At 42.4% G+C, this 72,089-nt stretch overlaps 1 protein-coding gene across 1 annotated transcript; it reads right to left on the bottom strand.

Moving 5' to 3' along the window:
* Positions 1–37,846: 37,846 nt before the first annotated feature.
* On the bottom strand, positions 37,847–53,359 carry DDX47 (DEAD-box helicase 47). The gene is given in 13 exon segments (XM_043564996.1): positions 37,847–38,393; positions 39,936–40,065; positions 41,145–41,215; positions 43,151–43,288; positions 43,836–43,982; positions 44,515–44,631; positions 44,728–44,799; positions 45,860–45,978; positions 46,210–46,281; positions 46,530–46,680; positions 46,682–46,719; positions 52,274–52,367; positions 53,233–53,359. Coding segments are annotated over 13 exon segments (1,368 nt in total). The 5' UTR covers positions 53,320–53,359; the 3' UTR covers positions 37,847–38,261.
* Between the last annotated feature and the right edge of the window lie 18,730 nt (positions 53,360–72,089).

The raw sequence follows: 72,089 nt of genomic DNA, 5'->3' as shown, positions 1-72,089 counted from the left end.
TCTGTGTCTCTCTCTCTCTCTGCCCCAACCCCGTTCATGCTCTGTCTCTCTCTGTCCCAAAAATAAATAAATGTTAAAAAAAAAAAATTAAAAAAAAAAAGTAAGAAAATAAAAACAGAAGTTATATATAAACACACACCTAAATGAAGCCCCCTCTCTCTGTTACCATCTGTCATGGAGGCATGCCATGGCCATGTGGAACAGAAGGACCCTGTAGCCACCTTCACTCCCTCCTCTGATGGTCACATAGCATCAGTCTGGACTCTAACAAAAGGAGTGGCTAAGTTATTCTACCTGAGGCACTTGGCTGAGCTAGAAGGCCAGGAGCTGACCCCACTCTGACCCATCTCTTATTTAGCCTTGTCCATTTGGTGTTCATTTATTGTTACTCTTTATAAATCAACTATTTATTTTTCTTGTCTAGGTTTCCCTTCAATGAAAGGAGTTCTCAAGATAAACAATTTTAAGTACACACACACACACACACACACACAGACATTCATATTGTAACTGAAGGACAACAGACCTCTGGTTTAGCCATCTGGTTCATTCATTCACGTATTCAATCAGTATTTACTATCCCACCTGGAACCAGGCTCTGGAGTTAAGGACATAAGTAAAGTAAGTCCTGTGTTTAAGGCCCTCACAGTCTAACAGGAGAAACAGACGTAGAAATACAGGATTGCAATAAAACGTGAAGAAGTAAATAAACTGGGAATTTAATAGAAAGAGAGCAATTTCTCCTGGAGGGTTAAGGAAAGCAGGAAAGATTTCACTGTAGAAGTGAGCTGAAGAATAAGTAAGATCAGACATAACAAAGAAGACACTCAATATGTGTGTCTCTCTACAGGGTTGTTCTTCAGCCCTGCCTGCGTTCAGTCAGCAAATACCAATCCAGGGGGCCTGGGTGGCTCAGTCGGTTGAGCGACTCTTGATTTCAGCTCAGGTCATGATCTCACGGTTTGTGAGTTCGAGCCCCGCATCGGGATCTGCACTGACCGCACAGAACCTGCTTGGGATTTTCTCTCTCCCTCTCTCTCTGCCCCTCCCCCACTTACTCTCTATCTCTCTCTCTCAAAATAAATAAAAATAAACTTAAAAAAAAAAAAACAAATACTAGTCTAACACCTATGGGAGCTATGCACTAACTTCCCAGCCTTCAACTCTGTGATGGTAATAATGCATAGTCAAAGCACCCACAGGGTGTGCCCTTGCCCCTTTCACCAGACTGTAAAAGATAATTTGCATTGCAAACATCCTGGTTAGGGTGGAGGGCAACTTATGAGCAGGGGTTTGTGAGAAGTTTATAAAACAAGGTAAAATCTACTTTCACGCCTGGCTAAGTGAAAGCCAGCCTTTGACATGAGCTACGCCAGGAAGGCCCATCTAACCCCCAAATCTCTTGCCTGAACCCTGTCGATCTGCCCGAGGGGGGGGGGGGGGCCATGAGCATTAATAAGAGTCTTACTTTGAAATGCTAACGTGCCAAGAAATGGCCAGCACATGAATCTGGCTTTTACTGCTCATACCTTGTGTGTAAGTATAATGCAATTCTCCCGTCTGCATAGTTGCTAGCCATCTCCCTGCTTTGGAGCCCGCTTTGCCTGCATCTGTGAAAAGCCAGCCATATGCAGTACTGATGCCTGTCCATGGCGCTGAACCAAAGTCTGGTGACCACTGACGGGTGCGGGTACGGGCGCCGGGTGTGAAAGCTCCAACTTCTTGGCTCCAGTTGGGTCAGGTCTCCTTACCCCACTCCCCGCTTTCAGGCAGCGCAGGCAGAGACCACCCACCTTCCTAGGCTCCCTCCTCTGCCCCGTCCAGCGGTCCCACTGATCTCCCCCTGGGAGCACTTCCACAGGGAGCCTGAACTACAGCTGCAAACAGAGGAGGCACTGCACCAGGAAGCCAGAGAGGGAAAATGGAAAGGCCTGGAAAATAAATCCCCAATGCTTGACCGTGTTGCCTTGGGAAGGCCCTTTGAGGAGGAACACAGAGGCCTGAGGCAGCGTATGTGCAGGGTGACTGGCAAAGCACCAGTGCCCGGGGTTGTTATTATTGCCACTCTTCCACGTTCCTCTCTAAGCCTGTAAGTGGCCGACAACCACGGCTGCCATCCACGGCACCCTGGGACCAGGGCCACGTGCGCGCTTTCTCGTTTAATCCTCACAACGACCCAGTGAGGCAGGAATTACTTGTATTCCCACTTTACAGGGAGGAAACTGAGGCTTAATAAGGTTAATAACCGGCCCAAGGCCACAGACCTGGCCGAGGGGGAGAGCTAGGACCAATCCCAAGTCTCTCTGGGCAGAGACCGGGCTTAACATCACCAGGTCAGTGGAGGCTGATGGTCGCTCTCTCCAGGGGTCTCTGTGGATTGAAACTACGTCTCTGCCACAGAGGACAGCCAGAAGGGAGCCCCGGCCCCACAGGTCTAAGGCTGCACTCCCCAGTGGTGCTCGCCACGGCACCAACCTCCTCCCACAGGGCTTCCGAAGGAGGCCAAGAAGTCACATTTCTCCTCACACAACGTTTCTGATGATATCACTCCGAGGGGAGCAGAGGCCCCTCCGAGATCTGCTCTGAAAGGGGGCACAGCAACCTAGTCTTCTCAGGGAGACAGCCCTGACTTGAACTGCAAGTAAGCTTTATCACCGACTCTTTGTTCACCGAACATTTCAGTAACGGCGATCTCTGGAACCTCAGCTAGGCATCAGCTTCTGTGCCAGGCCCGGGGTTACCAAGATTAAAGCAGAAGCCACGGCCTCGCCCTTACCCTCAGAAAAGGTAGCGGCCTACTTTGCAGAGGACATAGGTAGGTAAACTGGGGCTACGATGTAGGAAACACTGAAAATGCGAGGCAGCTCTGGGTGGGTTTGGCACATAAGCGCTATGCAGTTCTTTAAAAACCGTAAGCTTTAGTTTCCTCCGCGGTAAAATGTGGATAATAGGACTTACCTCTTCGGGTTGCTGGAAAAATTAAACAACAAATGTATGTGGAATGTGGAATGGAGGACTGTTCCTGGTTAGCTCCTGAATACATGCCAACCTTCACAACATGGGGTGGGTGACTTAACACTTTCCTCCTCAGCTGCCCAATCCGTAAATCAGGGCTAACGCATCTTCCAAACTTCTGGCTCTGTCAATCCACAGAGATCGCCTGAAAACTCTGAGAGCGTTTTCTGGAGACAAGGGACGGAAAACCGTCAACCCTCACAGGGCTTCCTGTAAAGCTGGGAGAACAATATACACCGCATGTGTGAGTCAGTGCAGAATTATATGGCGCCTACGTTTCCAGCTGGAACAGGGGTGGATCTGGGAGTGACCCACAAGGACTGGAATAGTAACAAGAGGCTTCCACAGAGGTGGGACCTGAGCTGTGCCCTGAAGAACTTGTAGGACTCTGTCAATCAAGGCCCCATATGGACCCAGGATCAACATGGGGTGTTGGTGGACAAGAGAAGAGATTAGAGTAAATCCTCTCAGGAGTCATTTAGAATATAATCTAGACCTTCTGGGTCCCCTAATTCAGCGGGCAAAAACACCAGGCTCATTCTCTGCCGTCAGTCCCAGCAGCCACCCTTGCCTCAGATGTGTCTTCTCAGGATCCCATTCCTCCAAGTAGTAGCCACCGGGGTCGCTTGTTCCCAGCTATGCTCAGATCTTCTAAGAACTATGGACTCCATAGCCAACCTGTGTCCACAGAGGATGTTTGAGAAACACAGCTTGAAAGGGCAAAGATGCCCCAACAGAGTAGCCAATCAGATCTTACTAGTGTTCCACTTGCCAAATAAACTAGGAAAAGCAAACACTCCCAGTCTGACCCAAAGGAGAACAAATGAGGCAGCTATGAGAAAATGGAGTGTGATCCTTCGAATTGAGTTGGAAAAAAAAGCTCTCCTTCAAGGAAAATCACTCTCCTCGTGATTTTTCCCTTGGATGCCGTGATTTCTGGGGGAGCACATCTATTATTAGCAGTTTCAGGCATAAGCAATGGAACTGGAAACCATACCTCCCAGCTGAACCACCCCTGCCGAGTTACTTGTGACTACTTATCTGGTTCCATCAAATGGCACATACTAAACCTCTGCCTATATAAACAAGTAAAAAAGGCTAATTTCGTGGCAGGACATTCCTGTGTAATTAGTCAGCAACTGCAGTCCCTTCTCCGTCACTAACTAGCACCGTGACCTTTATCAGGTTCTTCTCTCTCCATCCCCATTACCATAAGCCAGGCCACTATGTCCCTCTCATGGACCACAGGAGCTTCCAACTCATCTCTGTCTCCCCCAAGTATTCCCCACCCTGGAGACCTTTAATATAGAGATCTTCCTAAAATCCCAAATCTGGCCAGCTCTTCCCTCCCTGAAATCTGCAACATCTCTTCTATTTACTTTCATATATAATTCAAACACCTCTGTACAACTTACAAAGTCAAGCTCTGGCCCCTGCTTCACATTCTAGACTCAAACCTCATCCTCCCCCATTTAGAGTCCTTTGTTCCAGCCATATTTAGTGGTCCATGTTTCTCTGTGTAACACTAACAATAACCAACACTTGCTGTTTTTCTATGTACCAGATATTATTCTAAAGAACTCTTCATGCATTGCTGATTAAATCATTACAGCACTAGTAGATAACAATTATGCCGATCTCCATTTCACAAATGGGGAAACCGAAATCTGCAAAAGTTAAATAATTATCCAAAGTCACCTGGCAAGTAAATAGTAGAATTTGACCATCCCATGCTTATCATCCCCCCTTCTTATCTCCATGTCTGTATAAGGGGTTCCCTCTGCCTGGTAGGCCATTCCCTCTCTCTTCCTTTCTCTTCCCCACCCTTTCTTCACTTGGCTAACTCCAACTCTTCATCTGAGCATCCCCATGTATATATCTTCTCTGAGTTTTCCCTCCACAGACAGCCCTCTCGCCTCAGTAGTAGTAGTTAGTCTCCAAAGATGGCACCCAATGAATGATCCATCCCGATACTCCTGCCCTCGTGTAGTTCCTTCACATACTGAATCTTAGCTGACCCTGTGACTCACGACAGAGTATGGTAGATGCGACGCTGAGTAACTCCTGGTCCTCGGTAACAAAATGCCTGACAGCTTCCACCCAAATCTCTTGGAACATTCACTATGGGGCAAATCAGACACTATGTAAGAACTGTCTCATGCTGTGAGGAAGCCAAGGTAGCCACGTGGAAAACTATGTGGAGCTGGAAAGATGCCCCACCAATCCTCAGCTGTTTTAGCCACTAAAGGCCATGTACCAGATATATATAAAGAAACCATCTTGGATGTCTAGCTCGGTTGAACTCTCAGATAACACTAGCCTCAGCCATCACCTGACTGCAACTATAGAGAGACTCCAAGAGGGAACTATGTAGCTAAGTCCCATCGACCCACTGAACTGTGATTTGTTATTTTGAGCCACCAATCTTTAGTGTGGTTTTGTTAAGCAGTAATAGATAACCAAAGCAATGGGGATACAGTGGTGAACAGCTGATTGTGTCTGCCCCCAAGGTAGTCTTAGTCTAATGGCAAAGATGGTCAAACAAACAGGCAAGTACAACATGGTGCGATGAGTTTGGGTGATGGAGAAAGAGTAAAGGAATGACAGTTCAGTCAGTTCAGTCCTTAGCACAACCAAGATGAAAATAGATGAAAGAAAGCAATACGGTATGGTTGATAAAAGCATGGGCTTTTGAGTCACATGAAGTCGTCCAAATCCTGGCCTTATATTTGCTTTCTGAGCGACTTAAGGAAAATTTCTCAAACTTTCTGAGCATCACCTTCATCATTTATAAAATGGAGATAATAATACTTAGTTTAGAAGATAGCAGTAAGGGTTAAATTAAGTATTAATTGTAATGTTTATCACGTAGCTTATTATATGGTAACATGCTATATATAACATATATATCACATGTAACTAAATATAGTTAATTACCAAAAAAGAATATGTTGCAACAATAACCTCGACTTATCAAAGCTCATGTCAAACTAAGGAGAAAATTCCCTCTACACATGGAACTTACCTCCATATTGTATATTTTATGACTAAATCGTTAATTATATTCCGTTTACTTGAAAGCCCATATTTGGGGGAAAGAATGAAGAGGAAGATTATGGCTTATACTCTGATGTATACTAAACAAGAGACTAGACGGGCTACTCTTGGAGGGCAGGAAGCAAATCTTATTCATCCTCATACCCCATGCTGATCATAGCACCTGCTATATGGTAGCTGCTTGCTAATATAATTTGAATGAATGATTGAATGAATGAAAAAGAGAACTCCCAATTACTGAGCACGTACAAAGTGACACAACTAGGCTGAGTATTTTACCTAGAATATCTCTTTGACTTCTCAAAACCACCCTATGACATAGGCAATATAGTCACTTCTGACTGAAACCACTCTCCAGCATTGAACACGTAGTTTAATACCACTTGTACCATAAACTTGAGGCTGATCTTTTTCAGAAAGCAAAAGTGTGGCTTGACCCAACTGGCTAGAGAGAAGACTCACTGCCACACAGAGCTTATCTTCCAATTATTACATAACTATGTGAATACCCTTCGAAAGCTAAAATAAGCTGGTGAAGGCAACGTAGCCGATATAAATGCCCAGTAACTAGAGCAGAATGAGGGCCGGGCATGTAGACCCCTTCAAGACCATAAGTGAATTTGCAATTTATGTACTCCAGGAATCCCGGTCTGGGAGATCAAGCTAGATGTCAGGAGACAAAGAAGCTCTCTACAAAAAGAGAAGGCTCTGCATTTTAGCTCCCTGCCAAAGAGGGGAATGTACCTATGTCAGTCTGGGTCCAGTCAGGAGGCAGAAACCACACAGTAATTCCAACAGGGAAAGGTTAGTTTTAAATTTAAAGACTTATGAGACTGTGATAGGAGCATAGTTATCAGATGTAAAGAGAACTATAAAGGGTACTTGAGGGCTGAGGGAAAATATCCAAGGAAAGACAAACTTGAAGGGGAGACCTCGTCCCAAAACCTGGGCTTCAGATTTCATTGGAGAAGATCTGGTTGAGGCCTACTGGATGGTAGAGAAGTTCACTGGGTTGCCCAGGCCAGCACGGGTCCACAGTTGCTGCACAGACAGGAAACAACTCCTCAGGGCACACGCAAGCTAAGGCTGCTGGACAGGTGTGCAGAGGGAGTTGGCGCACCACTGCAGGCCTGAAGCACGCCAAGCCACATCAGGAAGGCCACAGGAAGGTGGTCACTGGGCCTGCATCGTCTCCAAGAGACTGCACATTCTGAGCACACAACTAGGACAGAACACCGCTGTCTTCACAGATCCACACCACTGACCACCCATCTAAGCAAGAGCAAGACAGGAAAACCACAAGGCACCATAACTAGGAAGAAAAGCCTACAGTTTCCTCTTCAAATTCCCTCCCTTTCCCTCTACTGAGACAATTTAACAACATTCTCAGCATGTACAAGAAATACTTACAGTCTAGTCCATCATCACAGAGCAGGTACTGAAGGGTGTGCATTCAGAGCTAAGAGGCCGTAAAGTGATGGCTGACATAGTACCTATGTAGGAAAGGAAAGCAAATTAATACTTCACATGGAAAAGAGAATAAGCAGGTGCTCTTTCCATCCTATTACAAAAACACAATGAGGCATATTCTTAGTAAGACCGCTGTACCAGGGCTCTCTGACAGTAGTACACAAAAGTGAGCATGAATTTAGGTGCCCAAGTTTACCCTGCCTGACAGCAATGTTAGAGTTCTGTTTTGTTTTGTTTTTACATTTATTTTCAAGTTAGTTAACATACAGTATAGTCTTGGCTTCAGGAGTAGAACCCAGTGATTCATCTCTTACACATGACGCCCAGTGCCCATCCTGAAAAGTGCCCTCCTTAATGCCCGCCACCCATTTAACTCACCCACTTTCCTCCCTTCCGGCAACCCTCAGTTTGTTTTCTGTATTTAAGAGTCTCTTATGGTTTGCCTCCCTCTCTGTTTTTCAACGTTTTTTATTTATTTTTGGGACAGAGAGAGACAGAGCATGAATGGGGGAGGGGCAGAGAGAGAGGGAGACACAGAATCGGAAACAGGCTCCAGGCTCTGAGCCATCAGCCCAGAGCCCGACGCGGGGCTCGAACTCCCGGACCGCGAGATCGTGACCTGGCTGAAGTCGGATGCTTAACCGACTGTGCCACCCAGGCGCCCCCTCCCTCTCTGTTTTTATCTTATTTTTCCTTCCCTTCCCCTATGTTCATCTGTTGAATTTCTCAAATTCTACATATGAGTGAAATCATATGACATCTGTCCTTCTCTGATTTATTTCACTTAGCATAATACCCTTCAGTTCCATCCACACTGTTGCATATGTCAAAGATTTCATCCTTTTTCATTGCCAAGTAGAATTCCATTGTGTGTGTTTGTGCATGTGTGTGTATACATACCACATCTTCTTTACCTATTCATCAGTTGATGGACATTTGGGCTCTTTCCATAATTTGGCTATTGTTGATAGTGCTGCTATAAGCATTGAGGTGCATGTGCCCCTTCAAATCAGCATTTTTGTATCCTTTGGATAAATTCCTACTAGTACAATTGCTGGATCATAGGGTAGTTTTATTTTTAATTTTTTGAGGAACTTCCATACTGTTCTCCAGAGTGGTTGCACCAGTTTGCATTCCCACCAGCAGTACAATAGGAGTCCCCTGTCGCCATGTCATTGCCAACATCTGTTGTTCCTGAGTTGTTAATCTTAGCCATTCTGACAGGTGTGAGGTGGTATTTCATTGTGGTTTTGATTTGCATTTCCCTGATGATGAGCAATGTTGAGCATCTTTTCATGTGTCTGCCATTGGGATGTCTTCTTTGGAAAAGTGCCTATTCATATCTTTTGCCCATTTCTTCACTGGATTATTTGTTTTTGGGTGTTGAGTTTGATAAGTTCTTTAGAGATTTGGGGTGCTAACCCTTTAATCAGATATGTCATTTGCAAATATCTTCTCCCATTCTGTTGGTTACCTTTTAGTTCTGTTGACTGTTTCCTTTGCTATGCAGAAGCTTTTTATCTTGATGAGGTCCCAGCAGTTCACTTTGGCTTTTAGTCCCCTTGCCTCCAGAGTCATGTCAAATAAGAAGTTGCTGTGGCCAAGATCAAAGAGGTTGCTGACTGTTTTGTCCTATAGTATTTTTATGGCTTCCTGTCTTACATTTAGGTCTTGCATCCATTTTGAATTTATTTTTGTGTGTGGTGTAAGAAATGTAACCTTAGAATTTGAAGACAGATCCCAGAATGTTCTCATTCTCCTCAGTGATTTCATATGGCTTTGTCATCACTGTTCTACCTACATGCTTTATCAAGCTAGATATAATTTCAGCCTAAACTGCCCTGCCTCCTATCTCCTTGAATGTTTCTTATGTAATCGAAATGTATGGATGTCTATATATGGTGATGCTCCTGACAACAAATGTAGACTCCAATGTCAAGATTATCTGCCATTTCTAGAGTTCTACTTTGCAACTGCACTAAACTTCTGATCACTCTGGTCTACTGAAACGTGGTAGAGTCAGAGCTTCTTTACTTGTATCCTAATTGTTTTCTGAGCTTTGAGGACTGCTTTGTGTCCAGAGAGGATTGGCTTAGTTTCCTAGGACTGCCATAACAAAGCACCACAAACGTGGATGGCTCAAAACAACAGAAATCTATTCTTTCACAGTTTTGGAGGCTAGAAGTTCTAAATCAAGCTGCCATCAGGGCTGTGCTCTCTCTGAAGGCCCTAAGAGATGTTTCTTCCTGCCTCTTGTTACCTTCTGGGGGTTGCCAGCAATCCCTGCTGTTCATGTTCTCCTACTTGCATACTCCAATCTCTGCCTCCATCATCATGTGGCCTTTCTCTTGTGTGTCTTCTGTCTCTGTGCCAAAACTCCTCTCTTCTTATAGAGACACCAGTCATTGGATTAAGGCCCATCCTTATCAGGTATGATCTCATCAACTTGATTACAGCTACAATGACCCTATTTTCAAATAAGATCACATTCACACGTACCAGGGACTAGAATCTAAACACATTTTGGGGGGAGACACGATTCTACCCAGTAGACAACACTGCTTATCCTTCTGTTTCCTCTATACATAAATATGACAAGTGCAGACACTACTCTACCATGAATCCAGAAATTACCAGGACTGGCTGAGAAGTGGGAAAAATGAAGAACTAGAATATCCTGGGTTCTAAAACCAACCTCCATATGTGGTTGAGGTCCATACATTGCAGAAGTGGCAGGGAGAGAAAAATGTGTGCAATCTTGAGCAAAGGCATAACTTAGTGAATAGTTTTTTTATATGTGGATATACGTTTAGCAGTAAATGTAACTCCAAAAGTACGGGAGAGACTAACCAACACAATAAGCACTGACACCATTTTTATGGGTCTATGGATTGCCATTTTCAGATTTTGTTTATTTGTTTTCAGCTCATTTATGTTGCAAGGTCACTTACTAGGTGTCTCACTAGTTCCTCTACCTTAAATGCTTCCTCTCACTTCCCCAGCTCGTGTCTATTTTAGGACCCTCTATGTCCTCCATCCTCTGTGGAATCTTCCTGAATTTAGTCTTCAATTCATTCTACAAATATTCAGCGAGTGCCTATTATGTGCTAGGCACATTGCTTGGTGTTTAATGATGAGTAAAAATGCATTCAGTCCCACCTCTCATTGTGCTAATAATCAAGTGAGAGAAATAGATATCAATCAAATAACCAAATATAATACAGTGACAAGTGTTCTAGCGATGCAGCAGCATGAAATCACAGTCTCCAATAAGAGGACTTGATCTGGTCAGTGATATGCAAGGCTTCCCTGAAGAAGGGAATGCTTGAGCTGAGATCTGAAGGATGGGTGGAAGCTGCATAGGTGAAGAGGGTAGCAGAGGAGAGCAGGTAGAGAAAATGGCATGTGCAAGGGTCCTGTGGCAGGCAAGAGCTTAGAAACAAAAAAGGCCACGGGGGAGAGAGGACAAGTAAAAGAGTTGCTGGAGAAGTCAGTGGAGCCATGCAGAGCCTTGCTAAGTGGCTTTGTCTTTATTCTTTCTCCAAAGAGCAACCGAAAGACACTGAAGGTTAGGTGAGTTAGTTGTTGGTTTGTCTTTCTGACAGTTAACAAGGGTTGCTTCACCTAGATGGGAACTCTGGGAAAAGACCGGAATTAGTGACAAACATCTATTTGGGCTGACATGATCTGCCTCCTCTAAACTCATTTATTTTGTATTATTTGTATCCTCCTTACTTGGTTTACCAACTGTGCCACCTTAAGCAAGCTATACTTGTTTGAGCTTTAGCTTCCTCTTCTGAAAAGGAAGATATTGATAATAGCTACCTTAAAGAACTTCTGAGCTTCTTAAATTAAATTCAATAATGCACATAAAGCACTTAGGAAAACATCTGATACATAGCACGGGCTCAGAAATATTAGCTGTTGTTATTTTATTATTACATCTTAAGCATTATCTATTGATTTATTCTTTAATTACTTATGCCATATAATCAGCACTCCACCTTAATTTTCTTCAATCATCCTTTAATTGTGCCCTTCTGAATCTTAACCTTCCCATTAAGACTGAAAGCCCCTTAAAGGCAAAAACGGGTAGCTCTCTCATCATCTACTCTGCTGCTGATCTAAATACGTGTTCATTCGTTAGATCTTCAGAGTTTGCTCTGCTTCTACTCCCATTTATTTCGAATCACAGAGGCAGCATAGGAAGGTGGAAGAATGATGTGGGCCGGTGGAAGAGGTAGAAGGGAGTGTGGTTCTAATCATGGACGTTCATCTCTAGGGTCGGGTGGTCCAAAGAGCAGATGCCAAGGTGCGCTTAGAAACGCCTCAGGACCCAGAGACAGAAGTCGTCAGAGTTGACATTTACTGAATCTCCACGATCAGTACTGAATTCGCTCTTAATCCTCCCAACAACTCTGAGGGTGGTGTTATTACTATGACCCCCCATTTCACAGTAAGAGAAAGTAAAACAGTGCCGAGAGCCCTGTGCAGATAAGCACCCAGTGTGCCACAGCCCTCACATGCATAGCAAAAGCATGTCATTGAAGTCAAGACAGAGGACTTGCGGTCTCTGCCCCAGGATACCCCCTCGCCTCCCCGTTTTTCCGCAGTCTCCCCTGCACTGGGCCTGCACCCCAGACAGCAGCGTGCCCCCCAGGTCAGGCAAAGCTGTGTTCTGCCCCACCTGGCTAGTGGCTTAAGGCAAATCACCTGAATCCTCTGTTTCCTCTTTCCCCATCTGACACACGGCGGGGAGGGGGATGAAGAGGGGACTTTGCTCGGAAATTTACTTTCATGGTGTAGAAGCAGGCTGTAGCTGCTCTCCATATTAACCTCCTCTCAACCGTTGCGGTGAGGTCAAACAAGCTTCTGTGCCGTACATTTGCTGGGTTTTCCTGGCCTCCATATTCCCACTACACCTCTGGTAGCTAGTGACTTGATTTAATGCTGTGCTTTGTATAGTACTGTGCGCAGTTTGGCGTCTGATAAAAGTTAAATTAGAAAACCTTAATGTGGCATCACTGCATTTATTTTGGCTTCTAACTTGCAGAAGAGATCCTCATTTTAGGCCTTACTATTTTTCTAAAATGGGGGATGAAAAGGAAAACGAGCCAAGCCACTCTAAGGTAAACAGACAGAGAGCTGGAGGAGGACATAAATGAGTATTGTTAGCACTGACTACTTAGGGACCTCTTCTAAAGGACAGTGGGATGGTCACGTACCATTTAACGTGGTGGTACTCCCAGGTTCAGGTTCAACACCAACCAAACCTGTCTCAGATTTACTAGGTGTGGCAAAAAAAGAAGGAAAAAAAAATACTGCCTACAGGACAAACTGAATTGAAAATAACGGTATGAGTTAATTTTTTCGTCTTTAAAAGAAGAAGAAAGGGCAAAACAATAGGGACAGAAAACGACTGGGCATGAGGAAACTATTGGGGGGTGATGGAAGTGTTCTAAAACTGGATTACAGTGATGGCTACATAAACTTGTTAAAACTCATCAAACTGTGCAATAAAAATGGGTGATTTTTTTACTAGATAAATGATACCACAATAAAACATTAAACATTTTTTAATTAAAAAAATTCTGGGGGTGCGTGGGCGGCTCAGTCAGTTAAGCATCCGACTTCAGCTCAGGTCATGATCTTGCAGTTTGTGAGTTCGAGCCCCGCGTCGGGCTCTGTGCTGACAGCTCAGAGCCTGGAGCCTGCTTCAGATTCTGTGTCTCCCTCTCTCTCTGCCCCTCCCCTGCTTGCACTCTGTCTCTCTCTCAAAAATAAATAAACATATTAAAAAAAATTTTTTTTTTAATTCTGAATGATTCCCAGACCAGAAAGAGTAAAGGTGAGATAGAATGGGAGGTGGAGAGTGGGATGGGAGGGGTGTCTGGAACAGGGCCAAAGTCAGCCTAGCATCCTGAATCTTCTAATCAACAAAAATTAAATGTCCCAAATCATTAGGAAATAGGTCATATAACTAAATAATAAATCATTTGTGAGACATTGGCTTCCACAGATTCTCATCTCTCTTTGATATGCAATTACCATTGCATCAATTACATCATAGTAATCTGCATACTTTTCACTCCAACTAGGTTGTAATCCCCTTAAGAGTAGACACTGATTTTGTATACTCCACAGTGCCTAGTGAGCTGAGGATAGTCACTCAATGGGTTATAGTTACATGTTATTTATTTTTTTTAATAGGTAAATTCATAGTATTCAAAACTCAAATGTTACATAAGAGTATGTGTGCGCATGTGTGTGTGTTGGGGGGAGGGGTGTTTGAAGACTTTCCCTTCCTCAGCACCCTCAAAATACCTGGTTTCCCTCCCTGGAGGTATCAATGTTACCTGTTACCTATTTCTTGTATATTCTTTGAGGGATATTTATTATATTATATATTATATTATATATATAAAGAAGGTGAAGGTAAATATATATTTTTTATACATTAAAACAGTGATAGTATATTATACACTCTGTACTATACCTTGCTTGGACTTTAGGCAATGACTAAGGCAAACAAGATTATAAGAAATGATGAGATTAATACTATACTCTAGGAGGAGAAATGGCTGATCGGTTCTAATTTAGTCTCCTTGCCAGGATAGGTCCCTGGGGAGGTTCAAGATAGTGAGGCAGGCAGAATTATGTCTTAATGACCAGGGGTGATAGTCTTACCAGAAATATGGAACTACGTGATTTCTCTTAAATCTTGGTACTATGGCTAGAGGAGGTATAGTATTGGACTAGGCTAAACCAGCCTTGCAATTAGCTCTAATTAAATAATATCTAATATCATATCTAATTGGTATCTAATATCATTTTTATATATATCATTTATATATATATCATTTATATATAAATGATCATATATATCTCATTTATATATATATGATCATATATATATAAATGATCATATATATATATATATATAATGAGTGGCCTGGCATGGGATTGGTTTTAAAGCCCATGTTGGGTGACAGGGGTATCACTGAGCCCTGATATTGGGTCTTAAAGCCCAAGCAGGATTAGAAGAATGTTCCTGCATCATAGCTGCCCAGAATAGCAAGTTGGGAACTAAAAGGTGAGGAAAACATCCTTAGGGGTCCAGGGAGGGCGAAGGGAAAGATGGTCCATCGTGAAGAAATGGAGCCCAAGGAGATGAATAGTGTATCCCCACAGAAGGATGTCACAGTGTGAGGTGTCTGAGCCAGAGCAGGGTGAGGAGGGCGTATGTGTGAAGGGATACTACCATGGGATGTTGGGGCCAAGCAGATGTGTATGTCTATGCTATGAGATAGGCTGGCACAAGATACCAGAGTCTAAGCTGGGTGATGTCCCCACAGAGGTAGCCTGGAGTAGGGTATTGGAACCCAGACAAGGTAGGGAAGGCATCCACACCTGAAGGCAGCCTAGAGGTGAGAAGTCCAAGACCAAGTAGGGAGATTAAGATGTCCAAGCAGGGGGGTAACCTGGCATGGTGTGTGAGTGCCCAAATGGAGTGATGAAGTCATCTACTTAGTGGGGTTAGTAGCAGTTATGGAATATTGGTTCTATACAGAGGGATTGATCAGAAAATGAACTAATACGAAGGCTAGTAAGAGCCATCACCGTTGGAGAAGGAAGTTACGCAAATAGAAAGGAAGAAAACTAGAATAAACCCTGTGCTGTTAGATTGGAATTGGAAATATTGGCATGAACTCATGTTTTCCAATATAGAAAGACAGATGCAGAAATAGAGATAAATGTGAATGTATGTCTAATATATGTATGTAATATATTTGTACATACACAAACATATATTCTCTAACTCTGTCCACTGAGAGGGTCTAGGAACGGTGACACCACAATAGCAATGACCACACATAGAGCCCAGATGTTGGTTTCTAAATGCCATTATGTACCAAAGGCCCCTTGAAGAAATGACTCTTCCTGGAAAGTATAAAATCTGCCTGGAATGCCTTGTGGTGCCAGAAATAAAAAAGTGCTCAAAGAATCTTGGGGATATATTAAAAGGACACAGAAGCCAGATGAAAGTAGGGCTCCCCTCTGGCCAAGTCTGGGATAGTTTGAGCTTCAACATAAATAATAAACAAAACAGGAAGCCATAAATCCGTACTGATATAAAGAAATAAATTGAAAGCTTCATGAAGTGGGGGTATTTATAAGCTTACAAACCACCTCTCCATAAAAGTTACTAATTACAAGGGGGAAAAAAGTAACTGTTTGGTGAAGAAGCCTCACAGAGACCACCATAATCAAAGGATCAAAGTGAACACAACAGTAATGAGAAAATCAAAATCAGGAGCCACCTCACAGGCTGCCATGAGAAAAACACAGCATCGATTCTCACATACTCAGTCAAAAGTGCATAACCCAAATCTAAGCAAAGGAAAAACATTCAATTCTAAACTGAGAAATACTCTACAGAATAACTGGCCTGCAGTTTTGAATGGAGTCTGAGGATTGGGTTGTAATAATGTGTCAGTGTTAACTTCCCGATTTTGATGGTCGCATTTAGGTTATGTAAGAGAATATACGTGTTTCTAGGAAATAAAAACAAAAGTACCCCAGGGATGATGAAGCATCATGTCGACAACTTTCTCTCAAGTGGTTTAGGGGGAAGATGTTCCTTGCTATACTTGCCACAGTTCTATCAACTTGAAATTGTTTCAAAATTATAATGATTTTTAAAACATGAATGGGGTTGTGGAGAGTCACAAGAGACCCACTCACACCCTAAAGATGAGAATAAGGGGGCTAATCTACAAGATCACAGTTTTGTTTTGTTTTTAAATCCATCAGAAATATGAGGACACAAAGAAACCTAAATAAACTAAATTTCAGTGTTATAAGGGCTTCTTCCTAGGAAATAAGAGAACCATAGAAGCTTTCATCTCTGACAGAGTAGTGAAGGATAAAAAATCTATAAGAGATAGGAACAGGAAGAGCAGCTGAACTTTTAATGGACTTTTAATGGCTGTGGGTGGCAAGCTACAGAGCAAATCTGCACCTACCCACCCATGTTTTCCCATGGCCTTCACCAAACGCTCAGAGGTAATAACTCAAATTCTGGGGACAGAACAGCAGAGCTGAGAGAGGTCTCCTCAGGTATGCAGGTCTTCCCAAGTGCACAACTGCATAAGAAGAAAGCTGAGAGGAATACCTCTGAGTGTTCTTGGCCTTCAGGGAGAGCACTGCTGTGGCCCTCCAAAGACTGAGGACAGAGCAGCAAGGCAGAGAGAAGTTTTCTTCTAAGGTGCATAAAGCCAGTAACATGACTGGAAAGCAAAGAGAACTTCCCAGAAACATACACTTAGCAGCTGGGCTAGAAACAGAGCTTTCCATGGTTTGTGAAGCTGGTGGCTAGATATAAAGCAAAAAGAGATCTCTATGGTCTTACTAGTGTCAGATCTCAAGCTCTGCTAAAGGGAAAGTCCTGATCCTGCCCCCAAAACATTTGAGGCCAATGGTGATCTAAATGAAACTAAAATAGCAAAAAGCCCAGACCCATTTAAAATTCCAGCCTCCTATTGGGTGTGTCCTTTGTTGAGAATAAACATTACTTCAATTTTTATTTTCTGTCATACATATAATGCCCAGCATACAATCTAAAATTATAAGGCACATAAAGAGGGAAGAAAATATTATCCATTATCAAGAGAGGAAACAGCCAATAATAGCAGGCATAGAGCAGGCCTAAATTTTGTAATTATGAGACAGGGACTTTAAAATATCTTTGATAAATATGATAAAGGAATAGGGGCACCTGGGTGGCTCAGTTGGTTAAACGTCTGACTTTGGCTCAGGTCATGATCTCACGGTTTGGCTCATGAGTTTGAGCCTCACATCAGGCTCTCTGCTGACAGCTCAGAGCCTGGAGCCTGCTTCAGATTCTGTGTCTCCCTCTCTCTCTGCCCCTCCCCTGTGCTCTCTCTCTCTCTCTCTCTCTCAAAAATAAACACTAAAAAAAAAAAAAGTTTTTTGGAAAAAGTAGACACCATGCATAAACAAATGAGAAATTTTATCAAAAAGATAAGAGAGAGAGAGAGGGATGGTAGGAGGGAGAGAGAGAAAGAGAAGAAAGAGAAGAAAGAGAAGAAAGAAAGAAAGAAAGAAAGAAAGAAAGAAAGAAAGAAAGAAAGAAAGAAAGAAAGAAAGAAAGAAAAGTGGAGGGAGGAAGGAAAAGAGAGAGAGAGAGAGGAAGGAGGAGGAAGGAAGGAAAAAGAAAAGGAGGGATGGGGTGTCTGGGTAGTTCAGTCGTTTAAGCATCCTGACTCTTGGTTTTAGCTCAGGTCATGATCTCACAGTTCACAAGTTCGAGCCCTGCATCAGGCTCTGCACTGACAGTGCAGAGCTCTGCTTGGGATTCTTTCTCTCTCTCCCTCTCTCTCTTTGCCCCTCCCTGTTCATCATCATCTCTCTCTCTCTCTCTCTCTCTCTCTCTCTCTCTCAAAATAAATAAACTTTTAAGAAAGGAAGGAAGGAAGGAATTGCTAAAAATAAAAAATATGATATCAGAAAGGAAGAAGTCATTTGATGGTCTTAATTATGGGCACAGCAGAGGAAAGAATCAGTAAACCTAAAGACATATCAATAGAAATTATCCAAACTAAAACAGAAATAGAAAAGGGTGGGGGTGGAATAAAACAGAGCATCTAAGATGCTGGGATGATATTAAATGGACTAACGTATTTGTATTTGAAGTCCCAGAAAGAAAAGAGAGAAAGAATGAGACAATATTTGAAGAGATAATAGACACAAATTTTTCAAAATTGATTACAGAAATCAATCCACAGACCACAGTATCTCAGTGAACCTATCATAGTTAATGTACTGAAAAACAAAGATAAAAATAAAATCTTAAAAGCATCCAAAGGAAAAAAAAAGAACAATCATGAATTATGGCTGACTTCTTATCAGAAACAGTGGAGGTCAAAGGACAATAGAAAAGTTCTCTTAAAGAACTAAACAAAAAAAGAAACTCATCAACCTAGAAATCTATGTCTATTTCAAACATGAAGGTAAACTAAAGACATTTTCAGGCAAAGCTGGGGGAATTTATGTTCATAAAATCTGCTTTACAAGAAAGGAAAGGATACAGATTGAAGTGTAGATCTGCAGGAAGGAATAAGAGCCCCAGAGACTATAAATATAAAGCTAAATATAAAAGACATCTATATGTTTTTTAAGACTGTTTAAAGACTGGCTGTTTAAGCAATACGATAATGACATATTTGTACAATATATAGCATATGGAAGTAAAATATATGACAATCAGGGCTCAAAGAATGGGAGTTTAGTAAATGAAATTATAGTGCCACAAGAGTCATATATACATTGTTTAAGAACTAGGATGATGTTATTTAAATGTAGACTGGGAAAAACTAGAGATATTTGTAATCTCTAGAAAAACCACCAAAGTAACAGATGATGTAGCTAAAAAGTCAATGGTATATTTAAAAACATTCAATTTGTCCAAAAGAGGGCAGGAAAAGATGAACAGAGAAACAAATAGTAAAGACAAACAGGAACAAAATATCACCTAACCAAACTGTTTAGAATTAAACCTAAACATATCAATAGTTACATTAAATATAAATGAGCTAGCCTCCAATAAGAAAACAGAAATTTTCACACTGGGGAGAAAACACCCAGGTATCTGCTATTTGAAAGAAACACACTATAAATATGAAGACACAAAGAGGAAGGGGAGACCTAGAAAATTTTAAGAAACACACTCCAAAGTGTGGGGAGTCCTGAGAAGCAGGAGGAGGGCCTGCATGGAGGAGGGCCTCGCTTGTTCAGTTTTTGTTTTTTTTTTTACATTTTTTTTTCAACGTTTATTTATTTTTGGGACAGAGAGAGACAGAGCATGAACGGGGGAGGGGCAGAGAGAGAGGGAGACACAGAATCGGAAACAGGCTCCAGGCTCTGAGCCATCAGCCCAGAGCCCGACGCGGGGCTCGAACTCACGGACCGCGAGATCGTGACCTGGCTGAAGTCGGACGCTTAACCGACTGCGCCACCCAGGCGCCCCATCACTTGTTCAGTTTTAAACTCCTGGGCTGTCCAGGAATCATGGTGTGGGATTGGTGCCCCCCACTTTATCCTTCTGAGGAACTCCCTCAAGAAAGAAGGGGAGTTGGCATGCTGGGCAGTCAACAAAGCAGCAAATGTCAACTCCATGCCCATAACTAGCTACATTTCCTTATCAGCATGAGAGGACCACTCCAACTACTTAGTTATTTCTAACCAACACAAAGTCCTTGACCTTTAAGTTGGCCCATGCAGTCTTATTTCAGATAAATATAAGACTTCTCTTAGGCTCTAGAAACAGTGAAAATAACTCACACAACTTCCGTGAACTCTTAGGGAACTGAGGAAAAATCTGTGGTTTGGAACTAGAATTTGGAAGCTGCACTAAATTCTAACAACCTATGTATCTAAAAACGTAAGAGTGGACTTATGTTTTCCCATTTCTACTTCAACCATGTAAGGAGCTTGGAAGTTGCACCCTAATAAGTTAAAGCTAAACACACTGATAAATCAACAATTCTTTTAGGGTCTATAAGAGAGGTGAGGATAATGTCAAACTGCTGCCCCCAAGAATGGAGAGAGATGAGTGAATACAGGAAGTCATGGCTTCCTGGAGGAGAGACTCAAAACAGAAACCATGGTGGGAACCACTGGCAGGGTAGGAAAACCTGAACTGTAACTGAGAGTGTGGACAACTCAGAGAGTTAAAACTCCAGGTGGTTGGGGCGGGGCACCTGGTGGCTTAGTCATCTGAGCATCCAACTCTTGATTTTGGCTCAGGTCGTGATCTCACGGTTCATGAGTTCAAGCCCTGCATTGGGCTTTGCACTAACAGCGCAGGGCATGCTTGGAATTCTCTCTCCCTCTCTATCTGCCCCTCCCCTGTTCACTCTCTGTCTCTCTGTCTCTCAAAATAAATAAATTATTTTTTTTTAAGTTTGAAAAAAAGAGGCGCCTGGGTGGCTCAGTCGGTTAAGTGTCGACTTCAGCTCAGGTCATGATCTCATGGTTTGTGAGTTCGAGCCCTGTGTCGGGCTCTATGCTGTCAGCTGGGAGCGTGGAGCCTGCTTCAGATTCTATGTCTCCCTCTCTCTCTGCCCTTCCCCCGCTCATACTCTGTCTCTCTCTCTCAAAAATAAATAAAACATTAAAAACAAATTTTTTTAAGTTAAAAAAAAAAACTCCAGGGGGCGCCTGGGTGGCTCAGTTGGTTGAGCCTCCAACTTCGGCTCAGGTCATGATCTTGCAGTTCATGAGTTCAAGGCCCATGTCGGGCTCTGTGCTGACAGCTTAAAGCCTGGAGCCTGCTTCAGATTCTACGTCTCCCTCTCTCTGCCCCTCCCATGCTCATGCTATCTCTCTCTTGCTCTCTCTCTCTCTCTCGCTCTCAAAAATAAATAAACATTTAAAAAAAAAAAACTCCAGGCGGGCCCAGTCACAGGGGAGCCCCACATTTGTGAGATCTACCTCCAGGAGTTCAACCAGGTTCTCACAATGAATATAAGAGAAAAATCCTCCTGTGCTTCCAGCAGGGGGAAGGGAAGAAGAACGATCTGAAACACATCAGAGTATGCTGTTCTTCTTAATAAGGCCTATCTGCAAGAGAAACTAGTCAAACAGAGCCTAACCTACTAGGACGTTATCAGACCTTCAGTAATGTGGTAAGGTATAGGGAAAAGAGAAGTGTTCTATAGTCCTATGATTAGGTTTCAGTCCTTTAGTGAGGCTATGTCTCTGGACTGTGAACTTCAAGGTGTGTCTCAGTTTTTTTCCTCCCCCTTTAGATGAGACAGGATGGCTAGGGTGGGCTGGAGTTGGGTATTCCTCTTCTTCTACATAGAAAGCTAGTGTAGGCTGGAGCTGAGCTTCTCCAGCCTTCTATGTAGAAGAACCTTGAAGTGCACAGTGCAGGGACATAAACTCACTAAAGGGCTTTTATTCAGTACATCCTATCCAGCTATCAAGAAAAAACTACAAGGCATACCAAAAGGAAAAAAGAAAACACAACTTGAAGACACAGATAAGCATCAAAACCAAACATGGCAAGAAGTTGAAATTATCGGAAAGGGAATTCAAACAATTATGATTAATATGCTCAAGACTCTAATGGATAAAATAGACAGCATGCAAAAATAGATGGGCAACGTATGCAGAGAGATAAAAATCCTAAGAAAGAACATAAATGAAATGCTAGATATGAAAAACACTGTAACAGAAAAGAAGAATGCCTTTGATGGGTTTATAGACTAGACATAGCTGAGTAAAGAATATCTGAGCTTGAGGAAATCTTAGTACAAACTTCCAAACCTGAAAAGCAAAGAGAACACAAACTGAAAACAAAAGAGGAGAATGTCCAAGGACTGAAAAAATACCGACTATGTGAACAGACCGATATCTATTAAAGACATTTAATCAATAGTTAAAACCTTCCAAAACAGACCCAGACTTCTCTGGTGAAGTCTATCAAACATTTAAGGAAAAAAATTATACCAATCTTCTAAAATCTCTTTCAGAGGATGGAAGAGGTAATACTTCCTAATTCATCCTAAGACCAGCCTTACCCCGTTACCAAAACCAGACACAGACATTACAAAAAACTATAAATATCTCCCATGAACACAGAGCAAAAATTCTCAACAAAATATTAACAAGCCAAAGTTCATATAAAAAAGTCAATTGAAGGGCACCTGGGTGGCTCAGTCAGTTAAGCATCCAACTTCAGCTCAGGTCATGATCTTGCAGTTCATGAGTTCAAGCCCCATGTCAGGCTCTGTGCTGACAGCTCAGAGCCTAGATCCTATTTCAGATTCTGTGTCTCCCCCTCTCTCTGCCCCTCCCCCGCTTGTGCTCACTCTCCCTCTCTCTCGCTTTCTCCCCCACAAAATAAAATAAAATATAAAAAAAAAAATTTTAAGTCAACTGAATTTCCTAAATATCAGCAATGAACAAGTGGAATTTGACATTAAAAACACATTTATATGAGTACTCAGAAAAAAATGAAAAGCTTAGATATAAATCTAATGAAACATATACAAGCTCCATGTGAAGAAAACTACAAACTCTGATGGACAAAATCAAAGAACTAAATAAATGAAGTGATATTCCATGTTCATGGATAAGAGACTCAATACCTTCAAGATATCAGCTCTTCCCAGTTTGATCTATAGATTCCATCCAATCCCAATCCAATCCCAGCAAAATCCCCACAGTTACTACATTATTAAATCCAACAGTGTTCAACAACAACAAATCACAAGCCATACAAATAAAAAAGCATGGTCCATTCAAAGGAGAAGAAAATCAACAAAAATTGTCTCTGAAAAAGACAACAGATCTATGAGACAAAGACTTTAAAATAACTGCAAAGAACTAAGGAAAAATACAGAGAAAGTCAAGAAGATGATGTGTGAACAGAATGGAAAGATCAATAAAAATAGAGACAACCTAAAAAGAAACCAAAAAGAAAATTGAGAGTTTAAAAAGTACAAGAACTGAAAGTAAAAATTCATTTGAGGGATTCAAAGGCAGATTTGAGAAGGCAGAAGAAAGAATCAGCAAACTTGAAGAGAGGAAATAGAAATTATCGGGTCTGAGGAACAGAAAGAAAAAAGATTGAAGAGTGAACAAAACCTAAGGGACCTGTGAAACACAACCTAGACAACCAACATTCACATGGAAGGGAGGAATCCCAAAAGGAGAAGAGAGAGAAAAGGAGGCAGAATATTTGAAGAAATAGTGGCTGAAAACTTCCCAAATTTGATGAAATACTTAAGTATAAACAGCCAAAAAACTCAAAGAACTCCAAGTAAGGTGAACTCAAAGAGATCCACACCAAGACTATAATCAAACTTTCGAAAGCAAACACAGAATCTTAAAATCAGCAAGAGAGAAGCAAATTATCACATACAAGTGATCTTCAATAAATCCAGCATGTTTCTCATCAGAAACTTTGGAGCCAGAATACAGTACATTGACAAAAATACAAAAGACAGACAAGACGACAGGGAAGGGGAGGGGAGGGGAGGGAAGGGGAGGGGAGGGGAGGGGAGGAGAAAAAAACCTGTCAACCATAAATCCTGTGTGTGGCAAACTGTTCTTCAAAAGTGAAGGAGAAATTAAGACATTTCCAGACAAACAAAAGCTAAGGGACCACTAGACCTGTCCTGCAAGAAATGCTTGAGACTCCTACAAGGTAAAATAAAAGGACACTACACAGTAGCTCAAAACCATATACAGAAATAAAGATCTTAATATAGATAAATTAAGAAATATATATATATATATATATATATATATAGGTAAATATATGGGCAATTATAAAAGCATAATTGTGTTAGTGTAAAAGCTAAAATTACTGTAACTTTGGTTTGTAACTCCAAATTTTGCTTTTTATATAATTTAAGAGTCCAATGTATTTAAAAGAATTAGTAGTTTATGTTTTGCGTACAAAATGTATAAAGATCTAATTTTGTGACAACAACCAAAAGGGCTGGGGACGGAGCTATAAAGGAGCATAGTTTTTGTTTGTTATTGAAGTTAAGCTGGAATGATTTCAAGTTAGACTATTATAACTGTAAAATGTTAAATGTAATCCCCATGGTAACCACAAAGAAAATAGCTACAGAATATACATGAAAGGAATGTAAACATTTCACTACAAAAAAAAAAAAAAAAATCAGCTGAACAGAAAAGACCATGTAATAACAGAAATGAGAAACTTGAAAAGGGGGTGCCTGGGTGGCTCAGTTGGTTAGGCATCCAACTTTGGCTCAGGTCATGATCTCCCAGGTCATGAGTTTGAGCCCCGCATCAGACTCTGTGCTGACATCTCAGAGCCTAGAGCCTGCTTCAGATTCTGTCTCTCTCTACCCCTCCCCCACTCATTCTCTGTCTCTCTCTCTCTCTCTCTCTCTCTCTCAAAAATAAATAAACATTAAAAAAAACTTTTTTGTAATAAACTTAAAAAGCCATAAGGCATATAGAAAATAGCACAATGACAGAAGTAGGTCCCTTCTTATCAGTAATTATTTTACATGTAAATGGATTAAACCCTCCAGTCAAAAGACAGATTGGCAGAATGGATAAAACACAATGATGTCAATTAATGCAGAAAAAGAATTTCACAAAATTGGACGCCCTTTCATGATAAAAAACATTAAACAAACTAGGAACAAAAGGAAATTATCTCAATGTACCAAAAGCCATATATGAAAAACCCAGAGCAAACCTCATACGCAATGATGAAAGACTGAAAGACTGAAAGCCTTCCCTCTAAGATCAGCAACAAGACAAACATGCCCATTTTCACCACGCCTATTCATCATAGTACTGGAAGCTCTAGCCAGAACAATTAAACAAGAGAAAGAAATAAAAGGCATCCTTGGAGTGCCTGGGTGGCTCAATTAGGTAAGCATCGGACTCTTGATTTAGGCTCAGGTCATGATCTCATGTTCATGGGATTGAGTCCCATGTCAGGCTCTGTGCTGACAGTGTGGACCCTGGTTGGCATTCTCTCTCTCGCTCTCGCCCTCTCTCTGCCCCGTCCTTTCTTGTGAATGCATGCGACTGTGCTCTCTCTCTCAAAAATAAATAAACATTTTAAAAAAAGAAAGAAAGAAAAGGCATCCAAATTGGAAAAAAGTAAAATTATCTCTGGAGGTGATATGATCTTCTACATAAAAATACCCTAAAGATTATCCTAGAAAAACTACTAGAGTAAGTGAATTCAGCAAATTAGCAGGATACAAAGTCCAACACACAAAAATCAGTTGTATTTTCTGTACACTATTAATGAATAATCTGAAAAGGAAATTACAAAAACAATTCCAGTTATAATAGCATCAAAAAGAATAAAATTCCAAAAAAAAATAAAATAATAAAATAAAATAAAATAAAAAATAAAATAAAATAAAATAAAATAAAATAAAATAAAATAAAATAAAATTCCTAGGAATCAACATCACCAAGAAAGTAAAAGTCTCATACAAGAAAACTATATACTAATTCTAAAAGAAATTAAAGAACACATATATAAATGGAAACACATCCCATGTTCATGGATTAGAACACTTAAAATTGTTAAAATGTCAATACTTCCTTGGGGTGCCTGGGTGGCTCAGTCAGTTAAGCGTCCAACTTTGGATCAGGTTTTGATCTCACAGTTTGTGAGTTTGAGCACCACATCAGGCTCTGTCCTGATAGCTCAGAGCCTAGAGCCTACTTCAGATTCTGTGTGTCCCTTGCTCTCTGCCCCTCCCCCACTCATGCTCTATCTCTCTCTCTCTCTCAAAAATAAATAAACATTAAAAAAATTTTTAATAAAAAAAGGTCAATATTTCCCAAAGTCATCTATAGATTCAATGCAATCCCTTATCAAAATCCCAATATTTTTTTTTGCAGGAATGGAAAACTCATCCTAAAATTCATATGGAATCTCAAGGGACCCTAAATAGCAAAAACAATCTTTTTTTTTTAATATATGAAGTTTATTGTCAACTTGGTTTCCATACAACACCCAGTGCTCATCCCAAAAGGAAAACAATCTTGAAAAAGAAGAACAAAACTGGAAGATTCACATTTCCTGATTTCAAATCTTAGCACAAGCTACAGTAATCAATACAGTTTGGTATTGGCATAAAGACATACTTATAGACCAACGGAATAGAATAAAGAGCCCAGAAATAAATCCTCACATCTATAGTGAAATGGTCTTTGACAGGATGCCAAACCTTTCAATGGGGAAAGGATAGTCTTTTCAACAAATGTTGCTGGGAAAACTAGTTATCCACATGCAAAAGAATGAAGTTGACCCTTACCTAACACCACATACAAAAGTTAACTGAAAATGAATCAAGGACCTAAATGTAAATAAGACCTAAAACAATAAAACTCTTAGAAGAAAACATAGGACAAAGGCTTCATGACATTGGATTTGGTAATGATTTCTTAGGTGTGACACCAAAAGCACAGGTAAAAGAAGAAAAAGTAGACAAATTGGACTTCATGAAAAATTTAAAGATTTGTGCATCAAAAGACACTATCAGCAGAGTAAAAAGGCAACCCACAGAATGGGAGAAAGTATTTGCAAATCATATATCTGATATGGAATTAGTATCCAGAATATACAGAAAACTCCTAAAACTCAACCTCAAATAAAACAAAAACAAAAGCAGAAAAAAAAAAACCCCAAAAACTAAACCTCAATTCAAAAATGGGCAAATGGAGAAACAAAATGCGGTCTATACATACAATGGAATATTATCCTGCCTTTAAAGAGGAAGGAAATTCTTTAATATTCCATAATATGTATGAAACTTGAGGACATTGAACCAAGTGTAATAAACCAGTCACAAATAGACCAATACTGTATTATTCCACTTACGTTAGGTAGTAAGAGTAGTCAAAACCATAAAGACAGGGGCGCCTGGGTGGCGCAGTCGGTTAAGCGTCCGACTCCAGCCAGGTCACGATCTCGCGGTCCGTGAGTTCGAGCCCCGCGTCGGGCTCTGGGCTGAGGGCTCGGAGCCTGGAGCCTGCTTCCGATTCTGTGTCTCCCTCTCTCTCTGCCCCTCGCCCGTTCATGCTCTGTCTCTCTCGGTCCCAAAAATAAATAAACGTTGAAAAAAAAATTTAAAAAAAAAACCATAAAGACAGAAAGTACAATGGTGGTTGCCAGGACTGAGAGTTGGGGAAAATGGAGATTTCTTGTTTAATGGATAGAGACTTTTAGATTTACAAGATGAAAAGAGTTAGGGGGATGGAGATGGTGGTGGTGTTTGCACAATAATATGAGTGTATTTAATACCACATAATTCTTAACTTTAAAATGGTTAAGATGGTAAATTTTGAGTATTTTATCACATTAAAAAAGAAGTGGGGGGAAAAACCTCCACAGGGATGTTTACAGCAGCTTTATTCATAATTGCCAAAATGTGGAAGCAACCAAGATGTCCTTCAGTAGGCAAATGGATAAACTATGATGCATCCAAACAATGCAATACTATTCAATACTAAAAAGAAAAGAGCTCTCAAGACGTGAGAAGACATAGAGGAAACTTAAATACATATTATTAAGCGAAGCCAGTCTCAAAAGGCTAAATACTGCATGATTCCAACTATATGACATAGTGGAAAAGACAAACGATGGAACCAGTAAAAATATCAGTGGTTGCCAGGGTTTGGGGTACAAGAAGGGATGAATAGGCAGAGCACAGAGGATTCACAGAGCAGTAAAAATTTTCTGTATATTATAGTGGTAGATACATTTGTCCAAAGCCACAGAATGCACAAGCCCAAGCATGAACCCTGAGGTGATCTACGGACTTTGGGTGATTATGATGCGTCAGTGTAGGTTCATGGATGGTAACAAATGTACCTCTCTGGTGGGGGATGTTGATAACGGGGGACGTGTGTGTGAAAGGAGATACATGGGAAATCTCTGCACCTTCCTCTCAATTTTGCTGTGAACCTAAAACTCCTCTTAAAAAAAAAAATTAAATTAAATTAAATTAAAACAAGTCAAAAAAGGGCACCTGGGTGGCTCAGTTGGCTAAGCGTCTGACTTCAGCTCAGGTCATATCTCACGGTTCATGGGTTCAAGCCCTGCATCAGGCTCTGAGCTGACAGCTTCAGATTCTGTGCCTCTCTCTTTCTGCCCTTCCCCTGCTCACACTCTGTCTCTCTCTCTCTCCTCAAAAATAAATAAAACATTTAAAAAATTTTTGGAAATAAAAAAAGTTATATATAGATGTAAGGATTTATCAAAGTTTTATTTAAAAATTCATTTCAGGTGTGGCGCCCAGTTGGCTCAGTCGGTTAAGTGTCTGACTTCAGCTCAGGTCATGATCTCACAGTCCATGAGTTCAAGCCCCGCGTCGGGCTCTGTGCTGACCGCTCAGAGCCTGGAGCCTGTTTCAGATTCTGTGTCTCCCTCTCTCTCTGACCCTCCCCCGTTCATGCTCTGTCTCTCTCTGTCTCAAAAATAAATACATATTAAAAAAAAAATTTTTTTTAATTCATTTCAGAATGAAACATGAAATAATTCTTTTAAAGGAGTGTTGTCAGAATAATTCCCTAGAGGGGTGTCTGGGTGGCTAAGTTAAGCATTTGACTCTTGATCTCGACTCAGGTCACGATCTCACAGTTCATGAAATCAAGCCCCTCGTCAGGCTCTGTACTGACAGCACAAAGCCTGCTTGGGATTCTCTCTCTCCCTCTCTCTCTCTCAAAATAAAGTTAAAAAATAAAATAAAATAAAATTCCCTAGAGCTTTAGTCTTAAACCTTCCTGATAGTATACCTCTATTTAATGTCACTTTAACAAACTTCCATACTTGTACATATTCATTATAAATTGGTATTCCCATACTTTATGTACTTTATAAAACATAAAAATAGAAATTAGAGGATGAGTTTAAAATAAGGTATAAAAAAATTCTAGTATTTTCTTTCCACACCCCAACAAACTGTCATACACTCCCCTAGATGCATGTGCCCCACCATGGAAACCACCCTTCTAGGCCATAGGGGAGAGAGAAATGAGCCCTGGCCACAGGCCACTGGCCAGTGGGAAACCCAGGAAGTGAGGAGAATGGAGGAGAAGGGGCAGGAAATGACTGTACTGCTGCTGAGTACCTTAAAACTCTGCAGTTTATGTACTGGCTATAACTCCTACAGGACACGCTTCTCCCCCTCCTTTCCTCTCTGTCCCTGCATCCTACCCAGGTGACCAACATAGAGGTGACTCGCTCTTCTCCATTCCCACAGAAACTTTTCAGTCTGTCCCTTGTCCTCGTAGGAACTTTTGCCTCCTTCTAGGCTGCCCTTGGTGATCACACACGATTGGAGTTCACCTGGACAAAGATGCTGAAGAGGTGAGGTATGAATACGACTTACCCACACTCCTCCCAACATAGCACCTACAGCCTGGTTTGGGACAATACTGGCATTTATTAGGAAAATAGGTCAGGCCAATCAGGGTTTTCTAAAACACATTTCTGTGCCCCAACATCTTCCACTACTCTTCTCAAAAAAGAGACTCTAGTCTTAAGACATTAGTCCTGAAAAGCAAGTATTTTCTTCCTTAGGCAGGGATTATGAACAAAATTCCACTATAACTTTTTTGAAGAACAGGAGTCTATTTTAGTGTCTCTCTTTAAAGAGCTATAACCTCATAAGCACAATACAAAACCTATCCAAACTTACAGGGGTGCCTGGGTGGCTCAGTCAGTTAAGCATCCGACTCTTGATTTCCACTCACGTCATGATCTCATAATTCGGGAGATCAAGCCCCCGCATCCAGCTCCGCACTGACAGCTTGGAGCCTGCTTAGGATTCTCTCCCTCTCTCTCTGCCCCTCCCCGCTTTCAAAATAAATAATCTGAAAGAAATACTCAAACTTATAAACACGCACATACTTTCCTTTACTCTTAAGGAAAAATGAACAATCTAATCTGGTTCATCGCCAAGATCCTCTCAACCCTAAAATTCTGATTTTGTGTGAGGTTTTGCACGTGAATAGAATGGCAGAGTCCAAATGTCAAATTTATTCATTTTGTAGGAATGTGGTGAAAATATAAAACTACAGTGCCGAGAGGCATCTTTCTCACTTCCCCCTCACCCCCAGCCCTTTGAATTCCACCACAAATCGATGAAATGGAATCAGAAGCCACAGATTAACTATGATGTAACCGAATCTCTACTTCATTTTATTAGCCTAAGCCCATCGTGCAAAAGTGCTTGAACACCCTTCGATGCATGCATGAAATCGGGGAAGATGCAGAATAAGAAATGACAAGGTCGTGGTTTTAACATATCGTAAACAAGCTTGTCCATGTTTCCTCACGAGATGAGTCATTACCTCCAGTAAATGCAGTAATATATGCCAAGCCCCTAGCAAATGCCTAGCACACAGCGGGCTCTCCACCGCCTTATGGTAAAGAATCACAAACAGACCATTACATATGTACAAACAGAGTACGTCAAATAAGAAATCTTCTGGCGGTCCCCACTCTCTTGACCCACCCAGAAAACACAACAAGGATGTTGGCTTGAAGTTGGCGCTGCATTAAATAGGTTGGGTTAGAGTTTCTAAGAAGGCAGGTATTGAGCAGGAGTCACCCGCAGCCTCCTCCCGCAAAGGAATGCTTGGAGAAGAGCCAGCACAGAAGTGAGAGAGAGCGGAGGTAGCCCAGTATTTCTGACCACCATGCCTTCTTATGGAACCAGAGGGACATTTCCCCATCACTTGGAGCAGAAAGACGTCTTTAGGACAGAATGGACAAATGAGTGGCTCACCAGCTAACCAGCACCAAGCTGATGCGACAGAAGAGGGAGGGCAATAGATAAAGCTTATTAGATGGATATGCAGTAAGAGAGAGGGATACAACAGAAGGGGATTAATGGCTCAGAGAATTTACATTCATAAACACAAAGCACATGTACTGGGGTAGGAAGGGGGTGAATAACAGCACCCATAGGTTACAGGCTGGGGTGTGGGTTGAGGGAGGACATAAACAGAGGGCAAGCGACTTCATCAAAATCCCAGGAGGGAAGGGCACACTTCTGAAGAGAACAGAGCTGCCTGTAACATGAAAAGGGAATGTAGACTGAAACTGTGAAGACAGAATAGCAGAAGGCAACTTTGTGTTCTTACTACATCTGAACTTCAGCTTACTTCAGTCTCCCAAGGCCTGTCTTGTGGGTCAACCTAGATCTTGAAGGCTGAGCCTTTTACATACCTGTGGGGAGTTCTCATATGCACTCTGGCCCCCTTTCGTCACTGTGGGCCACACATGACATCAAGAGCCCTTGTGATCAGCCACCACGTCTCAGTCCCGGCTCAGTATTTATCCTTCTGCTCAGGATGAGAACTCCTGCCCGTTCAGAGGTATCTTTTCTTCCTTCTGCCATCTACTGGTGGAAATGAAAATTTCATATTCTCCCCCCAGACTTCCCAGTAGGTTAAGTCTGAAAGCTCATTTAGGTAATACTTATTTGCTGGTAGAAGAGATTTTTCCAAAAGAAAAAATATATATTATGGTTCAATCATTCATTCAGTAAGCACTTCCTGAATGAATATGAAATTATAGACACACACACACACACACACACACACACACACAGTGTATATAGTATCAAGAGCAGAGTCCTGAAACCAAATTTTGCTTGACCCTTTATGTGCTATGTGACCTGGGCAAGCTACTTAGCTACTCTCCATCTGTAATCACAGCAACAATAATGATAATCATAATGGATAACACGTATTAATCATATGATAAGCCACAGTCTACCTCACTTAAACCTCACAACCCCGTGAGGAAGGTATATCGCTATCTGCATTTCTTCAGGTAAGACTGAAACACAAAAAGGCTGAAAAACTTGCCCACAGTCCCAAAACTCTTAAGGAGCAGATTTGACAGTCTGCCCTCACAGCTTATAATGGGAACAATAATATCTACCTTTCAGGATTATTCAAGGAACTAGAGACAACACATGTAAAATTGCCAACAGAGCATGTTCCAGAAAATGACAGATATTGAACAAATGCTGTGTGCTAGGACCTATGAGATGTTAAAATTACATCCACAAATAAGCCATGGTCCCTCCCCTCTAGACAAGCATAATCACAACACAATGCTAAGACAAATCCTGAATTTACCTAAGGCTGAGTTCAGCAAAAACAGCATCTGACTTTTTTCTTCAGTGTTGTCTTCCTGGTACCCGGCACTGTAGCTGGGATACAGCAGACACCGGAAGGGAGGGAGACAACAGAATTTAAAAACACAAAACACAAAACTAGGTTCAAGACTCTGTGAGGCAGATAGGATGGATGATCTTATTTCCATGTTAGCCAAGAGAAACTGAGGTTCAGTAACTCCCATGAGGTCACATAGTAACAGTCAATAGGTCTTTTGACTAACATTTTGCCTATATACTCTGTTGCATTCCCTCATCCTTCTGGCTTCTTCCAGCACCAACATGGCACCCATAGGTTAATGAAAATATCAGGTGGAGGGATGGCTTGTAAGCAAAAACTTCCAAGAGTATGAGCAGACATCAGGGCCCACATCCTAGAGATTACATGGTCCCACATGAGCCCATTTTCTTCCTGTCTGTCTTCCATTTGGCATAAACCAGCTCTTCACTCTAGGGTAGGCTGTTCAGTGCTACTTCCCAGAGTTCGAGTTTCTGTAGTTATTTTTAGCTGGAGTTTTAGTGCATTCCTGGGACAGGTGAGGCATGAAAAGGAATGTGGGTGTGGGTAACCCTTGAATCTCTAGTGCCAAGGTCTGGGTCTCTTGTCATTCCAACTAAAGAGATGACTCACACCCTGACTTATTATCTGCCCTGAGGCTTGATTTCACCTTAAGAAGTGTGTGGATTAAAACTTCTTGTATATTCTCTAATTTCAAGATCTTGGAACTTTTTTTTTTGATGGTTATTTAGAGACAGGGGCAGAGAGCATGTGTGTGCATGCACACAAGCGGAGGAGGGGCAGAAAGAGAGAGAATTCCAAGCTGCGAGAATCGGACGCTTAACTGAGCCACCCAGGTGCCCCAGAACATACTTTCTTGATGTTATTTTGTTACCTGCTTTTGATAACACGGATGCCTTCACTTTTCGTAACCAATGCCACAGGCTGTGGTTCTTTCTGATCTCCTTTCCCAGGGCTTTGAGGGAGCTGGGGTAGACAGTCTCTGATTTAGACTTTTGGATATTATCTACAGATAGAAAGCTACCTGGAAAACATCTGGCTGTAAGCCAGATATCTTTATAGAAGTCAGACAAGTTTTAGGATATTTATCACATCTTTCAGGGACTAAGAAACAATAATCATAACCTAGTTGAGTCTAGACCCCTTTTGGCAACCACTGGAATCCCTTCAGAGGGATCCCTTAAGTTCCAGAGGGCCTCGAATTCTGGACCTGCTTTAAGCCTGGAATAGCCTATCCAACTAAAACCCTATCCCTGGGACCCTCGCACCCCTTCCTAAGGCAGAGATATTTTCCTCCTCTCACTGTAGTTCTGGACAGAGGAAGTAAAACCAAGTTAGCTAGTATCATGAAGCCATGATACGACAAATGTAAAGTGGCTTCATGATTCAGGTGAGAAACAAGGGGGAAATTTTCTCTGGGCCAGCATCACATGCCTATCACAAGCTATTTCCTTTATTAAGGCCTACAAATTAGGCACACCTGAGTGGCTCAGTCGGTTAAGCCTCCAACTCTTGATCTCGGCTCAGGTCATAATCTCATGGTTCATGAGTTGGAGTCCCAAATTAGGCTCCGTGCTAACAGCTCAGAGCCTGCTTGGGATTCTCTCTCTCTCCCTCTCTCTGCCCCTCCCCCACACATGCACCCACATGTGCTAAGTAAATAAATAAACATTAAAAAAAATTTTAATTTTTTTTAAGTGTATTTTTGAGAGAGAGAGACAAAGAGACAGAGCACGCATGGGTGAGGGGCAGAGAGTGAGACAGAATCCCAAGCAGGCTCCAGGTTCCGAGCTGTCAGCACAGAGCCCAACGCGGGGCTTGAACTCACAAACTGTGAGATCATGACCTGAGCTGAAGTCAGACTTAACCAACTGAGCCACGCAGGCACCCCCTCTCAAAAATATTTTTAGGCAAGGGAATTAAAAGCAAAAATGAACTACTGGGACCTTATGAATATAAACAGCTTCTGCACAGCAAAGGAAACAAACAACAAAACTAAAAGGCAACCAACGCAATGGGAAAAGATATTTGCAAATGACATATCGGACAAAGGGCTAGTATCCAAAATCTATGAAGAGCTCACCAAACTCCACACCCGAAAAACAAATAACCCAGTGAATAAATGGGCAGAAAACATGAATAGACACTTCTCTAAAGAAGACATCCGGATAGCCAACAGGCACATGAAAAGATGCTCAACGTCGCTCCTCATCAGGAAATACAAATCAAAACCACACTCAGATATCACCTCATGCCAGTCAGAGTGGCCAAAATGAACAAATCAGGAGACTATAGATGCTGGAGAGGATGTGGAGAAACGGGAACCCTCTTGCACTGTTGGTAGGAATGCAAACTGGTGCAGCCGCTCTGGAAAACAGTGTGGAGGTTCCTCAAAAAATTAAAAACAGACCTACCCTATGACCCAGCAATAGCACTGCTAGGAATTGACCCAAGGGATACAGGAGTACTGATGCATAGGGGCACTTGTACCCCAATGTTTATAGCAGCACTCTCAACAATAGCCAAATTATGGAAAGAGCCTAAATGTCCATTAACTGATGAATGGATAAAGAAATTGTGGTTTATATACACAATGGAGTACTACGTGGCAATGAGAAAGAATGAAATATGGCCCTTTGTAGCAACATGGATGGAACTGGAGAGTATTATGCTAAGTGAAATAAGCCATATAGAGAAAGACAGATACCATATGTGTTCACTCTTATGTGGATCCTGAGAAACTTAACAGAAACCCATAGGGGAGGGGAAGGAAAAAAAAAAAAAAAAAGGAGGTTAGAGTGGGAGAGAGCCAAAGCAGAAGAGACTCTTAAAAACTGAGAACAAACTGAGGGTTGATGGGGGGTGGGAGGGAGGGGAGGGTGGGTGATGGGTATTGAGGAGGGCACCTTTTGGGATGAGCACTGGGTGTCGTATGGAAACCAATTTGAGAATAAACTTCATATATTGAAAAAACATATATATATATATATATATATATTTTTTTTTTTTTTTTTTTTAAAGGCATAAAAATTAGGTGTGGGAATTGTTTGCAATTAGGGGAGGGAGAGAGGTTGGTGGGTTATTTTGAAGCTCTGTTTCTTAAATCAGGAAAGCAGAACTAAGGGATTGTATCAAGAAGGAAATAGAAGAAAGTCCAGAAACACCCTTCCTACTCCTGAAACTAGAGCCTCTGGTACACTGACTGCAAAAATAATTTACATTTCATTTAAAAGAATGTCATTTTAAACTTCTATACGTCTACCCATCTTACTATTTCTGAAGACCTACCTTCTGTCTTTTCTCCACTTTCTTTATAATCAACTCTATCTGCCATTTCTATTCCACAATGCAGTCTTAAACCCCAAAGAATATAGCAGTACAGAAAGATGGTCTGTACTGGATTAATAATCTCCCCCTAAAATCTGTGTCTACCTAGAACTCCAGAGTGTGACCTTATTTGGAAATAGGGTCTTTGCAGATATAATTGGTTATGATGAGGTCACACTGGATTAGGGTGCACCCTAAATCCAATGACTGGTATCCTTAGAGGAAGGCCATGTGAAGACACAGACACATGAGGAAGAAGGTTACATCGAGAGGGAGGCAGAGATTAGAGTTATGTTGCCACAAGCCAAGCGACACCAAGGATTGCCAGCAACCACCAGAAGCTAGGAAGAGGCAAGGAGTCTTCTCTAGAGGTTTCAGATGATGCATGGCCCTGCTAACACCATCTCAGACTTCCAGTTGCCAGAACCGTGAGCCAATCAATTTCTGTTGTTTTAAGCCACCCAGTTTGTAGGACTTTGTTATGGCAGCCCTAGGAAACTAACACACATCTTGATGAGGGTTTCAGCAGCAAGACTTTGCCAACGTTACCTTAGAGGATAAGGGAACATGAAGAACAGATCTAAATAATAGCACAAACTCACAGCTCTGTCCTCATTTACTAACAGATCACATTCATTTATTTCTGTGCCTCCTGTCCTCCACAGTAATATCTTTATTTGTTCTGTGTAGGACTCTAGCTTACTACTAGACCTACTAATATGCCTAAAGACGCATCATCCACATTTCTTTGCTTAGTGTCCTATCATCCCATCCTAGCAAAGCATAATTACATGTATACTTTAGAGACAACAGCTAAGCTTTAGAGCAGTAGTTTTTAACCCTTTCAGTCTCCCCAGAAACAGGCACATACTTCAGGGGTCTACGGACCCTATGTGAGAGACTCCACTTTTTTAGAAAGTTCAGACACCTTCAGGATAATTCCAATCTCTTCTCCTTACCCACCACCCACACCCCAATTCAATGTCAGCTTGCTTCTGAAGTCCTCCAGTGAATGACAACAGCAACCCTCCATTCACTTTTACCCAAAGGCTCAGAGAGAAAGTGTTGCTATTATCCAAGCCACTGCAGAAAGTCCCATCTGGAAAATACAACATTCAGGGAGAATTAGCCTCCAATCATACCCACAATTCAAAACAAAGTCACAGTTATGGCCCCCACTCAACTACTTGACTCCTGCTTTTCTTCCACCCTTTTTCTCCTTTCCTTCTTTCTTACTGACTCCTGATTTTTCTAATTTAACCTTCACTCAAATGCACCATAACGAGGAGCAATGAAATTTGGAGCAACCTAAACAAAATAATCCATGTGTTTAGATTTCAATTAATTATAAATGCCTTATCCATAGGCATTCCTCTTAGGATACGTTTCTGGCAGAATGTACCCTATATTTATAAAGATCTTCCTGCAAGTAACCATCTACACCTGACTACCACAGAGAATTTTACTGACATCTATTTTTCACTTCTTGCCAGATACTTTGACTCTAAGACGCACTTTCCATTAAGATATACATAGAAAGTTTCTCTTCAAAACTCAATCTTAAACCACTGGAATCTCTTCACCCTGGTTCTGCCAATTCAGACCCTTTCTCTTCTAATAAAATTGTTACATTTGACAAAAATGATTAGGCATCTTCTATGAGTTGAAAGTCTTCAAGGCACAAGACTGTTCATGACCGTGAAGCTCACAGCTGTTTCTGATTTCCATCAACTTTCGCCTATCTGACCCAGTCTCTACAGAACCATGGTCTATTTTCTCTCCAGGAGCTGATGATCCAGCTTTACATATTCTGAGTTATGTAGCCATATAGATGGAGACAAAAGAAAAGAAACCAGTCTTCCTAACCCGAGCAGTCTTCTTCCTAACCTGAAAGCAGTCTTCTTAAACCGAGCAGTCAGGGAAGTGAATGTACCTAGGGATCTAAGAGACTCTGCAGTCTTACTTAAGGCCTTTGATCCATCCCCAAGAAAAACACAACGCCCTTTTAAGCAGGACTTCCCATTCAAAGCCATCCATCACCTCGTTCCTTTGCAGATCTTTAAAAGTCATAAATGTTTACCTTAATTAAGAACAAGCAATGATTTTGCCACATAACTGCCACTGTCAATTTCTTACCTATTAGCAAGATCTTACTTAAATCTGTAAAGTCCCTCAACCCATAAAGGTTTTCAAGGAGTTTGAATCTTTTAAAAATAGTAGGTAAATTTATTAGTGCACATTTGGTCTAATGAAGCACAAGCTGAGATTGCTTAAGTATCACCAGTTTTACAAATACAGAAGCTTCTTCCCTTTACAAATACAGGTCCAGGGCTCCATCAACCTAGTCCTTGACTTGCAGCTGAAAAAACAAAAGGTCTGTGTGAAGTGATAAAAGAACACATCCTACTCATCTCGTGACCAAGAAACCAAAGCTGACACGAGCACCGTAAAGACCGGTGTGCGGTAATGGCACCCTACGGAAGGAGAGCGAGTGCTCAAGTAGATGAGCAGGTTCTCGACATCACTGTGACAGATTTCGGTCTGAGGAACTGTGCTGGAGGGGGCTTCATCCTCTTCTACAATCCCCTTATATGAAACAAAAGGCTGAAATCAAGTCTTTATAAAAGAAATTAACGGCCTTTCCGTTTCTTCATTTTTCCTCCAGCAACCTTGTTCCTGACACCCATAGCACCCTCTGTGTCATCATTGTCCCCAGTGTCCTCCCGCACGCGTTTCTTCTTTTCTCCATGCTCTCTTAACTCCTGCAAGAAAAGAGAAAGGATGGGATTGAAAATGAATTACTGTCACTGAGGGTAACACATCCTGCTCTCCTCTCCTTAAAATCCAACACCGGGGCACCTGGGTGGCTCAGTCGGTTAAGCAGCTGACTTCAGCTCAGGTCATGATCTTGCAGTTCTTGAGTTCAATCCCCGTGTTGGGCTCTGTGCTGGCAACTCCTGGAGCCTGCTTCGATTTCTGTGTCTCCTACTCTCTGCCCCTCCCCCACTCACGCTCTCTCTCTCTCTCTCAAAAATAAACATAAAAAAAAAAAAACACTACATAACTCCCTAATACCTCACACTAACAAAGGGAGAAGACCAAAACCCCAATACACAAAAATGTTTACATGAAAATTAAAACAATAAGCTATTATTTACACATGGCAGGCCAGCAAAGATTTAAGAGAATGGTAATACCTAGTATTTGTCAAGGTGTGGGGACACCCACATAAACTGTCGCCGACAGCTCTTCTGGGTGGGAGAGGGAGGAATCTGGTATTCTGTATGAATTCAAATTTTAACTCCATTTACTCCTCGGCCCGACAACTAATTCTACTTTTAGGAATTTATTCTAAGGAAACGAGTACACAAAGTTGTACATACTAGGATGTCCAACATGGTACTAGTTAAAACACAAAACATGTGAAAAAACATAAATATACACCCATGTAAGTCATGTTATATATTTATAATGGAATTTTTTGTAGCCACTGAGAAGTGATCACATTGCTCTATATTTGTTAAAATAGAAAAAATGTTAATCATATACAATTAGATAACATCTAATTATGGCTAAAAAAAGAAAAATAGCCAAATGTTATCAAGACCCAAATGTTTGCCGTGGGGGATAACTCATATGTCTCATTTACTATTTTAATCTTTTCCATATTTTCTGAAATTCTTTCCAATGTATATCTAATACTTTTATAAACCAAAATACCAAATGAGAGTTCTATGTGAGCAGAAAAACACAAGTCCATGCCTCAGCTACTCAGAAAGCAGCCCAGGGGCAAAGTTTCTTCATCCCCCAGACTAGAACTCTAGGGAGCAGATAGCACTTGCTAGGATTCTCTTTTACAATCTTCCCATCCTCACCATTATTATTACTGCTACTTACTGTTAGTTACTACACAGTTCACGTTAGCTTATCTGATGCCCAAAAAACCCCTATAAGGATCAAGGTAACTGTTATTCCCAATTTACAGGCAAGGAACTGATTCCGAGAGGTCAGACGCATTGTTCAAACCACAATGTCCAATTCACAGCTGGGTCTTCTGATCTCGAGTCCAGAGGTTTTCTTGCCACATGTGAAACATGAACAGTGGCTGAGCATGTGGTCACTGTGGTCAGACTGAGTCCAGACCTCGATTCAAATTACCTACCATCTCTACACGTTAGTATGCTCATCTTAAATTTAGAATAAAATAATACTTCCTGCAGTTAGTTATGAGGATTAATCCAACAGCATCTAGCATGTAGTTACCATTATTTGCATAAAAGTTGGTGAAAAAGTAAGTTGCATACCATTCGGGCAAATCTTTGGGCTTCAGTGACACGCTCTGTCAGCATCATAACCTCATCATCCTGTGTTGGGAAGACAGGCAGTTTCTTCCCAATTAAGTGTTCTATGCGCTGGAAGAGTTCTACATCATACCTGAGGAAGGAAAATTGGTGTGGTTTTGGCTGGCTGACAACGCGGATGTCTGTCCATTCCCAAACTACACATTATGCGGTATGAGGCAACTGACGCAAGTTTTAAACAATACTGAATCCAGAATACTGATTAGAGCAATCCTCGGTACACAGCCCACTAGAAGATCACCCAACATATTTTTACTCCCAGAAAAGCCAAAATTTTGTCTCTCTAAAAACAAAATCGGGGCGCCTGGGTGGCTCAGTCGGTTAAGTGTTTGACTTCGGTTCCAGTCATGATCTCGTGGTTTGTGCTGGAGCCCCATGTCAGGCTCTGTGCTGACAGCTCGGAGCCTGGAGCCTGCTTCGGATTCTGTGTCTCCCTCTCTCTCTGCCCCTCCCTGCTAATGCTCTGTCTGTCAAAAATAAACATTAAAGTTATTTATTTTTTTTTTTAATTTTTTTAACGTTTATTTATTTTTGAGACAGAGAGAGACAGAGCATGAACGGGGGAGGGTCAGAGAGAGAGGGAGACACAGAATCTGAAACAGGCTCCAGGCTCTGAGCAGTCAGCACAGAGCCCGACAAAGGGCTCGAACTCACAGATCGTGACCTGAGCCAAAGTCGGACGCTTAACCGACTGAGCCACCCAAGCGCCCCTAAAGTTTTTTAAACAAAATCAAAATAATGATTCTAATACTCTGAGTTGAGGGAAAAGTCACTACTCTCCAGCTTCAGCAGTTGAAAGAAGGAGCAGGGGTTTGTGTGTTTCTATATGCCAAATGCTACACTAGATCATACATATATATATATATATATATGTATATATATGTATACATATATATATACATATATGTATATGTATATATATATATACATATATATATATAGGATACATGTATATATATACATATGTATATAATCTTCATTAATGCTCTGTTAAGTAGATACCATTATTTCCATTTTATAAATGCTGAAAACAACATGAAGGAGGTTAAATGACTATTACAGTAAGTGGCAAAGTCAGGCCACCAAGTCAGTCTGCACCAAAGCTCTGCTCTTTTCTCTGCATTGTTCTGCCCCTGAAGTCAATTTACTTACTGTGTGACAAAGGTGATAGCCTTTCCAGAACGCCCAGCTCGAGCGGTTCGACCTACTCGATGGATATAATCCTGAGAAAAAAAGCATAAATAAATCTGAGTTACATAAAATTTAAATAAAAAACTATGAACACAAAGTCTTACTGCAAACTTCTGAAAGGAAATAAACTCATGTTGAAACATGGAAAAATGGACTGGGCAATTTGTTCAGATAAATCTACTTCATCTTTTTTATTTTCCTTGCAGCACAAAACTGACTCTCTTTTCTTTACAGGAAGACAAATCTAAAGCATATCTACACAGCTGCAGACAACATGGTCTAGAGAAAAACAGCACTGGATCTAGAGGCAGACCTGCATCATGGCTCTGGTCTTACCACCTACCAGCTACACAACTATATACAAGTCACATAGCCTCTTCGAATCTTGGTTTCTATCTATAAAACAGGGATAGAAACACATGCCCACACTCAGAGTTATTGGGAAAATCAAATGAGACAGCACCTTGTCTACAGCAGTTAAATACAAAGCCAAGAGATACTAGTTGTTCTGGGGGCAATTCTGTCCTCCCCAGGGATATTTGGAAATGTCAGAACATATATGCAGTTGTCATAACGTCACCTATGGGTAGAGGCCAGGAATGCTGCTAAGCATCCTACAATGCAAAGGACAGCCCCACAGCAAAGAATCTGCTGGCCCAAAACATTAATAGTGCCAAGGCTGAGAAACCCTGAGATACACTGAGAACCACAAGCTGACGACTCTGAAGAAGTAAGACTGACAAAGATCAGCACGTGCTGCATCTACTCCTGTGATCTCACACCTCTCTTTGGCTACCTTCATTCACATTTATTAATATCACATCCTCAGGCACATGCAAGATAACGAGAATAAATAAATCAAGAGCTTTCCCAGTTTTTGATACTTAACCAATAAAGGATTAAGAAGGAAAAAAAAGGAGACAGAAAACATTCCATTAAGAAACACACTTTGGAGGGGCGTCTGGGTGGCCCAATCAGTTAAGCATCCGACTCTTGATTTCAGCTCAGGTCATGATCTTGCCGTCATGGGATCGAGTCCCATGTAGGGCTCTGCTCTGACAGCAACAGAGCTTGCTTGGGATTCTCTCCTCCCCTCTCAAAATAAATAAGTAAACATTTTTTTAAAAAAACAATATTTTTAAAAAATACACTTTGGACGCATTGGAATATTATTCAGCCATAAAAAAGCTGAATCTTACCATCTGCAATAATAGAGATGGACGTTAAAGACATTATGCTAAGTGAAATAAGTCTGAGAAAAATAAATACTGTATGATCTAACTTATACGTGGAATCTAAAAAAAAAAACAAACTGAGCTCATAACATAGACAACATATTTGGTGGTTTCCAAAGGTGGAAATAATGGGAGTAGGGAATCAACTGGGTGAAGGGAGTCAGAAAGTACAAACCTCAAGTTATAATACAAGTAAGCCATGGGAGTGAAATGTACAGCATAGCAAAAATAGTTAATAATACTATATTACACATTTGAAAGCTGCTAAGAGAGTAGACCTTAAAAGTTCTCAGTGCAAGAAAAAAAATTCATAACAATGTATGGTAACTAGACTTGTGGCAATCATTTTGTGATATATACAAACAGCATACCATTATGTTATACAACTAAAACTAATCTTTTATGTCAATTATACCTCAATTTAAAAAAAAAAAGAAAGAAATACAGTTCAAAACTAGAAAGTCAAGTCAGCAGGGACACCTGGGTGGCTGAGTCAGTTGAGTGTCCGACTTCGGCTCAGGTCATGATCTCATAGTTTGTGGGTTCAAGCCCCACATGGGGCTCTGTGCTGACAGCTCAAGAGTCTGGAGCCTTCCTCAGATTCTGTGTCTCCCTCTCTCTCCTCCTCCCCCTTTCACATTCTGTCTCTCTCTCAAAAAAAAACATTACACATCAAATCGACATTAAAAAAAATTTTTTTTTAAAGAAAGTCAGGTCAGCAATGGGACTCACCTTGGAATGGGTAGGAATGTCAAAGTTAACAACTACATCCACATGAGGTATGTCCAAACCTCGGCTTGCAACATCAGTTGCTAGAAGAATAGAACGAGCCTTTGCCTTAAACTTATTAAGGGATCCTAAGCGTTTGCTCTGACATGATGAAAAGAAATGAAAAGAATGTTAATCTTGATAAACTAAGGAATCTCAGAATCTAAGACACACAAACTAGAAACACTAAATGTAAGAACCAAGACAGAAATTTTTAAAAGGATGTTTCCCCTAAGTCCAAACTAGGCTCCACAGATCAGAAGGAAACATGGAAGCAACAAAAAAATATTTAAGACGAGGCTAGAAAATACTAACAGGAAACAGGGATTGTTTAACATGACGGATGGTTGAAATATAATTTATTAAACATCTTTAGAGACCAAAGAATCAACGTTAGCACTAGGGCTGAATAAATCAACTGAAAAGCTTCCATACCAGACAAATAACTATGAAATCTTCTAATTTGAGCCTCTTACTATCCTAAAAGGAGGAAGTAAGCAACTAGAGCAACACTTTAAAGCCCATAAAATCAAAACAATTCTGAAAAGATGCATGAACACCTCATGTTGTTATTGTATAGAACTACTGCTATAAGCTTTACCCTTTTCACACCACCGTTTCACCACTAATGATGCCAAAGAATCTTTACCTGACTCATCTGTCCATGGAGGGGGATAGCAGTGAATCCAAGATTTCGAAGCAGCAAAGCTGTTCTCTGAGTATTGTTACAGGTGCTGCAGAATATCATAAAGGAGTTTCCAGCCAGTTCATTTAGAATGTAAACCAGGTAGGTATCCTAAGTTACAAACCCAAAACAATCAATGTAAGTAACTGATCTGGAAGAAAAGACTGGAGTCCCGGGAATATAAATTATCTAAAAACCTAAGCCTATAGTTGACTCTCAATTACCCAGACCCCAGCTGCCAGTTTGCACTCCTGAAGCAGCATTATCATCTCTGTGAACCATGAATTTCACATGCCTGAAGCCAAGCACAAGGAAATCTATACTCGGCAACCAGGAAAAGTCCCTACATCAAAGCCTAAAACAAGGGTCCCTTCCCTATAAAAAAGCCACATAATCAGGAGACAAAAGAAAAACTACTTCAAGAATGGGGCTGGAAAGGAATTACATCATGACTTCATTATTGTGGTTTAGCATGCTGTGAATTCCCGGAATGTTTGACTTTATCAGTGATAAATATAAGCACAGTATGTGTTCTAAAACAAACAGTAGCACAACTCTTAGCTAATCAAAAGTGGACACACTTTCAGATGCTTTAGTGAGGAAGGAGAGGGAGAGGCAGGAACGATCAAAGTAAACACTTTACCTTGAATTTAGAAGGAATAAAAAGGTAATATTGCTGTAATTTCTCAACTGTCTGGTATTTAGAGGAAACAGCACATTTCACAGGATTCTTTAGTGCTGCTCGCTGAAGTTTTTGCACCTGCAGAAAAAAACCTGGAATAGTACACTGATTCCTAAATGCTGTTTTTACTTATCACTTAATAAAGAAGAAATCAGAAGTCCTAGAAAACTTCACCTTCTTGGTCATGGTGGCCGAGAAGAGAAACGTTTTCCGATCTCGGGGAATCACTTTGAGGATCTTGTCAACCTAAGGCACAAAGAAAGGATACCAACGTAACATTTAGAGTGGATATTTACAAATGCTCTTTGTGAAGCAGAGAATGAAAAACTATATCACTGTGGGAATTTGGGAACTCAAAAATTCCATTCAATTCAGCTAAAATTTATTGAATATTTATTATTTGTACCATACTATATGCTGTTTTAAAAAAATGCCACTCAGAGAAAAGAACAGTTTAAATTACAGTAGAGCTAATCTAAGAGAAAAGTCAAAAGTGTTCATCAACTAAGTTATGAGTGGGTCAGCTATGATGACAGAAAATAAAAATATTTCAAGGTATACGAAAGAGGTATATATCAAATAAAATAGAAACGAAATCTGGTAGAAATTTCTCATCTCTAAAACTACAGTCAGGGGCGCCTGGGTGGCGCAGTCGGTTAAGCGTCCGACTTCAGCCAGGTCACGATCTCGCGGTCCGTGAGTTCGAGCCCCGCATCAGGCCCTGGGCTGATGGCTCAGAGCCTGGAGCCTGTTTCCGATTCTGTGTCTCCCTCTCTCTCTGCCCCTCCCCCGTTCATGCTCTGTCTCTCTCTGTCCCAAAATAAATAAACGTTGAAAAAAAAAAAATTAAAACTACAGTCAGACTATGTTCTCTAGAGGATACTGAGGCACTGACAACGTGAGGAACACCAAGAATGAAAAAAAGGCAGCAGAAATGTTTAAATTAACTGATAATGGGGCGCCTGGGTGGCGCAGTCGGTTAAGCGTCCGACTTCAGCCAGGTCACGATCTCACGGTCCGTGAGTTCGAGCCCCGCGTCGGGCTCTGGGCTGATGGCTCAGAGCCTGGAGCCTGTTTCCGATTCTGTGTCTCCCTCTCTCTCTCTGCCCCTCCCCCATTCATGCTCTGTCTCTCTCTGTCCCAAAAATAAATAAACGTTGAAAAAAAAAAAATTTTTTTTAAAAATAAAAAAAAAAAAATTAACTGATAATGATATAGTATTCCACAAAGCAGTTGTGCAATGAACCGAAGTTTGAAAGAGGGCACTTGAGATGTCCTACAATGAGGAAAGAAACTGGGTGCTCACCTCTGTCTCAAAATCCATATTCAATATTCGGTCTGCCTCATCCATAACCAAGTATTTGAGGGCTCTTAAGTTGAAACCTTTTGTATTTTCCAAGTGGTCTATCAGTCGACCAGGAGTTGCTATCAAGAAAGGTTGAAGAGAAAGGGCAATGTTTAAGAACTAGGACAAAAAGAAAAGTTACCAACCACCCCACCCACCAAGCCCCCCAAAATTTCGGAAATTAAAAAATAAAACAAGACCACAAAAATCCTTTCTTCAAAATCTTTCTACACAAATAAGTTTTACGCAACATGGACAGATCTTCTCCAATTCATCGTTGTCAGTGCCTTTTACTGTTGTCAATTACTCACCTATTATTACATGTGGTTTTTTCGCCAGGGCCAGAGACTGGGACATTGAATCGATTCCACCTACAATCACAGCTACAGAAACAAAAAGAATACGGAACAGAGACCCTCAATTTTTTCCATAGTTCACTGAATACATTTTAAGCCAGTGCTAGATTTCTACTTAAATTTTTCTTCCCATATAACTTTCCCTAAGGCTAAAATACCAAATTCCCTCTTAAGGTCAATAAAGTCATGTTAATAATATTTGCTTCTATTCTCCTTTTCCATTCATTCTCAACTTGTGAAGAAACTCTACAGTTCCTTTCCTGTCAGACACTTACCGCTTTGCACACCAATGGAAGACCCCAGGGCTTCAAACTGCTCTGAGATCTGAAAGGCCAACTCCCGAGTGGGCGTGAGAACTAAGGCAAACAATCGCTGGGGCGTCTCCAACAGTGCATTCAGAATGGGCAAAGCGAAGGCACCCGTTTTTTCCAGAGCCAGTTTCTGCCAGCCCGATGATATCACGACCTAGGAAGAAAAAGAAAACCTCTAACAGCAAAGAAACGCTCTCTGCATTATTTCCCTTTTTCTACAATGACACAACGTGGGCACAAAGTAGACAGTGAATAAATATTTGATGAACTGGAGGGAGAGGAAGGTTGAACAGACAGAAGACATAGTCTCTGTCTAGGTAAGCTTAAAACCCAGGGGTGACATACACAAATATGATATAATGTGATAAGGGCTTTACAACAGGCCCCTACAACATACAGTGAGAACACAAAGGAAGGAGTAACTCACTGCCCAGGGGAGTCAGGAAAGGCTAACAGACCTGATGAGTAAATTAAATCTGGAATTAAGCAAAGAAAGAAAGGAAGCACATTCCTATAAGAGAACAGAGGACGGAGTCTGTAAAGAACACAGCCACATGCAGGGAGAGTGAGAAGTACAATGCGGCAGGAACACAGAAATGTTAAGGAGGGAGAGGGACAAGAATGAGGCTAGAAAGGAAACTCATAAGCCATGATAGGGTGTTTTGATGTCTTCCTGTAAGAGAGAGAATTAAAGGATTTTAAGCAGGGAACATGACAATCAATGTTACTCCTTAGGAAGATAATCCCTATGCCTGATGGCATAAGGAGCCAAGGAGCTCAACAGTACATGCATTTACACTGCTTCTTCTGAGGGAAGAATGCCGTAAGTAATCCCTTAAGAAGAGGTCCCCATGGTCTGTTATCACCAATCAAGCCGTAACTATAAATAAGATTTGGAAATTAACTCCCAAACCAAGGCCACCATCTCTAGGCTGGCTGGCTGCAGCTCACAAGGTAGCTGTGCACTCCAACAGCGCCTGCTGAGATTGCTTCCTAGTGATAATGACCTCCACGGTTGATGCTCACATTGTTCCCTGACTGTATAGAACTGCTGAGATTTCCTTACCTAGAGATTAACCCTACAATAAACCCCTTTTCTCCGAGGTTACCTGAGTGACTCTCTTCCTTATGACCTAAGATGACCTTAACAGAATGGGGAACACACAGGAAAGTAAGAGCTCAGTTAGGATACCAGGGGAGTTAGTATGGTGGTCTGAACTGAGGCAAGACAGGATAAAAACAAGTGAGATGTACAAAGTAAAGAAAGAAAATGTGGTTGACACATGGGTTCCTAAGAGCATATAGAAAATTAGCTCTGGTGAGGAAAACAATGACTCTGGTTTGAACATAGGAACTTGAGGTTTCTGCAACAGGCTCAGAGAGAAATATCTAAAAACCAGTTGGATGCACTTGTCTGGAGCTCAGCAGAGAAGTACAGGCTAGAAACACAGAAGTAGGAGCATCCTAACAGTTTTGCTCCCCCAAGGGCAGACACATCAGAATAACCTATGGGATTCTTATACCTATACATGCCCAGGTCACACATGTGGAAATTCTGATTCAGTGACTCTAGAAATCTCTACTGTTTTACAAGTAAGACAGGTAATTCTGATGAGCACTGGCTGAGACTCACTGATGCAGATAGTGTTAAAGCTTCAGGACTGGATGAGAAATCTTAGTAGTGTTTTCAGAGTGAGGAAAAAAAAAAGGATAAAGATAGAATTAACCTTACAAGGAAAAAGGAAAGGAACCAGAAGCATCTCATAAAGAATAGCTGGAAAGACAGAAGATAATACTGACTTGAAATTGAGGAGGAAGAGAGCTCAAGAAAGGAGAGTGATTGATATCAAGTAGAGCAGACTTCTCAACATCCGTCTTTTAGACACTGATCACTTAAACTAGGATCCTGCCAAGCCAGAGCAAACAACTCCATAGTCTAGTGAATTCTACCATTTACCCTTCTAAACAGTAACATCAATGTTACCTATAAAAGTACAGGTGTAGATGTGAATTATAAGTCAGACCAGACAATGCACTAATTTTGTAAAGGTCAGAGCAACAAATGACAATATACGGATAAAATTTCTCCCTCATTTACTAACTTTAATGTTCCTCTTGGTTGTAGGGTAAGTGATAATGCATTGCAACAGCCTCTAATTATTTGTGAGCTAAGGGCTTCCAAAGCCTTTTATTCCCCAACTTTGGGGGGATTCTGCCCTCCCTGCCTGGGTACAACATACCTTCTAGAACAGGAAAACAAGAACAAGAACAAAAACAAAAACACACCCACTGGGATCTGTTCCCCTTTTCTTTCAAGGGAAGTCTTAAAATTTCAGAAGAAAGGGGTATACAAGAAAGATTTAGGGAAATAAAGGAGCTTAAGTCTCTCAATCCATGTGGCTGTAACGCCTACCGCCCACAAAGCAATATTCACTTTGTGAAATTATTTTTCTCTATTATCTCCTTTCTTCTTCTCACAACCTGTAAGCCTTTCCAGTGGCAGTATCTGTGTAGAATGAACACCCAGTAAGAGGAGCAGGAATAAATTCATTCACCTGCCACACTGCTAGCACCTAACACAACTACTTGGTATATGGCAGCCATTCAAAAAACTGTCTGAAATTCGTAGAGGACTTTGAGTGATCTCTGAATTAAAAATAAACTTAATATGGAGTGCCTGAGTGGCTCAGTCGGTTAAGCGTCCGACTTCAGCTCAGGTCACGATCTCACGGGTGGTGGGTTCGAGCCCCCATCGGGTTCTGTGCTGACAGCTCAGAGCCTGGAGCCTGCTTCGGATTCTGTGTCTCCCTCTCTCTCTGTCCCTCCCCCGTTCGTGCTCTGTCTCTCAAAAATAGATTAAAATGTTAAAAAAAATTTTTGAAAAATAAACTTAATACATGAAACAGATGGGAAGAAAAGCATCCTCAAAAATCATCACAAGATTTTGCTCTCCCCACTGTAACACTATAATATAGGGCCAAGAACACAGGCTTTTCACTAGAACATCCTATTATTCAAATTCTAGCTCTACTGATAACAAGTTATGTGCACCCACCCAAGGTACTTAATCCACTGGCCATCACCAATAAAATAATCATTCCTGCCTTTCAGAATTGTTATAAGTTTAAGAACAATGGATAGACCCAGGATGCCACAATTTTGTAGAAACTGACACCATCATTAGTACTCAAACTAAATTTTAAAGTTAATTTAAGAAAAGACAAAAGAAAAACTTTGTTAGATTATTTAAATCTCTTGCTTAGAGCCAGCGTCTATAGGTTTTTTAAATGAAGCATTTGTAAACTACTCCTTAGAATGAAATAACCTCAAGAATAAGAATACTTTCCATGATGATTATATCAGTCACATTACTCAGTTCCTAGTAATCTTTCATGGACTCCTACTTTCTCTGCATTAAATACAAACTTTTTACTGAAAACATTATAAATAATTGAAGGATTATTACCACCACCTAATTTGGGTTCATTCTTCCAACACATGCTGTAGGGCAGGCAGGAAAATCCCAGAAAGCACCAACCCTTCTTCTTGCTTTTTAAAGCAATTCCAGTACTTCTGACTGCCGAAACTTCTTCCCCACTAATGGCCTTTACACAATCCTTATCCTCTTAGCGTCTCTAGACAACTTGAAAGTGTTTACGGCCCCCTCCCTAAAACACTCTCCCTTACCTAATTTGTATGAAACTGTCCTCTCATGATTTTCAACCTGTTATTGAGTCTCCATTTCTCCCCTTGTCATCTCTTGACCCTACATGGCAACCTCAGCCATTTCCACAGTTTCAGCTACAACTTCTGTTTGGATGTGGTATCTGCATCCAGTTCTGGACTCCTAATCAAGCTCTAATTCCCAGATTCCACCTGTGCGTCAGTCAAGTCTATTTCTTTGATGCCCGAAATCAATTATTTCCAACTGAACTCCTCTTTCCTGAAATTATTTTTCCTCCTATGTTCCCTTTTTACACCAGTAATATGTCCTAAACACACAGGCAACGATCCCAGATTTCCCTACCCCTTGCCTTCCATTAACTAACTAGTTATAAAATCATGATGACTCCTTTTCTATCATTTTTCTTTCTTTCTCACTACCTCTACCCTACCCTTTATTTATTGCCAAAATTACCGCAATGCCCTCCTAATTGGTCTCCCAGCCTCTTGTCTCTCATCTCTAAATTTCCTTATAAAGCTATGAGATTAATAGTCCAAGAAAACAACTCTAAGCATTTCATTCTCCTGCTAAAAAAATAATCCCCAAAGGCACTCCACTGCCCATGGAACAAAGATCAAATTCCTTTACCCACATTTAAGTCCTGCATAATCTGGCCCCAAAGACTTTACTAATCCTTTCCCTATTCTCTATTAAGTAGTTGCAAGCCTCCACACATGCCCATGTGTTCCAGCCTCCTTAGCTTTTTTTTCATATTGTTCCCTATGCCTAGAAGGTCCTCCCCTCCCATCATGCATGAATGTCTAAATCTTATTCAGTCTTCAAGGTACCGCTTGAATGTCTTTCCAACCTTTCCAGCCAAAAACTAAAGTTTACTCTAGTCCATTCCAATGAGTAGTAATCTCTTCTCCTCCCTCAGTGCACTTGGAATGTAACTTTCTTATGTCCCAGTTCACTTCGTAATAGATTTATAATTCTCTCCTTACTAGAATCTAAGTTCTTAGAGTGGGCAGAATCTTAACTTCTGGTGCCTTACACTTGTATCAGATACTTACTATTTATAGAAGGAGCAAAAGGAATTTCATAGAGCAAGTCTAATTACTTTTCCACATGACAGCTCTCCAAATCACTGAAGCCAATTACCATATCCCATCCAGATCTACTCTTCTGCAGACTGAATGCACTCAAGCTCCTTTAACTATTTAGGACTATTCTTGTTACTATACCACACTCACTGCCACTCTTGGTCCCTCAAAACTGGGCCCCAGAACTAAGCATAATATTCTAGATGTGTTCTAACCAGCAAAGGCATTTCTCTCACTAGAGCTAGTTCAAGGGTTCTTAACCTGGGACATATGGGAGAGGAATTCAGAGTGAGGGGTAAATTCTACATACAGATATGTTCATACACTTTTTTTTTTTTTCTTGCCTGGAAAATCTCTTACACTAATGTAGCTGAGATTCCATTCATTTTCTCTATGGAACTTAATGAATTTCAGTGAACATTGCTAGGTCTCTTTTACCACCAACCCTAACACTGTGAAGCTGGGCTTTGGGAATCTAAGAGCAGGACTTTACCTCTACTCCCATGAAAGTTCACCCTGTTAGTTTCAGTCCCACTAGTCATCAAACATGTCAGCCATTCTTCTAAAAATCTGATAAACACGTCTCACAAAGCGAGAGCTCTCAACTCCTCTAGATACTGATGTGTGTTCCAGGCACCCTTATGTAAATCTGCACTTATTGATTCATAATTCCTAACAAGTTTCTTGTTCATACACTTTAATCCAGTGTGTCCTTAAAAGTTAGCACCTGTTGCAAACAACAAATCTCCTTATAGAAAGTAAGCTCAGTAGAACAGAATTACTTTTTCAAAAGCCAATAAGCCACAAATTTTGTATCTTTAGTGGCCATATTTTTATATTACTTGAAGTATACAACAACAGCTCTCAAAAGTGGTAAGTACTTGATTGAGTATAACTTCATACTGAACCTGTATTAAGCCACATGTTTAATTTCAACCTACCTTGTAAGGCCAAAGGAATAGCTTCAATCTGGATCTTTGTGGGCTTTGTCCATCCCAACTGGTCACAAGCTTCACACAACACATCTGTCACACCCTTAGAATTCAGAAAAATACACTTTAGCAAAGAGGAACCCACACACTTGCCTCCCAGCTAATTTTTTTTTAAATGTTTATTTTATTTTTGAGAGAAAGAGAGAGCATGAGCAGGGGAGGGGCAGAGAGGGGGTTAACACAAAATCCGAAGCAGGCTCCAAGCTCTGAGCTGTCAGCACAGAGCCGCAGCCAGGCTGGAACCCGGGAACCACAAGATCGTGACCCGAGCCAAAGTCGGTTGCTTAACCCACTGAGCCACCCAGGCGCCCCTGCCTCCATCCTAATTAAATGACTGTCGGACCCACCCTGCTGGTGACATGTGCATCCCTTACGCTTGGATTCAAGAAGTATTGCGAGCCTACTCGGTCCGCTCTTTATGAGCACTAGGAGATAGCAGTACTTCAAGACTTAACACTTTCTACTCAGACAAACCCAAGCTCTTCACGTGCACTATTTCATTCAAGCCTCACAATTCGCTGAAGTACGTATTATTACCCCCAATTTACAGATGTGGAAAGTGAGGCACCGCGAGGTAACAACGTGCCCCTAGTAAGCGACTGGGTCAGAATCCAAACCCGTTGCATCTTACTCCGAGGGGGGGAGGGGGGAACTTACAAATACAAACGTCGCCACACCAAAAGGGAGAAAAGCGCAAATGGGGACTCTCAGGGACGGGCAGCCCTCCCACCATCCAAAACCAGAGGCTTAGGAAGAGCGTCTGGAACCCAAGTTTCGGAAATTCTGAAGGAAACCCAAGCTAGGCCCCAGCTGCGTCTATACACTATTAGCCGGAACCTAAAGCAAATGGACTCTGCCTGCGCCCAGTGTCAGCAGTACAAAGAAAAGCCTGAGTCATCCACGCTCACCAGATCTTTAAAAGTTTTAGTTTCCTCCTCTTGCACCGCCGGCTGAGGCGCTTCAGTCGGAGAATCGTGCTCCTCGGGCGCCGCCATGTCTTCCGCGCACTCCGGAAGCGGGTCGCCGGCGCGCGGGGTGCCGGGAAATGTAGTTTTAGTTCTCCCCGGCCAGCGTGTTCTGGGCGCCCCCCTGCGGACTGGTTGGGATTTGCCGGCCGGAGGGCTGAGGCCTTGTGGAACTTAGTTTTTTTTTGGTTTTTTTTTTTTTTGGTTTTTTTTTTACTTTTTTTTATTTATTTTTGGGACAGAGAGAGACAGAGCATGAACGGGGGAGGGGCAGAGAGAGAGGGAGACACAGAATCGGAAACAGGCTCCAGGCTCCGAGCCATCAGCCCAGAGCCTGACGTGGGGCTCGAACTCATAGACCGCGAGATCGTGACCTGGCTGAAGTCGGATGCTTAACCGACTGCGCCACCCAGGCGCCCCGGAACTTAGTTTTAAAAAGGGGGTGGGGGATGGATATTAACGTGTAGGCTTGTGGAACTGAGAGGAGGGCAGAAGGCACTGATGACCTGGGCCTCCTGTCTGTCCTTTAGGATCCTTATAAGAAGTTATTCCCACCTCTCACACCTGTTATGTTCCTTGCTTCTCCAATCATACAGCATTGAACAGGGTGATACTGCAATACTATTTATTTATTATAATTGTTTCATTCATTACTCAGTTGAGCCCACCATATGCTAGGGCTATACTACATGCCTAGTGGCCAGGACACCATCCGTTGCTGTGGAGAAGACAGATAATGAATAAATGATCACAGATAATTTCAAACTGTGAAAAATGCTATGATGTAACAAACAAACAAAAATGATGGAGAGTAACCTGGGGAGGACAGGTTGTGGGGACAACTGTGAGCTTGGGCAAGGCCTCTGGGAAGCAGTGATAATTGAGCTGAGATCTCACTGGTGAGAAGACAGTCCCTTGAAGAGTCCAGGGGACAATTATTTCAGACTAAAGGAACAGCAAACGCAAAGGTCCAGAGGAAGCGTAGCCAATGAGGCTGTTCTGGGAAACAGTCTGCCACTACTGAGGCAAATTAAAAGTTATTTTATGTTGCAGGTGCCTGTGCCCAGCAAGCACAATCCTCCAGCATGCAGGTTCTCACACGGTGCCACAGTGCTCATATTATTGGAGGCAGCTGGTATGCATCCTTGGGAGAGTGGATAATTAAAACGTGTCCATGGTGTGAGCAAATGGGCCTATAACAATACAGCCAGATCTCGAAAACCTAGTGCTGAGTGGGAAAAGTATAAAATATGTCATGTGCATTTAAAATATATACCCAGAGGGTGCCTGGGTGTCTCAGTTGGGTCAGCATCCGACTCTGGATTTGGGCTCAGGTCAGGATCTCAGTGTCGTGGGCTCGAGCCCTGGGTCCACGCTGAGCATGGAGCCTGCTTAAGATTCTCTCTACCTCTCTCTTTCTCTCTGTGCCCCTCTCACCTGCTCGCTCTCTCTCTCTCTCTCTCTCTCTGTCTCTCTCAAATAAAAAAAAAAAATAGGGGCACCTGGGTGGCTCAGTAGGTTAACCATTCAACTTCAGCTCAGGTCATCATCTCGTGGTTCATCGGTTCAAAACCCAGGTCAGGCTCTGTGCTGACAGCTCAGAGCCTGATACCTGCTTTGAATTCTGTGTCTCCCTCTCTCTCTGCCTCTACCCCACACACACTCTGTCTCTGTCTCTCTCTCTCTCTCTCAAAAATAAATGTTAAAAAAATTAATAGTAATAAATTTTTTAAAAATATTTTTTATTTAAAAAATAATTTCGAAAGATGTACTCCATTAAAAATAAAATCAGGTAAAAATTTTGCCCACAAAAATATCACTTTCTGCTAGAGCACATACAAATAGAAGGATACACTTCAGACATTTGAGAACGGTTACCATGGAGAGAGAGGAACTGCGATAAAACTGGGAATGAGGGAACTGGAAATAAAAGAATACATACACAAAGCAGGAGAAGGGACTTGTGACAATGTGCCTTGACCTGAGAATTGTCAACTCAGCTCAGTGTGCCTGAGGTCCTCCCCACACCAAGTGAAAAAAGGTCCTGACTTAGGAATCACATTGGTGTCTGCAAAAACAAAAACAGGTAGGGTGAAGTCAGAGAAGCAGGCCCAGGTCAGACCCTGCAGGACGCTGTTAGTAGAAGAGTTTGGGGGCGCCTGGGTGGCTCAGTCGGTTAGGCGTCCGACTTCAGCTCAGGTCACGATCTCGCGGTCCGTGAGTTCGAGCCCCGCGTCGGGCTCTGGGCTTATGGCTCAGAGCCTGGAGCCTGTTTCAGATTCTGTGTCTCCCTCTCTCTGCCCCTCCTCCATTCATGCTCTGTCTCTCTCTGTCTCAAAAATAAATAAACGTTAAAAAAAAAAAAAAAAAAAAAAAGAAGAGTTTGGGGTTGGACGTTATCCTGAATACAAAAGGAAGCTTCTGGAGCGTACTGAGCAGGGAGGCATGTGACCTACATAAGCTAAAATATCACTCTAACTCTTTTTGAAGACAGATAGTAGAGAGGAAAGGGTGGAAAGAGAAACTCCCTAAGAAGCAAGAGATGATCTTCATACCCCAAGCTCTAAGCACGCTGCCTGATGCAAAATGGATGCCCCGTAACTGCTCGGTGGGTGAATTACAACTCGGCAAAGCGCCGGGGTCAAGTATGATGGCAAATCGGAGAGAACTGCACTGGTGTTTCTTTTGGGAGTGAAACTGCTTCCAGCTTTGAGATTACCTCCTGCAGAATACACTAGGGTCTTTGCTCTTTTCATATCCGTGTCTCCACCTTAAAGGGAAGGAGAGAAGACCCACAACGGGTCACCCTGAAACTGGTTCTATCATCACCCGCTTGGGCCAACACAGTCTGAGGCCTTCCAGCTGTCTGTTCAGCTCCCTTCCCACCCCACCCCCACCCCCCATCCCCGCCATCCTCTCCATCTTCCCAGGACAGGCAATGAGGCCGCCTTAGGTGATCTCCAAAGCAGGTAATGCGATGTGGGATAAGGGGAAGTTGACTTAGCCCAAAGAAGTTCTCCCAGACTAGCGCTGTCTCCTTTTGTAGACCTGATGAGGGTCAGCATGAGGCAGGCTGAGGGACAAAGCACAAGCTAGCACGCACCCCCACCGCTCTTCCCCCAGGTGGAATATGTGATATTCCTCAGACACTCCTGGCTACCCAAGAACAAAGCACAGGGGTCTAAGTGCTTGCCATGGTAATATAGGAAACAAAGGCAAATGAAAAATTAAATTCCCTTCTGCCTATAGCCCATTGACAAGTCCTTGAGATAGAAGAGTGACCTCCCTCTAAGAGCTCAGCTGCCTCCATGATGACACTTTGCTGGGGCAAAAGAGAACCTTAGCTTAACCTTATCCCAACCTGGAGGATCCTGTAAGTCTACTTCCTTTATCTCAACTGCTCCAAGATATATGCTGGCAATCATACTCCAAGCTTATGCCCCCCCCCCCATATATATCTGAAGGGTCTCATGACTGAGGTTTTATTAAAGGTAACAAATAGCATTTCCCTAGCAACAGCTAGCCCCTCAAGATCCTGGAAACCTTGCTTCCAAAATTCCTTAGAGACCTACTCTATCCCTGATCCCCTCCCAAGCTGAGGGTATATAAGGAGTTACCCATCAGGCCCCCAGTGCAGCTCTTCCTGCCCATGGGTCCTGTCCCCGTGCTTTAATAAAATCACCGTTTTACACCAAAGATGTCTTCAAGAATTCTTTCTTGGTCGTCGGCTCTGGCCCCCACGAACCCCCAGCACCCCCAAAACTTCATCAGACCTGCGGGAAATGTTGTGTTACTTGTTTGACAAGTGAGGAACTCGAGTCATGTCAAGCGACATGTGACAACGCAAGGTAGCAAGAAACAAGGGGAGAACCCAGGCCTCTGGAGGCCCAGACAGTGCTTTCGCCGCAGAGAACATCATCTCCCAAGACCCCGAGCAGCTCTGTCCTGCAGTCACACTCAGATTCCTCGGCCCCACAGAGTTTTCTGTAAGAACGACAGAGCCGCTGAAGTGTTTATTCAGCTTCCCTGACATTTGTTTTCTGATTTCATTTAAGAGGGGAATGGGGAATGAAGTGTTGAGGGAAGCTGGAAGCCTGGAAAGGGGCCGCAGATGGAAGCAATTGTAAGGACTAAAAAATTGCATATCATATAGGGTCTAAAGTTACCCAAGTTTTGTTAAAATGTGTTACAGGAAAGAAAAAAAACCTCACACAGAAGATTTGTAATGGGAAATCTGTTTAAACTACTCAGCTGCTATTATAATATAAAACTATCCCCTTAAAAAAATATACTTAAAAAGAGGCGCCTGGGTGGCTCAATCTGTTAAGTGTCAGATTCTCAATATTGGTCATGAGCTTATGGTTGTGAGTTCAAGCCCCGCATTGGGCTCTGCAGCGCAGAGCCTGCTTGGGATTCTCTCTCTCCCTTGCTCTCTGCCCCTCCCCGATTCATGCACTCTCTCCCTCTCTCAAAATAAATAAATTTTTAAAACATATTTAAAAAAAATTTTTTTAACGTTTATTTATTTTTGAGACAGAGAGAAACAGAGCATGAGCAGGGTGGGGCAGAGAGAGAGGGAGACACAGAATCTGAAACAGGCTCCAGGCTCTGAGCTGTCAGCACAGAGCCCGACGCGGGGCTCGAACTCACAGACTGTGAGATCATGACCTGAGCCGAAGTCGGATGCTTAACCAACCAAGCCACCCAGGCGCCCCTAAAACATATTTTAAAAAAAAACAAAAAACCTGTCCTTTTCAGCCAAGCAAAAATTTTTTGTTTGTTTTCAGATAATTCAAGCATCAGCTATTGTTAAAACTTCCTCTCGTGCCGGCGTCCCCGAGGTGCAGAGGGATGTCAAGACAACATGGCCTGGTTGCACCATTCCTTGGTCCCGGGGTGTGCCGGCAAGGTTTGGGCCTCAACCAGCACCCACCTGGGTGACACGATTCATGTCATTCATGGTGACCACAGAAGCTTCCACAGAGAAGAACCTGCTTCAACTGAGGGGACTGTCTGCTTCTGCCTATTCCTACCAGGCTTGGAGTAGCTGGGATATTTATACTCTGGTCAGGGATATAATAGAGGTTGTTCTAGTAACTGAGGGGTGTCACATCCTGTACTTTAGAACAATGAGGAAGATTGAAGAGGAAATCCAAATAAACACTCAAAATGGTGAGGGGGAAAAGCAAGCCTGAAACAATATACTGGCTCCAGAAGGACAGGGCAAAGTGACTGCCCCCAACCCCCACTCTGAAAGCCTTTCGCAGGCTCCCACACACTTCTGCTTTCATATGCCCCTTTCTCCACAAAAAAAAAAAAAAAAAAATCACTAACAAGTATATTTTAAGGCTGCATGAGAATAAGGACAAATACATAAATATTCTGTATTAAAATAGTTCCTCCAGGGGTGCCTGGGGGGCGCAGTCGGTTAAGCGTCCGACTTCAGCCAGGTCACGATCTCGCGGTCCGTGAGTTCGAGCCCCGCGTCAGGCTCTGGGCTGATGGCTCAGAGCCTGGAGCCTGTTTCCGATTCTGTATGTCCCTCTCTCTCTGCCCCTCCCCCGTTCATGCTCTGTCTCTCTCTGTCCCAAAAAATAAATAAATAAATAAAACGTTGAAAAAAAAAATTTTTTTTTTAATAAAATAGTTCCTCTGATGTAAAAGTCCTTCCCCCCCCCCCTTTGATGTTAAAAGAAATTAAAACCTTTTTTGGGGCGCCTGGGTGGCTCAGTCGGTTAAGCGTCCGACTTCGGCTCAGGTCACCATCTCGAGTCTGTGAGTTCAAGCCCCGCATCCGGCTCTGGGCTGATGGCTCAGAGCCTGGAGCCTGCTTCCGATTCTGTGTCTCCCTCTCTCTCTGCCCCTCCCCCATTCATGCTCTGTCTCTCTCTGTCTCAAAAAGAAATAAAACGTTAAAAAAAATTAAAAAAAAAAATAAAACCTTTTTTGTGGGCCTCTAAAAATATGTTGGCCTCCAGACACTGTGGCCACTGTACCTGGCAGATAAGGGGAGGACCATGGCACAGCCTCCAGCAAGACAGGGACACTGGGCTGCTGTGGGGCATAAGGACAGCAGGGGCTCCTGGGCCAAACGCAAAGTGAGCTCCCAAACTTACAGACAAGGCTTCTGTGGAAGACGCAGACAAGAATCCGTTGCTCATCAGTTTCTGCTCAAAATCCGCCCTCCCCCCTGCCGCAGCTGCATTCCCCGTAGTCTGTTGTGGAGACAGACGGCTCCCATTCAGTTCTGGAAGTGTTCTGTATTCGTCAAGAAGGATCCAGTGCCAAACTTAATCAGTCAGAAAATTATGTTTAACTGATGAATTAAAAATCTGTTCTGAATCTTATAATGTTATAACGAGGGTAAAAACAAGAGGACAGTCTACGTGGAATTCAGAAGAAAGAGAGTTGACGTACAAATTACTTAGTGACATAACCAATCTGTGTCTAGAGGAAAAAAGATAACTAGTCCCAGTTGTTTGTTGCTTTCTTTTTCTTTTTGATTTTAGGTTGAAATTCTTAAATGCTTCTTAAAATGCGGAGGAATCGGTGTTTGTTTCTTTTTTTGTTGTTCAACAAAAATTCTCAAACATTATGTCAGACCTTGGGCCAGACATCAGGATCCAGAAGGAAGCATGAAACCTATGCTCCAGTTGGGCAGATGCTTGTTTAAAAAATAAGAAGAAAGTTGGGGCGCCTGGGGGGTTCAGTCAGTTAAGTGTCCAACTCTTGATTTCGGCTCAAGTCACCATCTCTCGATCCATGAGTTTGAGCCCCTTATCAGGCTACATGCTGACGAGACACAGCCTGCTTGGGATTCTTTCTTTCCTTCTGTCTCTGCCTCTCCCCGTGCTCACACTCCCTCTTTCTCTCTCTCTCTCAAAATAAATAAATAAACTTAGAAAGAAAGAAAGAAAGAAAGAAAGAAAGAAAGAAAGAAAGAAAAGAAAGAAAGAAAAGAAAGAAAGAAAGAAAGAAAGAAAGAAAGAAAGAAAGAAAGAAAGGAAGAAGATTACACAGAAAAGTAATCACAAGTGGGATGAAAGATACCTAGGAAAAAAGCAAGGGGATGACCTAATCTTTATCTGTGAATCATGGCCATTTTCCCTATGGAAGTGGCTTTTAAACAGAGACCTGAAATTGACCAGCTGTGTGGGAATAGGGGGTGGTTAGGCTTCTTCTAGGTTTGGCTCTGAGGTGGGAAAAAATAAAAGATCAGATGAAGCTTACAGAGATGATAAGATGACGATTTAGGGGGAAGCTGGCAGTCTAGGTAGGGAACTGAATGTCTAGGACCATATGGGCCATGTAAAGGATCTGGGGATCTGGGGCTTTATGCTAAGGGCAATGGGAAGGAAGCCTTTGAAGAGATTTGGGCAGAGACGCATTTGAAAAGATCACTCAGGGGGCGCCTGGGTGGCGCAGTCATTTAAGCTTCCGACTTCACCCAGGTCACGATCTCACGGTCCGGGAGTTCGAGCCCCGCGTCAGGCTCTGGGCTGATGGCTCAGAGCCTGGAGCCTGCTTCCGATTCTGTGTCTCCCTCTCTCTCTGACCCTCCCCCGTCTCTCTCTGTCCCAAAAATAAATAAACGTTGAAAAAAAAAATTAAAAAAAAAAAAAGAAAAGATCACTCAGACAGGCGGCTGCAGTGCAGAAAAGATTGGGTCAGGGGAGATGGATGCAGATATATCACTTACCAGTTATCAAGCCAAAGATGATGGTATTTTGGACCAGGAAGGGGCAGGAGAGAAATGGGTTGGAGAGAAATGGACAAACTCAAAGGGTGTGGAGAGGTTAGATAAATCCTCATGATTGATTTAACTCAGAAGATGAAGGCCGGGGATGCGTCGATGGTCCCCAGTGTCTGGCTTAAGCGAGGAGAAATGGGCTGGAACCTTTACATAGCTAGGAAGCACTGGAAGAGGGGCAAATACGTGGGCAGATAAAGGGAGTGAGGTCATGTTCAGAAGGGAATGGTTATTGGAGGAACTAAGACTCAAACCCAAGCAGACAGGCTCCAGAGCTCCCAATCTTACTACCACACTGTATTGCCACTAGGTTATCCCTAGTATGGCTAAGAGAGGTAGAAATATAAGTAACATGTCCTTAAATTTTTCAATTAGCTGAAGCAAATTATTCTGTCTCCTGTGTAGTGCACATACCCCAAAAGGCATCTCTTCTGTGGATAATTAGTTTTGAATCTCAACTAGACCTTATCTCCCAATGAACATTACAACGTTGGCATCTGGATTTCTCCCCCACACCAGCTTCTCTCTCCATCCTCCCCCTCGCACCTCTTCTTTCCCTCCAGCCTCCGCATCAGCAAGTCCTACAGACACCTTGAGTCCCTCTACTCCTCCCTTCCCATCACTACCACCGTGGCCCAAAATGGACTTTCTCCGTGTCTGCTGTCCCAGCAGACTGCATGCTCTATAAGAGCGGCGACCCCAACTGTGCTATTCCCTTGCAATGCCCAGTGCCTAGCAGAGAATAAGCATTCAGCAAATAGTTGCCCAGTGAATGAATGAGACTGGTTTGTAGATTAGTCTCCTATGAGTGAGCTTATCATGAGCAAATCCCCAGAGCCTACTTATTTCCTAATTATATGGATCACGGGAGTTTCTGAATCCAATCTGACAAGGCCGCATACAGCCGCTCCCGTGATGGGCACCACCCCGTAAGCGGTGGCTAAGAGCAGCTAGCTCAGTGTGGCAGTAAAGCCACCCTGCCATTTGGTCCCTTGAACATTAGCCAGAACCCCTTGGTCTACCACCATCCTTAGGCCTTTCAGATAAGAGATTTTTATGTCCGGGACCCGAAAAAAGTCTGGTGTTCCAGACTTAAGAATTAAAGAGCAAAGGACGATATTCTAAGACGTAAACAAAGCATAGAAAGAATGGAATTAACCTGAAGTCGACAACAAGCAGGAAATTCAAATGGTATGTCATAATCCTTATGTAGAAAACCACAAAGGCTAAAGCTTCAAGGCCAGTTCATACTGTGGGGTGGCTGACAAAGGAAAGGCAGCTTTGTCTCATTTCCTGGTTTCCTGGTTGTTTCACAAGCCTCTTACATAAGTGTTTTATTGTTAATGCATGCACAATTTAACAAATTGCTAGAAATAGAGGTGTTTTTGTAATTCCTTGGCAACGCAGGTACCATTGCCACAGTGAAATAATAATACACAGCAGCTTCCAGCTGCACTTTTAAACTTATTTTTAACATAAGTTAAAACATAAAAAACTTTTTTAAAAAAGTTTAAACATAAAAAAACTTATTTTTAATGTTTTTATTTATTTTTGAGAGAGAGAGAGAGCACGAGTGGCAGAGGGGCAGAGAGAGAGGGAGACACAGAATCCGAAGCAGGCTCCAGGCTCTGAGCTGTCAGCACAGAGCGGGATGTGGGGCTCGAAATCATGAATGGTGAGACCATGACCTGAGCCAAAGTCAGAAGCTTAACCCACTGAGCCACCCAGGTACAATTCGTCTCCTTAAGTAGAAACCAAACACTCACTCGCCCACCCTCCCTCACTGCTAGGGCACAGTCTCTACAAACAGGAATACCCCTGCCAGGGCTTAGTTTAGAACAGAGCAATGCAAGGAAGTGGTCCCTGGCATTGGCAGCTAAGGGGGCAGCGGGGGGAAGGCGGGGGCAGAGGTCCTGGGGTCAACAGCCTGTGCAGGTCACGTAGATGCAGTCTGAGGTGTCATAGCTTAGCGACAGCTGCGGAGGAGTTTCCGCTGGTGTGGTGACGTCACAAGGTTTGAGTATTGTTCCCGGCAGCATTACCCCCAAGCCTCACTTGCACCCCTTTGGAGATTCTGTGAGCTTCCTAATATGTTTAAGTTTCTTTTCTGCTAAATTGGCTGGAAGAGCCTCTATTGTTTGCACCTTAGAACCTAAGTGGCAGGACTGCTGAGAAGAAACCACGCTTCCCCGATTCTACACAATTAAAACACGCTCCTCAGCTGCCCTCTGTAAGTGGCGCCGCACGCGGCCTGGTGAGCCTAGCACGTTTCCTGTGTCTGCTGTCTGTCCCGCTGTCCTAGACATCCTCCCAACCATTCAGTACACCCTCTCCCATTGTTAGTCTCAACCGATGACCTTGCTTCCTATTCGGGGAAAAATGAAGAGAACTTCCACGAGTTCCCACGCCGACCTTATCACCTGCCTGCCCCACGGCCTTCCCTCTTGTTTGGAGGAGGTGCGCTCAGTGCCCCTACGAGTGAAGGCCAAACCCTACTGTGCACTTGGGCCAAACCCCGTCCTCTTACTTCCTCGAGAACACTCCTCTAAAGTCTCCATTTTCTCTCCCGCACCATCACTTTTTCCCTCTCCCCTGGATCATTCCCACAGCACACACCACACGTACTATGATTTCTCTTTGTCTTACAAAATATTTCTCATGACCCCATATCCCCCTCCAGCTACTGCCCACTTCTCTGTTCCCCTCGACAGCAACACCCTTCAAGAGAGTTGTCTGTACATGCTGTTTCCAATCCTGTCTCTCAAATCCACTGCAGTAAGGCTTTTGTCCCCATTGTTTCCACAGATAGTTCTCATGTCAAGGTCATGAGTGACCTCCATGCTGCTAAACCCAATGCCCAATTCTTATTCGTCATTTTACTTGATTCTCCAGAAACCTTTGGCTCCCTCCTCCCCGAAAAAATCCTTTTCACTTGGCTTCCAAAGTTTTTCTTCGGCCCTGATGACCACTCCTTCTATCTTCCTAGCTAGCTCTCCCTCATCCCCACCAACTCCTCACTCTAAATAGTTTTTTTTAATGTGATTTGAGAGAGAGAGAGAGAGGCAGAGGCAGAGAGAGAGAAGAGAAAGAATCCCAAGCAGGCTCTGTGCTGTTAGTGCAGAGCCTGGTGATGGGGGGCTCAATCTCACAAACCATGAGATCATGATCTGAGCTGAAATCAGGAGTCGGATGCCTAACCGACTGAGCCACTCAGGCACCCCTCATTCTAAAGGTTGGCAAGCCCTGAGCTGAGTCCTTAGAGCTATTCCCTATATAGTCTATGTCGATTCACTCCTGAATTGTCTTATCCAACCTAATTGCTCAACTGCCACCTATATGCTAAGGATCCTTACATTCATAACTCTTGTCTAAGTCCTCCTAAAGCTCCAGACTCATTTATTCAACTGTCTACTTGTCTTTCTTCTTGAATGTCTCCAGTGTGTCAAACTTAACGTCTCTAAAATGGAACACTCCTGATCCCACTCCTCCCCACCCACAGCTGTCCCCAGGTGAGGAAATGGCAATGTCACCCATCTCAACCGTTCAGGCCCAAGTCCTTACTGTCTCCCACTTCCCACATCTAAACTATCAGCAAATCCTGTTGGTCTACCTCGATAATATACCTACTCTTCTCCACTGCCAGCTACCAACATCTCCCACCTGCCATATTGCAATAGCCTCCCATTTGGTCTTCTTGCCTCTACTCTCGTCCCTCTGCAGGGAATTCTCAATGTAGCACCAAAGGGATCCTTTTAGAACATAAGTCTGATCAGATCCTTGCCCTGCTCGGAAACTTCCAATGACTTTCCACCTCCCTCAGAGTACAAGTCAGTCCTCCAGCAGTCCACAGAGCCCTACCACTCGGCTCTGAACTCATCGCCCACCTGCTCCCCTTCCCTGCCCCACTGCAGCCACGCTGATCTTCTTCCCTCCCTAAATCACATCTAGCATGCTTCTGCCTCAGAAGCTCTGTCCTTTCTGGTCACCTCAGCCTGGTGTGCTCTTTCCTCGGGCACCCGCATGGCTCTCTCCCACACGCCAGCGTCAGGTCTTCACTCGGATGTGACTTTCTCGTTGAGGCCTTGCAGCACCTCCCCTACCCTTGCACTGTCTCCCCTGTCCCTGCTTGGCTTTTCTCCATGGCACTTATTGCCATAGAGTAAGCAGAATAATGGCCCCCAAAGATGTGCACATCCTAAGCTCCAGAATCTGTGAACACATTCTCTTACTTGGCAAGGGGGAATCACATTGCAGATGGAATTAAGGTGGCTAATCAGCTGACCTTAAAATAGGAGATTAGGGGGCACCTGGGTGGCTCTGTCGTTAAGCATCAGACTTCAGCTCAGGTCAGGATCTCACAGTTTATGAGTTCGAGCCCCGTGTTGGGCTCTGTGCTGACAGCTCAGAGCCTGGAGCCCACTTGCGATTCTGTGTCTCACTCTCTCTCTCTGCCCCTCTCCCACTCACGCTCTCTCTCTCTCTCTCTCTCTCTCAAAAATGAATAAACATTTTTAAAAAATAGGGAGATTATGATAGACTGTCCAGGTAGGCCCAGTGTAATCACAAGGGTCCAGGAAAGTGGAAGAAAAGGCAGAAGAGGAAGCCAGAATGATGTAATGGAAGGACTCAACCCATCATCACAGGCTTTGAAGAGGAAGGAAGAGGGTCCCAGCTTAAGAATGCAGCAGCCTCTAGAAGACAGAAAAGGCAAAAAACACAATTCTCCCTTAGAGCCTCCAGAAAGAATCCTAGCCCCACCAGCTACTTTATTTTAGCCCAGAGAGGCCCGTGTCAGACTTCTGACTGTAGGAAAATAAATGTGTGTGGTGGTTTTAAGCCAGTAAGTCCGCAGCAATTCATTACAGCCCCAAAAGGAAACAAATACACGCTATCTTATAAACTAGATATTTACTTCTTTTCTTATGTCTGCATTCCCTCTCATCATTAGACTACACGTTCCACATTCCACGATAGAAGAGATATTTGGCTATTTTGTTCACATCTCTGTGCTCACGCCCAGAAAAATACCTAGCATATAGTGAGCACTCCATAAATGCCTTGTTGAATGAATGAATATCTACCTGTCTATAGGTGTGTCATGTGTCTGGGAGGGAACAAGGAAGAGGAACGACAAAACAGCCGTTGTCAAGTGAAAAGGTTATATGCTTGTGTGTAAAAGAAGCAGTAAATTAGATTGCACTTCTGGAAACAGATTATATTACCCTGGGCCCAGATTGGTCATCCTGGCGAGGAGAGGAGAAGCCCAACATCCTTCCACTTATAAGGCAAGGGTGTGGGGACAAGCTCCAACCTGACCATGGTGTAGAGAGGAAAACTCTCTCTCTTACTAGCTCCCGTGCACCAAAGGAAATGGTGTGAAAGACCCCACACTCCAGTGCTGTCCTGGGTGGTCAATGTGGATCAACAGCTACACGAGAAAGCTCAAAGAGCTGGTCATACTAAAGAGGTGAGAAGTGCTACCTGAAGTCTTCTCCCCTTTAGGAAACACCCCTTTTAAAGGAGGCCACTCTAGGGAGGAAAGCTTTCAGAGGTCAGCACCACGGATTTATGATTCAGTGGTGACCTAGGGCTGGGCTTGGGGTGTTTGTGTATGTGATATATATATATATATATATATATATATATATGTGTGATATATATATATATGTGTGATATATATATATGTGTGATATATATATATTGTGTATGTGATATATATATATATATGTATGTATATATCACACACAACAGTATTCTATTTAGCCATAAAAAAAGAAAAAAATATTGCAATTTGTGACAACGTGGATGGATCTTGAGGGCATTATGCTAAGTGAAATAAGTCAAACAGAGAAACACAAACACTGTATGATCTCACTTATATGTGGAATTAAAAAACCACGCGAGAGAGGCAGGAGCAGGAGAAGGGGGGATTGGATTAAAGTAATCAAAAGGTGCAAACTTCTGGTTATAAGATAAATAAGTAACAGGGATGTAATGTACAATATGACAACTATAGGTAACATTGCGGTAAAGTATATTGGAAAGTCGCTGAGAGATTAGTAGATCCTAAAAGTTCTCATCACAAGGAAAAAAATATTTTCTGGGTTTTTTTTTTTTGCATCTATATGAGATAATGGAGGTTAACTAAACTCATTATAGTAATAATTTTGCAATATATGTAAGTCAGTTCATCATATAACTTAAATGAGGCTGTTTGTCAATTATATCTCGATGAAACTGAAAGAAAAAAAAAAAACCAAAACCACCAAGCCTGCAGTTTCATGGAGGATATCCACCTAGTTCTGGCCTGAGTCTGCCCAACCTGGCTCCTCTCTCTCTGCTTTCCTCCTTCCTCCCCCTCACAGGCTTCCTCCCACCACCACTCTTCTTGGACCTTTTCTTCCTGATTCAGCTCTTCTCGTAAAGTCCCCAAACTACATCATTGTTTTGTCATTAAAACCACAGAATCAAGTTCACCTTAGCCCTTCACAGCATCACCAGTCGTAGTATACTGTTAAAACATAACAAATACCACAGCCACTCAAAACCTTTCTGGATGTATACTCAAATTCAGAGTCAAGTTTTAAGGTTACACTCCCTTGGGTTGGAATATGAGAAAATCTGTAATTCATGTAAATGAATCAAAGATTGGAGTATTGCATGAATTTGAGCAGGAAGAACCTCAAATCAGGAGAACCAGATAGAAGATGGTTGCAGGTGTTGGGGGTAAAAGCCTAGATGTGTCCTGGTAGCAGTGAAATTGATCAAAATGGAGTTGAGAGACATTTAAGAGGAAAGCAATCCTTTGGCAAAACCTTATCACAGAAATAAGGAAGGGGAAGATTTAGAAATGAAGTGAGGGGTGCCTGGGTGGCTCAGTCAGTTGAGTGTCTGACTTCAGCTCAGGTCATGATCTCGTTCACGATTTTGAGCCCCACATCGGGCTCCGTACTGACAGCTCAGAGTCTGGAGCCTGCTTCAGATTCTGGGTCTCCCTCTCTCTCTCTCTCTCTCTGCCCCTTCCCCACTCATGCTCTGTCTGTCTCTCTCGCTCTCAAAAATAAATTTTAAGGGGCGCCTGGGTGGCGCAGTCGGTTAAGCGTCCGACTTCAGCCAGGTCACGATCTCGCGGTCCGTGAGTTCGAGCCCCGCGTCGGGCTCTGGGCTGATGGCTCAGAGCCTGGAGCCTGTTTCCGATTCTGTGTCTCCCTCTCTCTCTGCCCCTCCCCCGTTCATGCTCTGTCTCTCTCTGTCCCAAAAATAAATAAACGTTGAAAAAAAAAATTTTTTTTTAAAAATAATAATAAATAAATAAATAAATTTTAAAAAAATTTTAAAGAAAAAAAAAGACAGTGAGAGTTCAAGGTAGGCGCCTGGGATTCCACTGCTACCTTTGATAGACGTGGAAGCGTCGTGAAACTGCACCAGTTTTGCCGAGGGGGAGGAGATGTTTAGCGTTAGGTGTGCTGGGAAGCAATGCCAGCCAATCCATGAGGACAAAGAGCACTGGTTCATTTGTTCATTCATTCAACAAATGCTTATGGAGCATGTCCTGTAGCAGGAGCTGGAGAGACGCCGTGGGGAAGCTTATCTGAGATACTGTGTCTGTCCTTCAAGAGCCTTGAGGTATGCACAAATATCTCTAATAAAAGGCACCATGTGATAAGTCTGTGTAAGAGACACAAACAGATTGCTCTTAGACGTTCAGTCAAGAGCAAAACCATGTCTGGCTGACATCAAAGTACAGCACTGTGATGAGGAGGAATCAGCTAGGGATTTCAATTCTGCACATGCTCCTGTAATCTGTTTTCTTCCGTCAACGACCTCCACCTTTGTTTGCACCTCATGGAATACACACCAATTTCAGTTGCCCTAAGAGAATTCTTTGTCACTGGTTTCATCCATACCAACATCCACTCCAGGACTGTGAGATGCTAGGAATAGACATGTAGGACTCAGTGAAAGCCTCTATGATAGAGGCAGGTCTGTGGCTCAGAGAACCTTCGAATCTCAGGAATGGAGGAGAAAGCTATCAAGGAAGCTAAACAGAGAGACAAATAAGAAAGACCAGCATCACAGAATTCAAGAGAGAAGGATATTTTAAGACTAGGTAATCAACAATGTCAAATGCTACAGAGAAGTTAGAAAGAATAAAGTCCAACAATTAATAGTGTTGGGGAGCCTGGGTGGCTAAGTCAGTTAAACGTCTGACTTCAGATGAAGTCCATGAGTTTGAGCCCTATGTTAGGCTCTGTGCTGACAGCCCAGAGCCTGGAGCCTGCTTTGGATTCTTTGTCTCCCTCTCTCTCTGCCCCTCCCTCGCTCTCTCTCTCTCTCTTTTTCAAGAACAAATAAGCATTTAAAAAAGCAATTAATAGGGGCGCCTGGGTGGCGCAGTCGGTTAAGCGTCCGACTTCAGCCAGGTCACGATCTCGCGGTCCGTGAGTTCGAGCCCCGCGTCAGGCTCTGGGCTGATGGCTCGGAGCCTGGAGCCTGTTTCTGATTCTGTGTCTCCCTCTCTCTCTGCCCCTCCCCCGTTCATGCTCTCTCTCTCTCTGTCCCCAAAAAATAAATAAAAACGTTGAAAAAATTTAAAAAAACAAAACAAAAAAAGCAATTAATAGTGTTTACTATGCAAAATCTCAGGGAACAATGTTAAAAAAACAAGTCATCCTGGGGGTGTCTGGCTGGCTCAGTCAGTAGAGAACACCCCCTTGGGGTTGTGAGTTCGAGCTCCACATTGGATGTGGAGGTTCCTTAAAAAAATAAAATCTTAGAGGCGCCTCAGTGGTTCCGTAGGTTAAACGTCTGACTCTTGATTTCGGCTCAGGTCATGCTTAAATAAACGTTAAAAAATAATAATGGAGGGGCTCCTGGGTGGCTCAGTCAGTTAAGCATCCGACTTCAACTCACGTCACGATCTCGTGGTCCGTGAGTTCGAGCCCCGTGTTGGGCTCTGGGCTGATGGCTCAGAGCCTGGAGCCTGCTTCCGATTCTGTGTCTCCCTCTCTCTCTGCCCCTCCCCTGTTCATGCTCTGTCTCTCTCTGTCTCAAAAATAAATAAACGTTAAAAAAAAATTTTTTTTAATAAAAAATAATAATGGATAAAAAAAGTTAAAAAATCTTAAAACAACAACCACAAATCATCCACAAAGTATTATCATCTTGGATAGTTTCATCAAATCATCCACAAAGTATTATCATCTTGGATAGTTTCATGATACCTAAGATCTCATTCATACTCACACCTGTCTGCTCACCCACAAGCCTCCAGTAGTTTTAGGCCATACAACTGCAGTGGAATTGAGTACATACCCCTAACGGGAAGAAAACCAACAAGCAGGTTTTATGGTGGTTTCAGTGGCATGACCCCCAGAAGTTTCATTTGCAGAGAGGTTTTTCTACAAGAGCTGGAAAAGCCTGTTGAACCAGTCATTTCTTCATTCGTGTCTGTGTGGTCTCTGAAGATGCCTTCCCAGCACATCAGCAGTTAGCAAAAAGTTCTTATTAATCATGTCCTTCCGTTCTAGATGTTTTGTTCCCAAGTATCTTGCCACGATTGGGACATCTGGGACAGCATTACAAAATATCTTGTGCACAAGTTTTTATGATCTAAGCTGAAGTTTGGTCATTTTCAAATCAGACTCACATTGGTTTTTGTTTTTGTTTTTGTTTTCGTTTTTTGCAAATACTAGCCATTTGCAAAGCTACATTTTAGTTTCTTATTGATCAACCTAATGGCATAAGATTACCCTACCTGGCTTACCGGATTGTTTAGCACTGTAAGATTCTAGAACACAGTCTCCGTTGCTGACAAATGACAGGAGGCAGGAGGTTGGTAGGTTAGTACTCAGTAAGTGTTTTCTGGATGAATGAATGAATCTGTCACCCTGTTGTTAATAGTGTCGTCATTATTGTGAGCTATAATTTTATATCATGAATACAGTCACTCCCGGAAGTGCTAATGAGCCTAATTCTGTAGTCTGCTGCCAGGATTCAAAGCCTGGACCACCTCTTGCTAACCGTACGACTTCCCACTTCCTTACTTTCTTTATCTAATAATATGGGGGTAATCGTGGTGTACATGTGTAAAATTTTTGTAAGGTAAGTGTGATAATGCCTGTCAAATTGTACTCACAACAAGTAAGTTTTCAAGACATGTTAGCTATTACTGTTATCATTAAATATCCACATCTTTTATTTATCATTTAAATGTCATTTTGTTAAGCACTAAGGAAAGTATGGTTCGTCAACAACAGTTCACAAGTGCATTAAAAAAAATTTTTTTTTAATGTTTATTTAGTTTTGAGACAGAGAGAGACAGAGCGCGAGCAGGGGAGGGGCAGAGAGAGAGGGAGACGCAGAATCCAAAGCGGGCTCCAGGCTCTGAGCTGTCAGCACAGAGCCCGACATAGGGCTTGAACTCGTCAACCTGAGCTGAAGTCGGACACTCAACAAACTGAGCCACCCAGGCGCCTCTATGAGTGTAGTTTTAATAACAAGGTAAGGGCAGAATAAATGTCTGCATGCCAACCAGGGAGGCTGGAAAAAGAAATTTGAACCTAAAAGAAAGATTTGAGACATCACCAACCCTTGTCTGACTCCATCTACAAAAATTTTGGTAAATTTGGCAACTGTATCCACACAAATGCTGGAATGAGCCATACTCTGACTGCTCCCGTGTACTTGGGAGGCAGAGGCCTCGGCTGTGAGTCACTGCTAAGGTTCTGGGGCAAATCAGGTCATGGGCCTGCCTGCGCTCCCAGCCCTGGGGTTGCACTGGAAATACAAAATGGGACTAAACTCCGTCCTTTGCAGATGTAGCTTCGTATAGACAAGCTTTACCAGGGCAGGCAGGGGCACGTTGGAAGACCTTCTCCCCACAACCTAATGCTAATGCCAGTCAGGATCAGGGGTGCTGAGGGTCCCTAATGTTCCTTCATAGCCCCTACAGGGGTCTTGCTTCATCAGCATGATTTGCCCTCTCCTTAAAACTCTGTTTGCTAAAAGAACATTCAGATCTTAGGGCTCACTCTTGGTCCTATTCCAG

This window comes from Prionailurus bengalensis, chromosome B4 (assembly GCF_016509475.1).
Source record: "Prionailurus bengalensis isolate Pbe53 chromosome B4, Fcat_Pben_1.1_paternal_pri, whole genome shotgun sequence".
Taxonomy (NCBI): Eukaryota; Metazoa; Chordata; class Mammalia; order Carnivora; family Felidae; genus Prionailurus; species Prionailurus bengalensis.
This window is presented reverse-complemented; position numbering and strand designations above follow the sequence as displayed.